At 37.0% G+C, this 58,178-nt stretch overlaps 3 protein-coding genes and 3 long non-coding RNA genes across 7 annotated transcripts; 5 read left to right on the top strand and 1 right to left on the bottom strand.

Moving 5' to 3' along the window:
- Nucleotides 1-10,534: 10,534 nt before the first annotated feature.
- Nucleotides 10,535-11,272, top strand: LOC126692750 (uncharacterized). The gene has a single exon (XM_050388491.1). The coding sequence runs from the start codon at nt 10,535-10,537 to the stop codon at nt 11,270-11,272; it is 738 nt and encodes a 245-aa protein (XP_050244448.1).
- Nucleotides 11,273-19,047: 7,775 nt separating this feature from the next.
- On the bottom strand, nt 19,048-19,675 carry LOC126713551 (uncharacterized). The gene is made up of 2 exons (XR_007651379.1): nt 19,497-19,675; nt 19,048-19,390 (listed from the first exon to the last, which is right to left on the bottom strand). It is a non-coding gene; the product is annotated as an uncharacterized LOC126713551 (long non-coding RNA).
- A 3,408-nt stretch (nt 19,676-23,083) lies between these two features.
- Nucleotides 23,084-24,511, top strand: LOC126716753 (uncharacterized). Of its 2 annotated transcripts, none has more exons than XR_007652256.1 (2): nt 23,084-23,475; nt 24,031-24,511. It is a non-coding gene; the product is annotated as an uncharacterized LOC126716753 (long non-coding RNA). The 2 variants fall into 2 exon arrangements; XR_007652258.1 differs by lacking the exon at nt 23,084-23,475 and adding an exon at nt 23,482-23,941.
- Nucleotides 24,512-28,181: 3,670 nt separating this feature from the next.
- Nucleotides 28,182-29,087, top strand: LOC126692747 (uncharacterized). The gene has a single exon (XM_050388476.1). The coding sequence runs from the start codon at nt 28,182-28,184 to the stop codon at nt 29,085-29,087; it is 906 nt and encodes a 301-aa protein (XP_050244433.1).
- A 4,543-nt stretch (nt 29,088-33,630) lies between these two features.
- LOC126716745 (pectinesterase-like) lies at nt 33,631-36,906 on the top strand. The gene is made up of 2 exons (XM_050417718.1): nt 33,631-35,521; nt 35,832-36,906. The coding sequence occupies exons 1-2, from the start codon at nt 34,594-34,596 to the stop codon at nt 36,524-36,526; spliced, it is 1,623 nt and encodes a 540-aa protein (XP_050273675.1). The 5' UTR covers nt 33,631-34,593; the 3' UTR covers nt 36,527-36,906.
- A 7,876-nt stretch (nt 36,907-44,782) lies between these two features.
- On the top strand, nt 44,783-57,904 carry LOC126716738 (uncharacterized). Its single transcript, XR_007652246.1, has 2 exons — nt 44,783-48,410; nt 57,671-57,904. It is a non-coding gene; the product is annotated as an uncharacterized LOC126716738 (long non-coding RNA).
- Nucleotides 57,905-58,178: the final 274 nt, after the last annotated feature.

Raw genomic sequence — 58,178 nt, 5'->3', positions numbered from 1 at the left:
CAGATGGCACTGAAGCTTGATATGAGTAAAGCCTATGACAGGGTTGAATGAGAGTTTTTGGAACGAGCAATGAAGCATCTTGGGCTTGGAGAACGACTGGTAAGGCTTGTTATGTCTTGTATTACTTCAGTTTCCTACTCTGTTCTTCTTAACGGGCAACCTGTTGGTAATATCAAACCTAGTCGTGGTCTTCGTCAAGGTGATCCTCTGTCGCCTTACCTTTTCCTTATGTGTGCCATGGGATTACAAAGTTTGCTGAATAAAGCAGAAATGGAGGGGCAAATTCGAGGAGTGGCTATATGTAGAAATGGACCAAAAGTCTCACATTTATTTTTTGCAGATGATAGTGTGCTATTTTGCAGTGCTAAAGAAGAAGAGTGCCAAAAGATTCTTGATATCCTAGCTATCTATGAGACGGGTTCTGGCCAGAAAATTAACCGGGAGAAGACTAATATATTTTTTAGCTCTAACACCCCTCCGGAGGTTCAAGCCCAGATTCAACAGGTGTTGGGTGTCCCTGCTATTCGACACTTTGAAAAATATTTGGGTTTGCCGGCATTGGTGGGTAGAGCTAAAAAACAGAGTTTCATCTACATTAAAGAAAGGGTGTGGAAAAAGCTTCAAGGGTGGAAAGAAAAACTCCTGTCTTAAGCAGGTAGGGAAGTGCTGATTAAGGCGGTAATACAGGCGATTCCGACCTATACCATGAGTTGCTTTAAACTCCCTAAGGGGCTAGTCAGAGAACTGGAGGGCATGATTCGTAAATTTTGGTGGGGTTATAAAGGAGAGCATCGGAAAACTCATTGGGTAAAATGGGAGCGACTATGTGAAGCTAAAGAAGTGGGTGGCATGGGGTTCAAAGAAATTGAAAAATTTAATGATGCTTTATTGGCTAAACAAGTGTGGAGAATGATTAATAATCCTGTATCCCTTTGTCATCGAGTGTTCAAGGCTCGATTTTTCCCGGAGTGCTCTATATTAGATGCCAAAGAGTCCAAGTCAGGATCCTATGCTTGGAAGAGTATTATTGGGGCAAGAGATGTGATACATAAAGGGATGGTTTGGCGCATTGGGACAGGAGAGGCTGTACGAATTAAGGAGGATAGGTGACTGTCTGGACGTGCAAATTGTTCAGTCATCTCACCCCTTCCTTCACTGGTTCCGGATGTGAAAGTTAGTACCTTGATAGACCAAGACACCAATGCTTGGAAAACAGAGGCTGTGCAGCAACTGTTTCTACCTCATGAAGCTGAAATTATTCTGGGTATTCCTTTGAGCACTCGACGCCCCGTTGATCGCATCATTTGGGCGCACACACCGTCTGGTATGTTCACTACTTGTAGTGCATATAAACTTTTGGTTTCCTGTGATGCATCTTCTAGTGCAGGTGGTTCTAATCTTGAAGCCCAGAAAAAATTTTGGAAGGGCATTTGGCAGCTCCGGGTCCAAAACAAAATCAGGCACTTTGTATGGAGAATTTGTAACAATGCTCTGCCAACAATGGTGAACCTTCATCGGCGTCAGATTGTTCCTAGTGCGAGTTGTGCGCTGTGTAATGTTCTTCCTGAAGACTCTCTTCATGCAGTGTGGTATTGTGAAGCCATTTCAGGTGCCTGGTCTACGTTGGATTGGTTTCATCAAACTGCACCACCACGTCCCACTTCCTTCACTAAACTACTTTCTAGTTTTCTGTGCAACAAAGAGGAGTTTAGAGTAGAGATTTTCGTGATCATGGTGTGGTTGCTGTGGAATAGGCATAATGTAGTCCAGTTTGGTCACCCGCCTCTTCTAGTGGCTAGTATTTGCAGTTCTGCAGGTAGTTATTTGCAAGAATTTCTTCAAGCCCAGAACGTTGTGCCTGAATCGCCCCGTCCTCCTCCCATGCAACAATGGCGACCTCCGGACCCTCAGTGCTTCAAAGTAAATTTCGATGCCGCTTTGTTTCATCGCTCAAACTTGGCAGGTATTGGGATCATTTGCCCGTAATCATGTTGGTGAAGTAGTGGGTGCTCTGTCCTCGCCCATTCCAATGGCCCAGTCCGTGGTAGATATAGAAGCCTTAGCATGTTTGAAGGCTGTTCAGTTTGCATTGGAAATTGGCCTCAACCGAGTTGTGATTGAAGGAGATTCAACAGTCATCATCAATGCTCTTCTTCACGGTGCGGGTGAACTAGCCAGTTTTGGAAACATCTTGGATGATATTCGTTTACACTCCTCTGTTTTTCAGTTTGTGGAATTTTTTCATGTTAGTCGCATTTGTAATTCAGTGGCTGATGCTCTCGCTAAGAAAGCTAAGTCAAACGTTGGGGATCAGATTTGGCTGAATGATTTGCCATCTGATATTGCTCCGTTAGTTTTGCATGACGTTCACTAGTTCTGTTTTGTTGAATAAAGTTTCCCAGGTCTCTGATCTGGCTTCTCAAAAAAAAAATGTATTTCTACAATATTTTTTCATGCACCCATATTTTTACACTACTTAAACAACGTTATTAGAACAACATTATCAAACATGCCTTATATCACATGATAATTAGCATTATAATACTACCCCTATTCCAATAGAGTTATATCTATTACCCACAAACTAGTTTACATAATTTTACACAACCTAAAAAACAACTAAAACCATTATTTGAAGTCATAAATTTTAACAACTTTAAATTATAGTTTCAATTTTTTTTTTTTTTTTTTTTTTGGATTGTGTGTAAAAATGTGTAAAACGTTTTATGTATTTCTCATCTTAAGAGCATCATCATTAGGTGTTTCATAAAAAAATGTCATTTTGACACACCAAAAACCTACTTTATTACTTTACTACATTATTTTGCAAAATCTCATTTATCAGATGTTTTATACTTCAATTCTATACATTAAAATAATATTTACTATATATTAAAATAATATATTAACTCCTCCCTATCATCATCATCATCATCATCATCATCATCATCAACAACAACAACAACGGCACAACCACCACTGCCACAACACCACCAACAACCTCTACGCAACAACACTGACAACCACCACCAGCACAAACCCACATCCACCAACGCCACCTTAAATATATATAGATATATATATATATATATAGATATATCCACAACAACCCAACGGCACAACCACCACAACCACCAAATTGCCACCACAACCACAGTACCACTGCCACAACTAACCCATAAGCCACTACATTCACAAACCTCAAAACCCATCCCAAATCAAACAAACCCACAGCTCCAGTGACGAGATCGGTGAAATCGGCTTCAGGTGGGAGACATCGGTGGCAAAATCGGCTTCAGGCGAGATTAGTTTCAGTGGCTTGAGGTGGCTTTAGGCAAGAGAGGAGACGACTATGGCTTGAGGTGGCTTTAGGTTAAAGGGAGCTGTGGAGGACGACTATGGCTCCGGCAAGATTGGCGGCAGGATAGAATAGCGAATCGGTGACTCTGAGATGAACTAAACCAATTTGGTGTATGAGATAAAACAGAGAGGAGGGAGCAAACAAAAGGGAAAAAAAAAAATCAGTGAAGGAGATTTTATAGATTAGTGATGATGCAATTTGTGAGAAGGGAGAGACGAAATCGGTGGTGGCTCATGATTCATGAATGGGAAGAGAATAGAGTAAAAGGGAAGGGGGGAGAAGAAAAGAGTGGCTTAGAGTGGAGATGGAGAAGCGGTCTGTGTGGCTGAAGGTGAAGAAGAAGAGATATTTTTAATTGGGATGAGAGAGAAAGATGAATAAAATAATAATAAACACATATACCATTTGAGTCCATATCGTGTCAAAGTTGAAACGGTACTGTAGCATGCCTCAATATTTTGACTCATTTAACACCCCTGATGATGCTCTGTTTTTGGTGTTTGGTGTGTCAAATGCCAAATAATATAGCATTTACCACACCTAATGATGATGCTCTAACAAGGTGAGACTTACTAACCTGGGACTTGAGAGAGGGTGAGGCCTAGGGTGCCTAAGACATGCTTGCTTAATGGGCCTAAATCATGATTCTTCTCCCTTAATGGACCTAGATCTCTCTAGTTGAAGGTTAAGGAATCCTCTAAGTATGCATTTGGGTAGAAATTATTCTACCCTACGTTTGCATTTTTGGCATTGCACGCCTTTTTTTTTTTTTAATTTCTTAATTGAGAAGCATGTGAACACAGACCTGCCAATGGGTCCCGTGCATTGTACACCGGACCCACCACCTTGTTGACAATCCAAATTTGCACTGAAATGACACTGTTCAGTGGGCCTGTGCATTGTTCACGGGACCCATAAACCTATTTTTTCAACAACTTTTTTTATTAAAAATGGGTCCCACGGCACTATTCACACATTTAAAAATTATTTTGTTACAGTGTTTTCAATTTTCACACATTTAACTAAAAACAGAAAACACTGTAGCAAAATAATTTTTAAAGGTGTGAATAGTGCCGTGGATCCATTTTTAATATTTTTTACTAAATAAAGTGGTTGTGGGTACCATGAACAATGCATTTTGTGTCCTGCATAGTGAATCCATGTGCATGAACAATGCGGTTACTATTCATACGCGTTGAAAAAAAATGGAAATGTGAAACTCAAAACGCAAACGTGCAATAAGCTCAATCCAAACGGGCACAAAAAATAAAAGTTTAGCGCAAGCTTGCACTAAGCATTTACCGTTTGTTGTGAGAAGTAAAAGTCAAGATGGTAAAAAAAAAAAAAAAAAATTAACTCTTTACCTTTTTAATATTTTAGCTTTTTACTATCATAACTAGTGTTGTAAACGAACCGAGTTTTGTCGAGTAGTGAATGTTCAAGCTCAGCTCAATGGCAAAAGTAGAATGTTCAAGCTTGGCTTGAACTTGATACGAGCCTAAAAAAAAATTCAATGAGCTTGTTATAATGTATAAAAATTTGAACTCGGCTTGGTTTGGCTTGATTCACTAGTCAAGCCAAGCTTAAGCTCAATATCAAGCCCAAACTCAAGCTCAAAATCAAGCTTTTGAGATTGAGATCCAAAACAAGTATATTATCAAGCCTATATCAAGTTTATTATCTAACCTATTTGGTTTGGATGAGTGGTCTCACCTTATAATTAATTAAAGTCTTAGAAGGATATAAGTTTATTTGTCAAGCTCATATCAATTTTATTACCAAACTCATAAATAAGCCTAGACTCAACTTATTTTGTTACTTTTGTATCGAGCCTTGGTGTTCTCGAACTTGTTCATGAACAATATTTTTTACTCGAGCTCAGCTCGTTTATTAAACAAGCGTAAAACTAAAGTTTAAACTTGACTTGTTTATAAACAAATAAACATGCACGAGTTTTTTATCGAATCAAGCTTGAACTATTTATAAACGGCTTGGTTCATTTACAGCCCTCATAACTATTTTACAATTCACAAGAAACTTTGACTGATAATTGCCTGCACTGCTCTTTGAACTCTATTCAGTTATTGAGATCTGGTTTGATTATTGATGGCCAAGATTAAGAGTTAAAAAAGTTTACTTTTAATCTTAACCCTATATCAAAACGTTTACTTATTTTACAGTTTTTTCCTCTCACGGGACCCACAAACCTCACTTTTCAACCACTTTTTCATTAAAAATGGGTCACACAGTACTATTCATGCATTTAAAAATTATTTTGCTACAGTGTTTTCAGTTTTCAGCAAAAATAAGTTGTATCCAAACGGACTAACACGTGATCCGAATCCTCAATGACCCAATGAATCTCTATATTTCTTCATCATGCTTGTCTTCTTAAGCGTGTAAAAGGCACGCTTAAATCAAAATCACATCTCATATAAAGCTTCTGACTTTATTTACTGCTTCAAAGGTGTACACTGCCACAACAACAGGAAATGCAGAAAAGTTTGACTTCTACACATGCCTTGCTTATCAAGCTACCACAACACATGGAGCAAGTAAAGTGTTTCTTATTCTGAAAATGAAATGAGGAAAAGAGGTAAATGGGAAAGGGAGATAGAGGTGGATGAAGTTTTTGGAGCTGGGTAGTTTGTCTTTTGGCTTTTGTCTTTCTTTTTGTCTACGTAATTTTTTTCTTTTTTTTTTTTTTGTGTGTGTTATTCTGACCAGACTTCTTTAAAGCATTTTTTGTTTGAGTAAGCTGAGATGTTTGTAAAGCCTGGATCATGATAATAGTACATAATATTGATTGAAATTGGAATTTAAAAAAAAAATGGAAATACATATAACCTAAGAATAGGCCTGTTCCGCCACCGCCCGCCACCGATGGAACCACCCTTCACCACACCGAGCCGCCCGCCTCAGAGCTCCATCGCAAGTGTTCGGCACGGTGTCAATAGTCATTTCTGAGTACCGAAGCCACCAAGTGCAGCGAATGGTGATGAGTTTTGCTCACCGATGAAAACCGCACTGCACCGCTTATAAATATGTGTGTATAAATATATATATATATATATATATATGTCTCAGTGGGATAGAGAAAGGAAAGCTCAGAGAGAAAAAGAGAAAAAGAGAGAGAGCAAGCGGCAATAGAATCCAAAGGAAGAAAAAAAAAGCTAAAGTTAGGGTCGATTAAAACTTTTGTAAAATGAAGTCGTTTTTGGGTTTTATTTTTTAAAATTCCTGATACTAAAATGATGTCATTTTGGACTTTAAAAAAAATAGAATTAAACTATGGAACAACGTCATTCAAGTTAGGTTAAATTTCTTCTTCTTTTCCGTTTATATCATATGGCCCCTCATTCTCTCTCTCCACACAGCCTCGTCCACTCTCTTTCCCCCTTTAGCCATCACCAATTGCTACCACCATCCTCTATCGCTCGATGCCTCAATTCTCCAAGTATCTTCCTCTCCTCTCTCCTCTTTCTCATAGCTATTCTATGGAAGTTCCAAGAGAAGGTTTTGATGGTCAATACCTGGGCAACTATGCCGTCTATGCTTCTCCATGCTACTAGGTGTGTGAATTTATTTGATGCTCAATACCTAGGATGCTAACTATGCTTTGCCTTACTATGCTTTTTAGAAAGATTGTAAATTTATTTGAGATATTTTTGTGTGGGAATTTGATAAATATTCTAAATATGTTTGTTTGTTTTTTCTAATGAATATTTGGATTGTTTGATGATATTGTATGTATGGGTTGTTTGATGTGTATTGAGGGTTTTTTTTTTTTTTGAGTTTTTTTTTAACCGAACTAACCGCATCGAACCGGAATGGTGCACTGCACCTTGTGTAGACTGGTTTCCACCCCTCCACAAGTGAGGTGCGGTCAAGGTTGAGGGGAAACCACCCCTATAGGTGCGGTGCAAAAAAGCCCCACGAAATCGGCCGCATCGCACCGTGTACAACCCTACCTAAGAATAATTAGCATCACACAGCCGAAGCTTGCATAAGTGTAGAGTATAGACTGCAAGTCGTGGATCAGTCAAAATGCAAAACCAACCGCTTGTGTTATTATTAAGAGATTACACATATGCGTTTGGCTCTGGTTTAAAAAATCAGCTTATTTTAATATTTAGTTCATTTTTGCTAATATTCATGGGTTCCACTACACTTTTTGCTACTATTCATGCGTCTCACTGTACTATTTTAGCTAACTTTTACTTTTATTTACCATAGTCTCAGCAAAAAAATTTCAATTTCAACAAAATAAGCGGATCCCAAACACAAGCTAGATTGTGTAATTTAAGTGGCACATGCAAGTGTTGTTATCTGATTTTTTTTTTTTTTTTTTTTGGTAAATGAGTTGTAGACTTGTAGTTACATTATGGGTCTGTTTGGATAGAACTTATTTTTCTGAAACTGAAAACTGAAAACTGAAAACACTGTAGCAAAATAATTTTTAAATGTGTGAATAGTACCGTGGGACCCATTTTTAATGAAAAAATTGATAAAAAATGAAATTTGTGGATCCGTGAACAGTGCACGGATGCACTATTCACATAAGACCGGTCAAAAGTTGCGGCTACTGTTGCATGAACAGTAGCCGCTTGTGGGAAAAACGCATGAAAAAAAAAAAAAAAAAAACGCAGAGCAACAAAAACGCAACGCTATCCAAACATTACCTATGTTTCTATATGAAAAAAGAAACACTCAACTTTCTTATCAATATAACCAAGACCCATAACTTCGGGCATATTCAGTAATATTCAACACGTCGCATTATTTGCAAGTTGGTTAATGGGATGGGAATGAATAAAAATGTGTTTAAATACCTCATATGTGTCAAATAATTATTCAAGAGAAAAAGCGTAATTTCATTGGTATTTTGATTTTAATATTGTTCAAGACTAAAAGAATGGCATATTGTATGGTTCATCCATTTAATTAATGAGTCTCCAATTTAAATGAAGGTTTGTAAAGCTAGCTAAGAGCATTCATAGGATGCTACAAATGTAGTTTTTAGCACCTCAACAAACTATTTTATCTATTTTACAAACTCATTTTATAATACACCTAATATTCTATTTTTTTACCACTTTATTTTAAATAATATAAATAACTCATTAAAATAATTAAAAAAATCACCACAAAAACAACCACAGCCAAAGCCACCTCTACACTAGCCACAACCACAACCCACTGTAGAAAAAATAAAATAAAAGCCACAACCCATCACCACTAGCCACAGCTACCACCACCACCATCATAGAGAATGAGAGGTAGACATAAGAGGAGAGAAAAGATACAAGGATAAAGAAAAAAGAAGAGAGAGAGAGAGAGAGATTATCTTATTTGATAATAGAATAAAGAATTATTATTTGTTATAATTTGTGAATTACAATAAACTGCCATAATTGGCCATTTATTGTAACTCATTTGTAAAAAAAAATTAAAAATTAAAAATAACACCATCAATGTAGCATGTTTTTTGTGGTATGGGTTGTTAAAAATAGTTTTTTTAGCAAATTAAAAGCATCACTGTGAATGCTCTAATAGAGTATAGTACTGCAATCCTAACCGGAACATTGAATGGAAGACTAAGAGTCATGTCATATGATATGCTCAAGGACCAAGTAACATTCATGACATTAAGCAGGATGGAGGAAAAATAGTACCACTCAAGAGTGTAGATGTCAATTTTTTAGTTTCATAGTCATATGGTAGCTGCTCATTTGTTCCTTAATGCTCATTTCATGGCCGTATTGAATGAAAGATGCTTTGATTTTTCTTTTCAATTAAGCGTAGCTAGTTCTAAAAAGGGGATGGGCCTTATGGTTTAAATTTCTCATATGGGCCCTGGGCCCAGGCCCAATGGAACGACCCCATTGCCCTAAGCCCTTCTTGAAACTGCCTTCATGTAAAAACAAGTTTTGGGTCTCGAACCCTGAGAAGTGTTCGACATAAGCTTTCCCAAACAAGCGTATGAACCCTGTCCGGGAAAATCACGTAATGCTCGGGGAACTGCATTACCAAGCACAATCGACTAAGCAGGAACCAAGTTCCAAGGCCATAATTGTTGCATCCCACTCTTACCTAAACACCAACTTAAAGCAGATAATATTGGACTTTCAATAGCACTAGCAGTGGCTATAATCATAATCTCCCCACTAACCTTAGCTATAAATAGCAGAAGTTTGGGAAGAAGAAGGGGTTCAGAAAAAAAAGAGAGAAAACAGTTAATGAGGAAGAGAGAATGAATATTGCTTTGAGTCTCTCTGCCGTGAACGACCCAGAGTAGGAAATCTTGAAGCCCACTCTACAAATAAATTGTGAGCCCAAGTGAGTTCAAGCCCAACAGTCTCATCTCTGTTTCCCACAATTGGCGCCCACCGTGGGGCACTTCTATTAAGCTGTGGTTCAACCGAGACTCAAACAAGGGAAATGTCCGAGGAGCGTTCAGGAGGGCGTGCGCCAAGCAATTCCTTAGGATCTTCTCGGGGATCGACATGGAGGGAGAGAAGGCAGAAACGGCGGGAGGATAGGGAGCACCCCAGAGGAAAGGAAAGGTCCGGATTGGGTGAAGGGTTGGATCAGACCCACCGAACGGTTTCGGGTGTCTCGGCGCATAGGCAATATGATGATAGAGACCGAGAACTAGAGCGGTTGCGCAGACTGGTAATGGATCTAGAGCTGGAAGTAAGGGGTCGACGCCAAGAAAGGAATCGCAACCTTCGGCAAAGGAGAAATTGGGGCGAGGAAGGCTTCAGTCGATCTGGTACGCAACGATTCCAAAACCGATCACGCTCTCAAGAGTCACACCGGCACTCCCGAGAGACACGTCATCACCGGGACCGAGGGTCACATGGATACGATGACCGAGGGTCAGAATCACCGGAGGAACGGCAGTCCCACAATGCTGCCATGGACGCCATGAGCCGACCCTTACGAATGGCTACCCGGTCACCGTTCTCCGATGAGATTGAACGGGCCCCTATGCCGAGCAGATTTACACGATCGCCATTCGATTCCTACGAGGATATGAGGTAACTTATAAGACGCATAAAGGAGTACAAACGCCTGAAGGATGATCGGCTGCAGAACAGGGGGAAAGCTTCGTTACTCGGGAGATCTCGGCAAGGTGTTGTGCTGGCAAGACCCAAAAAAGACTTCAAAATGCAGGAACCGGAGGTGCAAATTGAAGGAGTTAATGTGGCGTTCAAAGAGCCCGTGCACAAAATCTTAGATCGGATCAAGAACGAGTCATTCTTCAGGTGGCCAAACAAAATGGGGGGGGACCCATCTCGAAGGAACCAAAATCTATACTGCACATACCATAGAGACAAAGGGCACACTACCGAGCAGTGTCAGGTACTAAAAGATCACCTCGGGCAACTAGTAAAGGCAGGGTACCTGAAAGAGTTTGTAGTAGACTCCACCGACCGAGAAGCCGGCCAGGGCGTCCAACAGAAAAGGAACCCCCTCCCGCCACCACTGGGGGTGATCAAAGTCATCCACGCTGCACCAAGAGGAACGGCAGCAGCAAAAAGGGTATTGACAGTGGCTTGCACGGAAAGAGATTCAACCGAGAAGAAGAAGAAAGTTGAACGGCTAACCATCTCGTTCGGAAAAGACGATTTGGAAGGGACGGTCCAACCTCATGACGATGCATTGGTGGTAACGGCTCGGATAAGCGGGTTCTTGGTGAAAAGGGTGATGATAGACCAAGGAAGCGAGGCTGACATCATGTACTCAGACCTGTTCGAAGGGCTCGGATTGAAGACCCAGGATTTGGCAAAATATGACACGCCGCTGGTTTCATTTGACGGGAGAGTCGTGATTCCCGAGGGACAAATCTCTCACCCGGTGGATATGGAAGGCAAAGGAGTTATAGTGACCTTTATAGTAGTCTGATCATTCTCACCGTATACCGCAATCCTGGGGAGGCCATGGATTCACGCAATGAAGGCTGTTCCGTCCACCCTCCACGTGAAAGTAAAATTTGCCACTGAGTATGGAGTCGCCGAGGTGAGAGGGAACCAACAAGTGGCGAGGCAGTGTCTTGTCGCCGCGGTCAGGTGGAAAAGTGAACAACTTGGGCAATCGGAGTAGACCGAGAAAGAAGCTTTATAGCAATTATAGAAGTCCCGAGGGGAAACGGGGGCGGACGTGGCCGAAGAGGTATTGAAGGTTAGAATTTTTCTAGATACTGACAGGTATTTCCAGATAGGTACAAGCATGAATGACCGGGAAAGGGTAGAGATGTTGTTGTTCCTTTTGCAGAACATAGACGTTTTTGCGTGAATCCCGTATGAAGTGCCCGGCGTAGATCCCGAATTCATTGTCCACAAACTCAACGTGGACCCATCATTTCCCCCAAAGAAGCAAAAACCGAGAAGAGCGTCAAAGGAACATGTCGACGCAGTAAACTTGGAAGTCCAGAGGCTAAAGGAAGCCGAAGTGATAAGAGAAATATTCTTCCCAAGATGGTTAGAAAATACAGTTGTAGTGAAGAAGAAGAACGGTAAATGGAGAGTTTATGTGGACTTCACAGACTTGAACAAGGTGTGTCCCAAGAACCTGTTCCCAATGCCCAAGATTGACCAACTAGTAGACGCCACGTATGGGCACCCGAGGATAAGCTTCCTGAATGCTTTCTAGGGTTACCACCAGATTGCCTTGGCGCCCGAGGATCGAGAAAAGACAGCATTTATCTCCCCGAGTGCAAACTATCACTACGAGGTCATGCCGTTTGGATTGAAGAACGTTGGAGCCACGTTACAGCGGATGATGACGAGAATGTTCCGAGAAAAAATTGGATGCACGGTTGAAGTATATATTGACAATATGGTGGTAAAAAGCAGAAAAAAGTCACAACATACGGAAGACCTCCGGGGAGTATTCGAGATACTACGGCGGCATAAACTGCGCCTAAATGCCGAGAAGTGCACTTTCGGTGTGGGGGCTGGCAAGTTCCTGGGTTATCTGATCTCTACTCGGGGAATAGAGGCTAACCCTGACCAAATAGAGGCCGTGAACCGTCTCAAACCGCCAAGCAATCCCAAGGAAGTGCAAGTGCTTACCGGGATGTTAGCCGCCCTAAACCGTTTCATCTCCAAATTCGCCGATCGCTGCCGGCCGTTTTATCAACTTCTGAAGAAGTGGAAGGGATTTGATTGGGAAGAGGGATGTGATGAGGTTTTTCGAGAGCTGAAGGAATACTTGGCAAAGGCGCCAAGATTGACGGCCCCAGAGCCCAGGGAAGATTTGTTTATGTACCTCTCAGTCACCGACCATGCCGTAAGTGCTGTGTTACTAAGGGACCAAGGAGTACAGATGCCAGTGTATTACATAAGCAAAACCTTGGTAGATGCCGAGACGAGGTACCTGCCCCTGGAGAAGTTGGTTTTAGCCCTGGTACACGCCACTAGGAAGTTGCCACATTACTTCCAGGCTTATACGGTATTCGTCCTCACCGAGTATCCATTGCAGTCACTATTAAAGAAATCAAACTTCACAGGCCGAATTGCCAAATGGGGGACTCGGTTGGGATCATTTGACATAAGGTACCGGCCAAGAAGCTCGGTAAAGGGACAGGTTCTTGCAGATTTCATCGCAGAATTCACACCTAAGACCGACGGCAGGGTAATCTGTAATGCAGAAATTCATTCGTGGAAGGTATTTGTAAACGGTGCTTCAAATGCTATGGGGGCCGAGGCTGGTATTGTCATAATCACCCCGGAGGGCATACGATTGGAACACTCCTTCAGATTGGGATTTAAAGTCTCAAACAATGAAACCGAGTATGAGGCCCTACTGGCTGGCTTGAGGGCCGTATTGCATCTAGGCGCAAAAAATGTTGAGATTTATTCAGACTCTCAGCTGGTTGTTTATCAAATCACAGGAGACTTTGAAGCTCGGGACTTTCGAATGAAAGCTTATCTAAGTGCGGCCAAGCAGATTATCGGTCAATTCGGGACGGTACAGGTGCCCCAGGTAGGTCAGTCACAAAACAAACACGCCAACTCACTTGCCACGTTAGCTTCATCGGCTATCGAGGATACTCCACGACTAGTCACAATAGAGCTTATAAAGGAGCCAAGCATCAATGTGAAGAGTATTCACGACCAAGCCAGAGTGGAGGTTGCCAAGGTAGCGATGGCCAATCCATGCTGGATGAACCCGATCATAGATTTCCTTGCCGAGGATAAAGTTTCGGATGATGAAGACGAGGCCAAAAAGATTCGTCGGGTAGCTCCCCGGTACTAGCTGTCTTCGGATCGCAAACTGTACCGAAGGTCTTTCGCAGGCCCTTACCTTTTGTGCTTACATCCCGAGAAAGTAATCAAGTTTCTGGCCGAGCTACATGAGGGAGTGTGTGGCGGCCATGTTAGAGGACAATCTTTAGCGCACAGAGTGATGACCCAGAGGTTTTGGTGGCCACAGATGCAGAAGGTTGCCACCGGATATGTCCGGAGGTGCGAACAGTGTCAAAAGCACGCCCTTTTGATCCATCAGCCAGCAGGTCGTCTGAACCCCGTTAGCAGCCCGTGGCCATTCGTGCAATGGGGGCTTGACATCCTCGGCCCATTCCCCCGAGCAACAGGAAACCGTCGTTTTGTATTAGTGGCTGTAGATTACTTCACAAAATTGGCGGAAGCTGAGGCCTTGGCCAACATCCGGGATACTGACGTAAAAAAATTTGTATGGAAAAATATAGTCACAAGGTTTGGGGTGCCAAATTCGCTACTAACAGACAATGGGCTACAGTTCGATAGCAAAGCTTTTCGGGCCTTCTGTATCAATCTCGGCATCAAGAACAAGTATTCAACCCCGGCTTATCCACAAAGCAACGGCCAAACTGAGGCAATGAACAAGACGATTTTGAGCGGGCTCAAGAGGAGGTTGGACGGGGCAAAAGGAAGATGGGCTGAAGAACTACCCAATGTATTATGGGCTTACCATACAACCCCCAGAAGATCCACGGGCGAGACCCCTTTCTCTTTGACATATAGGGCAGAGGCTATAATACCAACCGAGGTGAGCTTATACAGTGCACAGGTCGCGGGGTTTGACCCCGCCCAGAACGCCGACGTGATGATGAAGCGTTTGGACTGGCTAGAAGAATGCAGGGAGGCCGCAACCATACAACTAGCCGAGTATCAGCAGAAACTAGCCCAAAGATACAACCGAGATGTAAAGGAGAGGGAATTCAGTGCCGGAGAATTGGTACTAAGAAAGGTCGTGGGAAACATGCGAGACGTAGCTGCAAGGAAGCTTGCTCAAACCTGGGAAGGACCGTACAGAGTAACCGCCATCGCCGGTGCAGAGGCCTACTACTTGGAAGATCTTGACAAGAGGCCGCTTCCCCGACCGTGGAATGCCAACAACTTAAAGAAGTTCTACGCGTAACCATCCGTGAAAGCCAAAACTTGTATTTTGCTAAAATGAAGATAATGATGGAGTTGCTTGTATATACTGTTTTTGATTCCATGATTGCACACCAAGAGAATTGCAAATAAAAAACTCTAAGGACAGAAACCTGGCCCTCGGCTCGATTAAAATCGCCGAGCAGGTGGAAACCTTATCGTCACAAAGGAATAAAAAGATAAAGGACAAAAACATCATCCTCGGCAGGATCAAAATCGTGGAACATATTGGAACCCTAACCCTTTACAAACATTAAATCCATTCACTCTCGGATTCTCCAAAGCACCACGCAATAGGTTTTGGGGTATCATTCCATTTACGGCCAAAACACTGGCATAGTCCAAGCGAAACATACAAATAGATAGAAATTCATTCAACGAAATTAAAACCAAAGTTAAAAAAGGAAGCTATTTACCGATCAAACAAGCGGAGGAAATTGTTCGTTCACCACATCCCGGTGACATAGGCAAATAAACCATTAAGAAAATAAACTTAAAATGCGATAGAAACAGGTAAAAGCATAAAAAAAGGAGAGAGGTTGCAGATAATCAGCTGGAGGGCCGGGTCGGATCTGTCACTTCTGGCTGGTCGGTCAGGGGGTAACGCGAGCCTTTGCCGAGAAGGTCCTGTACAGTCGGGATGCTGGTGGCTTCCATGTCCTCTGGCTCGGCATGAGCGTTAATTTGTTCAACCAGCTCCCTCATGCTTGCCGTTTCCTCCTCCTCAGCAGCAGCCGGGGGATCCTGCACCGCAGTAACGGGGCTCGGAAAGGGAATTTGGTCGGGGTCTCTCAGGTGGGAATCCTCGGGAACTCCCAGTGCTTGAAGAGCGGCGAACCACCCGGCCTCAAAACCCAAGTTCCGAGCCTGGTCCACTACCGGCTTTGCAGATTTCTCGGCATCAGCAAAGCCTTCGTTGTACCACTTCTGCTCACAGGCCGCCAGGGCTGCCCTAAGGTCGGCTAGTTCCTCGGCATTGGAAGTATTGAGGCTAATGGCTTCAGCTAGCTTCACTTCCGTTTCGTTCTTCTTGGTCAAAAGCTCCGCGCACCTCTTTTCCGCCAACGCCCTATTTTTCTCCGTGGCAGCGGCCTTCTTCTCGGCGGACTCAGCTGCCTTTAGTTTCTCCTTCACTGTTTTGGCCGCTGACTCTCGCGCCCCCTTTTCACGATCGACTTCCTCAGCAAGTTCCCATGCCCGACCAGCCATTATGTGAGCCAGTTGAGCAGCCTAGCAATCACAAAAGTTAGAAAGGAAGCAGAAGTAAATGTATAGGAAGAAATGGATAACTAAAGAATTACCGCGATAGCGTGCCACTCTAACCGGCGCCCCACAGACTCCTCAGATCCCTCCTCAAAAGCGTGTACGTCCTCGGGAAGAAGAAGACCCTCGGCCAGTGTCTGGGCAATACGGCCACCCTTGCCTTTCTCCCACATCCGCACACAGGCGGTCGAAGGCAAAGGCTTGCCGTCCAACAAGAACTTGGGCTTCCACGCTGGAGCCGCTTGGAAGGAGGACACAACCCCCGGGCCGACCTGGGTCTACGACTCATGGATAACGATCTCCCTTGTTGGTTGGGGAGGGGTCTGGATGGCAGCATCTCCCGGGCCTGTGGATGGTTGATCGGTGACCTTTTGTTTCTTACGGGCTCGTCCAGCTTAAGAAATGGGTGGAGGCTGAGGCACCTGGCTCCGGTCCTGAAAGGGCGGGGGCTGGTTGGGCTACCGTGCACCGGGCACGAAGAGGTCAATGGTCATAACCTTCCTTGACACCATCCTTCCGTCGGGCTGGATATCTTCAGCCGACAAGGCAGCCGCTTCAGTCGCTGGTTGCTGGGGCTCAACGGGTGGATACTCGGGCTGCGCCTGCTCTTGGACGGGGCCCTCTTGTTGGATAGCTTCGTGGGCTAACTCTCTAAGGCGCCGAGACACGCGTTCCGCAGACTCGTCTTGCAAAGGGGCTAGCTCGTCCGAGCAAGTGAAGCACCGTCCAAACTCCCTCGCCTCCCCGGTTGTAAGTTTCGGCGGCAAGAAGCTTGCGTACCGGACGTCGATGTATGACAGCAAGGGGCTATCAACCAGAAGTGCCTGCTTAAAATTCTGTCAGGTGGAATAAACTAGCTCTACTCCGAGGATCAAGTGCGAAGCCCGGAGTTGTCCGTCCCAATGCACGTATATCTCGAAACGAAGGATGAAGTTCAAATCTTTGGCATGGACGGTTCTGATGTCCGGAACAAACACTTTGCCGTTTGCAAAAGAGCAAGTGTCATATCAGTATCTGATAATAAAGATTTACTTCAATGAAAAGAAAAGGAAAAGGGGAGGAAAACAATTAGATCAAGGGATCGGTATAAACCCACTTCACGCTGTGAAAGGGGGCAAGGGACGTCCCCGGCAAACCAATTGTCGTGCACCCGAACGAACTCCCCAACGAAGTTCCTGTTCGAATCAGGTAGGCATGATATCAGCTGTACCCAATTGTCTCTTGTCTTTAGGTAATAGTTGGTAGCTTTGTTCTCACAGAGGCTATACATATGGTTAATGTCATGATAATTTAACTATAAATCAAAGGTATGGTTCAACCTATTGATGCAGCTAACTACCCGGTAAAAGTTTGGGGGAAACTGGTCGGGACACAGTCCGTAGTACCTAAGTGTATCTGTCAAAAGGGGATCCACGGGGAACCTAACCCCGCCCTCTAAGATTGACATCAAAGGAAAGAAGGCTGTGCCTAGTCCTCAGTGGAGAGCAATATCACTCTCATGGCAGTAAGCCACTTCTACGTCATCGGGAATACTAAATTTGCTCCTAAAGGTGGCTAAGGCAACCGGGGACTCTAGAAGATAAGAGTAACCCATCTATGACGCTTAATGCTATGAAAGGGAACTTGAAGAAATAAAGCCGAAGGAATAGGAAGGGGAAGAAAACTTACTTTGGGTTCTAAGGAGGAAAGGAACACTGGGCAGGTGAGTGAGCGCCCAAAGAGTTGGTCGGCAGAGAGTAAGCTTGAAAAATCATAGGTGGAGGAAAAATGAAAGAATGCTCTGAGGGAAACTATTTATAGAGTCAAAAAGGGGGGGCAAAGAAACATTTAATCAAGCAATAAATGGGCACGATTTACGAACGGCCCTGCGAATACCAAAGGTAACCGATATGCGCGCCGCTTCGGTTCACGAACCGTCAGGCAATAATGACAACTGTACCTGACGCCGCGAAACGGCACGTCTTTTGAGATGAGCATTAATGAGAAACCATAATCACGAGTCCCTGGCCATAAGATCTCCGAGATCAAAACACTCGACCAGCTCCTTGATTCTTCCTGGCAACTGGGTATGAATCAAAAGGGGGCTAATGTACGGCACCGAGATCCCAAGACCCATATGGGCCCTAGGCCCAGGCCCAATGGAACGGCCCCATTGCCCTACGCCCTTCTTAAAACTGCCTTCATGTAAAAACAAGTTTTAGGTCTCGAACCCTGAGAAGTGTTCAGCATAAGCTTTCCCGAACAAGCGTATGAACCCTGTCCGAGAAAATCACGTAATACTCGGGGAACTGCATTACCGAGCACAATCGACTAAGCAGGAACCAAGTTCCAAGGCCATAATTGTTGCATCCCACTCTCACCTAAACACCCACTTAAAACAGATAATATTGGACCTTTAATAGCCCTAGCGGTGGCTGTAATCATAATCTCCCCACTAACCTTAGCTATAAATAGCAGAAGTTTGGGAAGAAAAAGGGGTTCAGAAAAAAAGAGAGAAAACAGTTAATGAGGAAGAGAGAATGAATATTGCTTTGAGTCTCTCTGCCGTGAACGACCTAGAGTAGGAAATCTTGAAGCCCACTCTACAAATAAATTGTGAGCCCAAGTGAGTTCAAGCCCAACAGTCTCATCTCTGGTTCCCACAATACAAACTTTCCATATGCACATAATAGTTATAAAATTATATATATAACCCATTGTATGTGTATGTTTAGTCTTTCAATTATGACATCAGTAATAAAGAATATTATTCAAGTTGCAATTCTCATTCAATGTACCAAACATACACTTAATTCTCTCTCATTGGTGAAAGGAGATCCTCAAAACAAGAAAAATGAATTCAAGCATGAACACTTCCCCCATATCTAATGAAAAAGAAAAAAGAGAGAGAGAAAAAAAAAAATTTTAAAGGCAAATGGAATATCATGTATGAACCCATATCCAATGAAAATGAAGAAAAGTAAAATGAATTTCAAGTATGAGCAATGGAAATTCACGAGCGAGGAAATGTAGTCAAATCTTAATCTCAAATATTTATAACCCTTTTGTTATGCACTAAACTTTTTATTACTGAATAACTTTATCTAAGTCTCACATTACGTAATAATTATTACAAGCTTTCCATGTGTCAATATGAACCAAAACACGGGAAACTCTTGGACAAGCTTATTGATTTCCATTATTTACATCTTATATTTTATTTTCTTCATTCGATTGAATGATACAGATCAACTTTTGTTGCAGATTCGACAACCTGTGTTGTCAGGGGGGGAGGGTTTTCGCCCGGGTTTCCCAACAATTTTCATTTGGACAATATTTCCTCGCAAGATACTGTTTTTCTCTGCAAACATGACAAAGATATTGCATGAATATAAAACCTAACTGTGCATGAATATAAAACGTTTAAAAAGATATTGCATGCAACCATGGGAAAACAAGGGACTTACTCGCTCGTGGGACGACATTGTTGGGTTCGGCAACCACCATCGTGTACGTAGATGAGAGAAACAAAAAGATAATAAGCATTCGAATGATGAAAACCTTGATGGAAGTCTTGGCATCCATTTTGGCTATGGAGAGGAACAAATGAAGATTTGTGGGTTTGCAAGGCCTTAAACTTGAGAATAATTTTTTATGTTCAACGGGCTGAAACTCGACTAATATATATATATATATATAGAAAAATCTACACTAATCCAAAAAGAGTAAGTGTTTGTGAAATTACAATAACTTTTGTTAAGAACTTACAATAAAGAGTAGGTGTAAGTTCTTAACAAAAGTTATTGTAATTTCACAAACACCTTCTCTTTATTGTAAGTTCTTAACAAAAGTTATTGTAATTTCACAAACATTTACTCTTTTTTGTGGGAAATTCTTAACAAAAGTTATTGTAATTTACAATAACTTTTGTTAAAAACTTCCCACCAAAAGGAATTATACTTACAATTTACAAATATTTACTCTTTATTTTTAAAGTAAAAAATAGTTGTAATAAAGATGTACAAAATTTAAGTCAAGGTGTGAAAAAAATATTTTTAAAAATAAATTAAAGTATTTAAGTTAAAAAAAAAATTTATAAATATATATATATATATATATATATAGTTTTTTCTTTTGAAGTCAGGGGTTTACCTGGAATATGCCCCTGCTTTGGTAGGAAGTTCTTAACAAAAGTTATCATAATTTCTTTATAAAAATTTGCATACCACAATCACAGAGCACTAGCATTGAAAAATGTTATGCTATACTATTATACCATTTCAAAAAATCACTTTATTACTTATACCATCCTATTTTACAATACCTCTCACATCCTAAAACTCTATTCTTATTAAAATATTATTCTTTAATCTTTTTTTATTATTTCTTTTTAACCAATATTTTTTTTCAATTCTACTTTCCTAGGCTTTCCAACCGTTTTTTTTTTTTTTCCTCAACCTCCCTCAACCTCTAGCACCAGTTCATCTCACAGAACCACACACACAGACCCATCAACAGAGCCACACATAGCCACACACAAACCATCAAACCAGAGCCAACAACGGCCACCACACCGACCATCGATCAGAAACCACACCGTCGATTTGAAACCCAGCCTATTTGAAACCCATCGGAACAAACCCATTCAAAAAATATCATCAACCCACCACCGATCAACCCACAACCCAACCACAACCCAAACACCGGACCCAACAGAGAAGGAAGAGAGAGCAGAGGCGGCGTTTGGGTCCGTAGAGAGGAAAGAGCAGAGATGGAGAAAACAGAGAAGAGAAGGAAGAGAGAGAAGAAGTCTGGGTGGAGAGAAAAATACGGAGGGAATAAAATATATATATATATATATTTTTTTTAAACTTAGAATTGTACTGTAGCACTATTGCAAGCATTCTTTGATGTAAGTGTTTTTGCCCTCTAAAATGTTAAAAATGCCTTAAATATGGCTTTAGCATTTTTCAATGCTAGTGTTCTTAGAGCATTTTTATCAAACCTTTCAAATGTTAAAAATGCTATTTTTTAGCATCTGAACCTTAAAAAATAAAAAATAAAAAATAAAAATAAAAAAACCATCAAAACTGGTATATGTTATAACATTTACAATCTTGCTACGTGCACTCTCTTTTTTAAGAGCACTCTTTTTTTTTAGAGCACCCTGTAGCAAGATTGTATAATATTTTATTTATTCTCTCTCCAGCTCACTGTCTCACACAAATCTTCTTCTCTCTCTCTATATCTTCTCGCACATGCCGCCTTCTCTCTCTCTTCTGTTGCTTCTCCCTTGTCACCCACGCTGCCAGTCCTCTCGCCCCAGACCGTCTTGCCCCTGCCTTGAGCCACCGAACCAAGCCTCCGTGGTTCCGGTTTGTGGGTTCATTTTCGGTGTTGATGCTTTGCCAACTAAGGGCAAATCTGATGAAGCATAAAAATCTTATCTAATTCATCTTGGCCTCTTTGTTTGAAGGAGCATGAATCGGCGATGCATGCTCTGTGGGAATATGATTTTGTCAAACCTGTTGGAACCAGAATTTTGGGTTAGTTGCGTTTGTGGGTTTTTTTTCGGTGTGGGTTTGTTGCGTTCTGATCGGTGTGGGTTTGTTGTGGCTGGTGGCAGCGGGTGTGGGTTTGAGTTTGTGATTTGATTTGATTTGATTTTGGGTTTGTGATTTGGTTTTGGGTTTCTTTTGATTGTGATCTTGGTGGTCGGTGGTCGAGGTTGTGAGTGGTGGTGACTGTGGCAGTGGCTATGAGCGGTGGTGGCTGGTGGCAGTGGGTGTGGGTAGCGGCAGCGGGATGGGTTTGCAGTGGGTTGGGTGTTTTTGTTTGGGAGAGGAGAGATACAGAAAGAGAGAGGGAAGAGATGAGATTGAAAATAAAAAAGAATTAAATAAATAATATTTTAATAAAATGGTAAAAAAATAAAATTTTTGATGTTCGGTATATTATAAAGTGGTATTATAAAATTGATAAATTAGTATTTTGAAATGTTAAATGTTATATTTTTGACATGTTGGATGGGAATAGCTAGGTATCTCATCTCACCCTCTCTCTCTTAGGCTGTGTTTGGTTGGGAGGATTATAGGGAGGATGGAAAACTTTGGATGGAAAATGGGATGGAAAACAGTGTTTTCCACTGTTTGGGAAACAAAGGAAAACTAGGACGGATGGAAAATGGGATGGATTATCTCTCCCAACGTCTACAAATTCATCAACAGCACACCCATATCAAACCCAGAAAATCAACAGCACACCCATATTCATCAAACCCATATAAAAATTCATCAAACCCATATACAAATTCATATAAATAATCAATCCGAAATTGAAAAAGAAGAAGAAAGAAAGAAGAAGATGCTGAAGAAAATGCCAAAATCACCATTTTCTCCACCCAAAATTTTTTCTATCTCCGCCCAAAATCACTGCCCTTAATCAAACCCAACCCAAAATCATCATCTATAATAAAAGCATAGAACTCAAATTGTAAAAGAAGAAGAGGAAAGAAAAAGATTCTCAAAAACAAAAAAAAAACAAAGAAAGAAGGAGAAGAAAGAGAGGCCGAGAATTGATAGAGATAAGAGAGTGTTATGAAAAAAAGGAGGAGGGGTTAGGTGGCGGTAGGTGGGAAATAAAAAAAGAGAAAATAAATATTATTTTAATAAAGAAAGTGTGTATAATAGATAAATTGATGTGGGTGTTTTGTAAAAATTATGATGTAAAATAGAAAAAGTAAGTTTTACATTATAATAATAAAAATAATAACATAAATATATATATATATAATGTGGTAAATTTTATATTATTTAATAAGTATAAATAAATTTATTTCTTACCTATTATGTAATAAGGGTATAATAGTCAATTTATATAAATTATATTTTTCATCATTCTCTTTTTCTCTCCAACCAAACAAAAGAGTTTTCCACTCTCCCATTTTTCCACCCCTCCAACCAAACACACAAGAGGGAAAACTAAATATTTTCCATCCTCCCACAATTTTTCATCCTTCCACTTTTCCACTCCTCCGACCAAACTGACCCTTAAGGCTAAAAGGGTACATTTCAGTCGTGGACCATAGTAGTTGCTTAGGAATCCTGATACCAAGGGACACGTAGAGAGAGTGGGAGAGTGAGCATCAGAATAGGGTTGAAGTTGACAAAATGGACGGTGTAAATGGGCCGAGTCATTCATCAATATCGAGGGAATCATTGCATATGGATATGGGTTAGGTCTTGGATTTTATTTCGCTCCGAATCGATACGCATTTTGAAATAAGTACATTAGATATATCTTGTACTCCAATAGATCCAAACTTTATGATGACTGTGCCAACCCTCAACCAATGGCCAGTACAAGCGTGTTGCCCTCATCTGTTCTCGGAATCTCGTGACTGAGCTGTGTCCTTTTGAACAACACTCCATTTCTTTCACCATTTTGGTATGCTGCTACTGCACAGTCAACACTGTGTTCTTCATTCACATCACACTTCCCAGTACCTATATTAATCTCTGCTCTCACCACCCACTTTTCCCAAAGAGAGAAATGGGAAAGGGAGAAAGAGTTGAAGGAAGTTTTGGGAGATGGGAGGTTTGGCAAAGAAACCAACTTTTTTTTTGCCGAATCCGCCCATTCCTATGATTTCCTTTGGTTCCTCTCTTTCCCCTATCCTCTGATCTTTAGTAAAAAGATTCCAACTGTTTGTTGTTGTTCTTCTTCCATTATCATAAAGAGTGAGAGGAAATGAAAGCGAGAGAGAGTTGAAAGAAGGTTTTGGGTTTCGAGTGATGGGAAAGAATGACTGGTTTTGAAATCAAATTCTTTTCTAGTCCCCTAAGACCAATGTTTTCTTTCACTTCCCCTCCCTTTCTCTTTTTCACGGTTTGAGTCACCATTTTGTTTTGTGGTAACATTGGCTTGTCTTTTGTCTTTCATTTTTGTTTATGTACTTATTTGTGTAAATCTGACCGGATTTCTTTATGTTGGTTTTTGGAGTTCCGTTTATTTCACAGGTAAGCATTTCATGGTTGGATCTATGGGTTGTTCGTGTTCTTGGTACTTAGAAGAAGCTTAACCAGGTTTCTCTTAATAAAAATCCAAACTTTTTGTGTAAGACTGACCGGACTTCTTTATGTTGGCTTTTGGAGTTTTCGTTTGTTTCACAGGTAAGCATTTTATGGTTGGATCTATGGGTTGTTTGTGTTCTTGGTACTTAGAAGAAGCTTAACCAGGTTTCTCTTAATAAAAATCCAAACTTTTTGTGTAAGGCTGTAAGAAATATTAGCTGCAACTACAGTCATCTGCAATGAAACAAAATCACAACTCTGCTGTGCTGTTTTATTCAAAATCTGTGAAGTTTTGTGATGGTAACCATACCTGGGACTCATAGTATAAACAGTAATAATCAATTTATGGTAGCCTTTCTTGGGTTGATAAGGATCTGTATAGTTTGGAAACATTAAAATGTTTTTAGACTTGATTATTTTGCTAAAATAGTTTTGTAGATTTGATGAATGATCCATTAACCCAAATCAATAGCCTTATAACCCCATGTAAAACAAATTGGGTAGCAAAGCCTTGAACACAAAGACCCCTTTAAAATTAACCAGAGTAAAATACCATGCAAATTGTTGGTTTTTGAGGTTGATTTTAATATCTTTCGTTGGCCATGAATTTATCTCATTCAAAAAGAAAGGGCTTCATGAATCTTGTCTCGAGAAACAAAGTGAAACAATGGAGCTTGCATTATGTTCTACTAATTAATGTGGTGCTTTTGAAAAACAATCTAAACTAGCTAAATGGACCCAATATTCTTCCTGATTGTAATCCAAGCCTATCTATAACAGTTGCATTGGCCATTGAGCCCTCAATCGGGGGTGTCAGTAAGATGAAGACTACGACAACATAGAATTTTTAATGATATCTAACTCAAAACCATTTAAAAAGAATTTTCAATTTTACAAGGATATATATTTTTCTGAAAACCCCATGATTGTTCAGACCCCCACACAAGTATGAATAAATATATGACATAAAATGATCATACTGATATATATTTTTTTTAATTTTTTCTTTAGAATCAAGGTCGGTTTGATATTTTTGGGTCAACTATTTTTGCCATGAACAGTTACCTGCTATTTTTTAATAGGTGTCCTTCGAATATTGGTAAATAACTATTTAAAAAAGAATTTAATATCATTTTTATGGATAATAAAAATAGCTATTGAAAAAGATCAATTTATTATTTTTCCTTTTTCATAAAAAAGTGTCTTTCCCTTTCTTTTTTGGATAATAAATTGGGTCATTCAATGCCTATGAGTTTCTGGGAAATATTAGTTATCTAGTGTGAATGCATCTTTGTATTGTACTAGTAAGTGTTGCAATTCACCACCGCGTTGGGGGAAAAAGTCGAGGTTTAAGTCTTCAAGACGGAGTTTTATATATATATATACACTTAAAGTGTGTTTAGATAGAACTTATTTTGCTGAAACTGAAAACTGAAAACTGAAAACACTATAGCAAAATAATTTTTAAATGTGTGAATAGTGCTGTGGGACCTATTTTTAATGAAAAAATTGATAAAAAATGAAATTTGTGGGTCCATAAACAGTACATGAACCCACTGATTGACAGAAAAGTAAAAAAAACAGGGCTAAACAGAGCGCAACAGTACTTTACTGTTGCGCTTGTCCCCTGAAACGTGTGTAGAAAAAAAAAAAAAAAAAAAAAAAAAAAGCAAAACGCAAAACTTGGACGTGGATCCAAACCCAGCCTTAGATTAGGTTAAAGTAGAAATTCTATTTTGTATAAAAAAAAAATGTTTTAATTCATGAATAAAAATTAAGATCGATAGAACTATGTAAAAATAAGTCAGAATCCTGTTATTTCAAAAAATTAAAATAAATTCAAGATCCTGTCAATTTGAGCCTACTTTATAATTAAGATTTATATTTTTACTCTTTTTAATTGAATAATGTATTTAAAATTTTAGATGTTATACTTTCAAAATTTGTAATAAGTTAAAATTTATCAAAAAGAAAGCCGTAATATTTAATTTTAAAAAATAATTCATTTCAAAATTTTTAAAATTCACAAATTTTTTTTTTTTTTTTAACCTTTGTCATACTGTCATGAAAGTTGGCAAAAGAAAGCTGTGCCCATGGAATCGGACAAAGCTGTTGCCATGTGGATGACACTCATCTCCTTGGATGCAATCACTCTCGTTAAGATTTCCAATGAAATCTTCATTCAAATATGGCAGAGATCTGGAGAAATTTGCTTCTCTGTGTTGCTACCAATTCGAGACCGTGTTGTGGTGTTGTCATTATCATGCATAAATCACTACAAGAGTCATTGTTATCATCTATGAAGCATGGGTGCATTTCGGGGCTCGGGTGCGGGTGCAGCGGGACTAGACGATTAAAAATTATTAAAAATATTTTTATTTATATTTTCTATATATTTTTATTATGAAAATATTCTTAAAAAACACATTAATACACCTTGATTCACAAAACAAAGAAAGAAGAAGGTAAGAAACACATCTGAGGTTAGAATTTCGGTTGCTCTGGCGAGTTTCAGGCAATTTCGGCCGTTTCCGACCAATTTCGGCCGTATCAGTCGTCGGCCAATACGACCCGATATGGTCGATACGGCTCGATTCTGGCCGAATCAGCCGAGTTCGACACGAATCCGAGAGAGAAAAAAAAAAAAAAAAAAACCAACTCAGACTTGGCATCAAAGCACAGTCAACCGCGTCGGACGCTGCATCGCACGTCGGGCCACGTCGGACTCGGGTGTGGCACCCTCCCAGCCGGGTCCGTGCTTTCTAGGTTATCATGCACAAATTAACACAAATTATGACAGAATTCATGAAAAATATTTTATCCTTAGACTTTTGTTTATGGTATGGAAATTTAGTTGATAAAATTTTATTTCAATAGTTTCATATTTCGATTTTAGGGTTTATTTAGAGGGCATTTTGGAGGTTTTAATGACGTTTAGGAGATTTTAGGGTATATTTGGAGGGCATTTTAGTCAATTTTAGGGTGTTTTGTCATCATAGAGTTTTGGCATTTGAGGCTCTCCATTTTGAAAATTTAGAGGTTTTAAGATGCACAAACTTACTATAGTAACTATGCATAAATGCATAGTTATTGTAGCTTTGCAAATCATTATTTTATTATATTTTATTCTCTCTCACAGTCAAACCCTCTCTCTTTCTTCTTCTCTTTTCTTCTTCTTCATCTGCACAACCAATCAACCATTTGCCCACCACCACCCAACGAATGCAACCCACCACCACCATTTTACAACACATAAAAATCCAACCCCAAATTCAATAGAAGAAAATCAAAGCAAAAATCAATGCAAAATCAAATCCAAAATCAACAAAATTCAAGCCAAAAATCAATGGAAATCAAACCCGAAATTAATGGAAAATCAACCCAAACATATCAAATGGAAAACCCAAAATAAATCATCAACGGAAAACCATTAACCCAAACTCAAATCATCATAGTCCTATGTATGTCGTCAATGACGAATATGGACTAGCATCTAAGAGAGAGATGAAGGGTATGAGACCAACAACTGAGAAGATTGTGATGATAGAGAAGCGAAGAGTTATGTGAGGAGATTGGGATGAGAAAGAGGCGGAGAATTTGAGAGGAGTTTTGCCGTTTGGGATGAGAGAGTGAGAGAAGAAACGTGAGTGTGAGAGATATTTTAATAAAATAATAAAAAAAAGATTAAAAGAAGATTATTCAAATAAAAGAACGTGTATAATAGATAAGCTTATGTGGGAGTTTTGGATTAGTGGTTGTATAAAATAGAAAAAGTGGGCTCTTATGCTAAAATAGACAGAAAATTTTGTACAGACTAATGCAATTGCTCTTAAGGATATTTGGTCGTTTAGGAGCTTTAAGGCTTATTAAGTTATTTTGAGAGTTGGTTTTTTTTTTTTTTTTTTTTTTTTTTTTTTTTTTTTTTTTTTTTCTCCTGTTTGAGAGGAGCGTTCTTCTCACTTTAGAGTGAGCATTTCTTACTTTTTTTCTTCCTTCCAAACCACGTGCGGAAGGACATTTACTGGTTCACAACAATCCATTTCACTCAAAAGACTTACGTAGACTGCTACAAACACTGCCATGGAATCTGAGGTCCTTGAACGCATACAAAATATGACACTTACAACAGACGAAGACGAGGTCATGCCAATCCGCCCAGTGAAGAGAGAAAAAGTATTGGAAGAGTTCTCCCTAAGCCTCATAGGAAAGTTTCTCACAACGAAGAAAATTAATATACGCACAGCCAAGAATTTACTACGATCCATGTGGAAGCTAGGGGATGATTTGAAGATAATTGAAGTGGGGGAAGGGCTAATACAGTTCAAGTTTTCGATGGAAAGCCAATTGATGTGGGTTTGGAATAATGGGCCATGGTGTTTCGACAACCATCTCTTGGCGCTCCGTAGATGGGAGAAAGGAATGTCAGTGAGGAACGTTACATTCACAAAACAACCATTTTGGATCCAAGTGTGGGGACTGCCGTTCGACCTTATTAATGAAAAGGCGGGGAGCGATATAGGGCAGAGTCTCGGCAAGCTTGTGGAGGTGGACAGCAAAGCTTTCACTACGGAGCAATCACGGTTTCTACGCATACGGGTGGAAGTCCCTCTGCATAAACCTCTCAGGCATGGTGGGCCAGTAATCAGTCCGGAAGGAGAGGAAACTCGAGTGGCTTTTCGGTATGAGAGGCTAGTTGGGTGGTGCTTCAACTGTGGCCGAATCGGTCACGAGCAAGGTGACTGTCTGGTACCTGTGAGTGCAGAAAACGCTGAACGTCCATATGGCGAGTGGCTTAAGGCTGGCTACCGGACAAGTAGCACAGAATCACGAAAGGAACAACCTCAGCAACGTCGAACTCAAAGGGCGACAACTGTACCTCCTCCGACGTCCGAAACCGATTTGTCCATTGAACCCGATACCGAAAAATCGCCGAGTCAGCCCGAAATGAACGAAAGCCCGAAATTCACGGTCCATGATCACAGCTAGACAGAATTAAAAAGGCAGTTTCAAGTCCACCAAACCTACACAAAACGGATCCCACGTGCCTTAACACCACAATTAACCCATCACAGCTACAGGCGCCAACAGTTACTGCATTAAACACCAACCAAACCCAGAATGAAACGCACGATCCCGAGAATCACGGAAGTAAATTATTCTCCGTCCCAATAAGCTACGGCGCAAACCAAACACTAAACAAAACCCTACTCCCACACCCACGTGACCAACCAAAAGACCAACAACCCTCACGTGACCAACTAAAAAACCAAAAACCAAAGATTCAGAAAAAAAGACTTACCCGACCAGCCACAACACAAACTAATACCCCACATGCAAGCCGAATGTTATTGGGCACAAAGAGACACAACGATAGCACTGACCATGGCCATGATGATGCTAAGAGGTTCAAGACTATGGAGAACACAATACAAACTGAAACATCAACGGTGGAGGCTGAGGCTCAGCCCCGCCGAGCACAATGATCGCCTTAAGTTGGAACTGCCGGGGGCTTGGGAACCGCCGTGCAGTCGAAGTCCTTGCTGAACTGGTAAGGAAACAAGTTCCCACTATTTTGTTTCTCATGGAAACAAAATTGACGGATAGAGAGATGGAACCAATCAAAGTTGAGTTGGGTTTCCTTCCATGCTTGCAGTTTCATGCGACAATCGAGGGGGCGGTATAGCACTTCTTTGGAGAACAGATGTGATTGTGGATACACAGACTTACTCACCAAACCATATAGATGTAAGAGTACACACACAAGCATCACCACTGTGGAGATTAACCAGAATATATGGCCATCCGGAGGAACGTCGCAAAACTGAATCGTGGAGGCTTATGAGACACATCCATGCTCGTGCATCCCTCCCTTGGATCTGCTTGGGAGATTTCAATGAAATCTTGGCCTCTGATGAGAAGAATGGGGGCGTACGTAGACCGATGGCACCAATGCTTGAGTTCCGACATACACTACTCCATTGCGGTCTAGTAGACTTGGGGTTCAATGGGTACCGCTACACTTGGAGAAATGGTAGGGGTGGGGAAGCATTTGTTGAGGAAAGACTTGACAGGGCAGTCGCAACATTGGAATGGGTTGAGATGTTTCCGAGAGCTAAAGTAAGCCACCTATCCGTATCTTACTCTGACCATGATCCTATTTTGGTGGACATGATCCCACCAAACCAACCTCGATGTCGGAGACATAAAATCCAACGGTTTGAGGAAAAATGGGTAGCACATATAGAATGTGAATCTGTTATTAGAAGCTCATGGACTCACCAAAGGCCAGTAGGCAGCCCCATGTTCTGCCTATTTGAAAAAATTAAAAGGTGTAGAATGGACCTCATTGCATGGAGCAAAAGCACCTTTGGGAACACTAGAGATCGGTTGGAGGCAAAACAACGAGAATTGCATGAGTTGATGGAAACCAGTTATGGAGGGAATGTAGAGAGAATACATGAAGTGAAGAGAGAGATAAATGAACTCCTACACCATGAAGAAGTATTTTGGAGGCAAAGATCGAGGTCTATATGGCTACCGGCAGGGGATAAAAATACAAAATTTTTCCACCAAAGAGCAAGCCAAAGGCGAAAGAAGAACAATATTGATGGGCTGTATGATAGGGAAGGAGAGTGGCACACAGATGAGGATAAGATAGCCACCATAGCAGAGGAGTATTACAAACAACTCTTCACTTCTTCCAACTCACTTGATATGGGAGAGGTGATTGATTCCGTGGAGCGGGTAGTGACAGAGGACATGGCCCAAGACTTGATTCGCCCTTACACAGCAGATGAGGTAAAAACCGCTCTCTTCCAGATGCACCCATCCAAAGCACCGGGACCGGATGGTATGTCACCCTTCTTTTTTCAAAAATTCTGGCATATTGTAGGACATGATGTAACTACTGCTATATTATCTGTTTTACACTCAGGGAGATATCTAAAAAAAATGAATTACACACATATTGTACTCATCCCAAAAAAAAATGAGCCAGAATATATTACGGAGTTCCGACCCATTAGTTTGGGTAATGTTGTATCACGGATCATATCTAAGGTGTTGGCCAACCGGCTAAAGCCAATTTTACCTAATGTAATTTCTGACTCACAGAGTGCTTTTGTGCCTGGTAGAATCATTACAGATAATACTACAGTTGCTTTTGAAATGCTCCATCGTATGAGAAACAGGACCAAAGGAAGAAAGGGCCACATGGCGGTGAAGCTTGACATCAGCAAGGCATATGATAGGGTGGAGTGGGAATTCCTCCAACGGATAATGCAAAAGATTGGCCTCCCAGATCAGTGGGTCAACCTAGCCATGGAAACTGTGCGTACCGCATCATACTCTACCCTCATTAATGGCGAACCAAGAGGCTTCTTCACACCGACCCGTGGCATCAAGCAAGGGGACCCTTTGTCTCCTTACCTATTCATGTTATGTGCAGAAGGGCTCTCCTCCCTCATACGGCAAGCAGTCGATAGCCAGCTTTTGAAAGGAGTGATGTCATGCCAAGGAGGAGTAAAGGTTTCACACCTACTGTTTGCTGACGACAGTCTACTATTTTGTGAGGCAACAATTGAAGAATGCCGAAATCTGCTAAACATACTAGAAAAGTATGAGAGAGCATCGGGTCAAGCTATCAATAGACAAAAAAAAACACTCTTCTTCAGCCCGAACACAAAACTACCAATGAAGCTAGCTATTGGAAACATGCTTGGGGCTCAAATCATGACAAGTTGTGAGAAGTATCTTGGTTTACCAATGGTAGGAGGAAAATCCAAGGTGAGCACTTTCAGGGAGGTGCAGGAGCGGGTAACAAAAAAAGTGATAAGATGGAAGGAAAAAAATATCTCTAAGGCCGGTAGGGAGGTCCTCATCAAGACGGTGGCACAATCTATCCCAACTTACTCTATAAGCATGTTCAAAATCCCTAAAAGGATTTGTGATGACATTAACTCGGTATTAGCAAAATATTGGTGGGGCCAAACTCGAGATGAGAAAAAAATTCACTGAATCAAATGGAGAAAATTGTGCAACTCGAAAGATAGGGGTGGGATGGGGTTTAGAGACATCCATGCCTTCAATCTTGCTATGCTAGCCAAACAAGCATGGCGTTTGATCTAAGGAGGCCATTCCCTATTCTACAGAGTATACAAGACTCGTTATTTTCCTACATGCTCCTTCATGGAAGCTGGATTGGGCTCCAACCCATCATATGTATGGCGCAGTTTGCTAGAAACCAGGGATTTGATTAAAGCAGCAACGGTTTGGAAGGTGGGGGATGGGAAGAGTATCAAACTGGAGGACCACAGATGGCTACCTCACCCCCCTAAATTTCAACCAAATGCAAATTTGAGTTTGAGGGTGAGTGACCTCTTTGACCCATGCACCAAGCAGTGGCACACACATGTCCTTCACACGAATTTCATGCAATCTACTGTGGAGGACATTCAACAGATCGATCTCAGGGATACACAATCCAAGGATGAACTACTCTGGAAGGCAAATAAGAAAGGCATTTTCTCGGTTAAAACGGCGTATCAAGTCGCGATCCGGCAACAACAACAGGAACAAGGGGAGCCTTCATCAACTCGGGATGTTAGGAGGATGTGGAATCGTATATGGCAACTACACATACCCCCTAAGGTACGGAACTTCGTTTGGCGGGCATGCTCTGATATACTCCCTACCCGCACAAATCTCTGTCGTAGAAAGGTGCCATTGGACCCGGTCTGTGAAATATGTCAGAAACAGAATGAGACAGTGGCCCATGCACTCTGGAGCTGTCCTATGGCTAGAAATGTGTAGGCGCTGGTGGCAGGCAAACTACAGAAGCGTAGCTCAGAGGCGGAAGACTTCTACATTCTAGTGCAAGAATTAATGGCTGTGCTCTCGACGAAGGAATTGGAGGTATGGGCTATGGTTTCCTGGTCCATATGGAATGCTAGAAACAGGTGTCTTTTTGACAAAAAACAAGTTCAACCTTGCACGATACTGAGAAGTGCGGAGACACTGTTACAAGACTATCAGCAACTCTGTCAATGACTGCGTACAATGGAGATACAACGCCTACGGAAATGTCCTAGAGTTTGATAAATACTTTAAGCTTATTTTGTATTTGTTGATGTCAGTACATGACCATGGTGATTGTCTTAGCCAGGGGACATGCAACTGCATGCATGGGCCCACGTATCCCCCACTAGTGTACTCTGGTGGATGGCTATGTAATACTTATACTAATAGTTTTGAAATAAAATTCTATCGTTTACATTCAAAAAAAAAGTTATTTTGAAACTTTTAGGGATATTTTAGAGATTTTAAGGGTATTTGATCATTTTAGAGATTTCCGATTTTCGGAAGTTTCTATTTTCTTAAGGTTGAAAATATTTTATGTCAAATTTCCATGTTTCTTTAGAGGCATAAAAAAAAATTAAAAAAAAAATTCAATCCTAAATAAAGTGTTTTTCATGATCATCTCAAATTGATTTTGATGATTTTCAATTTTTAATTTAACCAAGTTTTTCAACAGTTATGAATCAAAAAATAATAATAATAATAAAAAATAAGGACAATACTTTTCAAAAAAATGTTGTAGGAAAATATTATTATACTATTTTGAACTTGGGCCCATTAGTGGAGGTTTTTTTTCACAAAAATTGGTCATTTTGAGATTTCAAAACAAAATTAGGACTATTAGATTGTACCAACAAACCAAACCATACCAACTAACTAGCCCCTAGTTCATCCTTGTGCTTTTATATCCAAATTCCAAGCTGATGTGTTGAAAGTTTGGAATTTTCTTCATCTTGTTTAGAGAATATCATTTGTCATCTTATTTAGAGAATATCTAGAACCACAACCTTTTGTGCCAAGAATTCTGATCAATAAATTCTTAACATTTAGAACAACAAAACTGCTGTGCTTCTTGTGAGTACCTTTAGTTGATATAGTGATTCAGCTATTGCCTATTCATAGCAAAATTGATTCTGAAAAAAGGGTTTTGTTAACAAGAGTTTCTTGTTAAGGAGGTTTAAAACGAGTCTCACCTGCGTTAGGAAGTAAAAAAAAAAAAACTACTAAACAAATATCCTTAAAACTAAAAGTGAATCAATTTACTATAAAAAGCCAATCAAGCTGCATTATAAAATTCAATCTTAACAAATACCTTACAAACTCACATAGAGCAAGTGACACAGCTATTGCCCATTCATATACCAAATTTGATTCTTAAAAATAGCCAAATAGTTGTGACAAACTGGCACAAAAATCTTCAGTACACAACTACATACTGTTAGAGATAGAGATGATTTTGGTTGCTTTTGTGAGGCCTTGAACTCATTTGTGCTACTTTCCTAACCTCCATATCATGCATACAAAAAGCTGTATCATTATCAACCTATGTTTGAATCATCAAAAGAGAGAAAATTAAAAATTTAGAAAGAAAAAAAAGAACCACATAGATAGAAGTTTCTTTTTGTGTTATTTGATAATGTCACGGTTAGATGAAGAAGTAAAGCAAGATGAAATGCTTGGAAACATGATTGTGTTGGGTGTTTCTCTCATAGTAATTGCAGGAGTTGTGATTGGAGTTATTGCTGGGGTAGATAACCCCAAAGAATCCACCTCGTTATCAAACAAAAATATTACCCTTGCTGCCCTGTGCAATGAAACTGATTACAAGGAATCTTGTATATCTAGCCTAGAATCCGTAGGTAACCAAACTGAAGTAATAATCTATTTCAAAGGTGCTGTCAATGCTACCATTTATGAAATGGAAGATGTGGTAAAAATTGCCAAACAAGTTGACGTTGCGCGCAAAGAAGAAAAGATGGCACTTGCAGATTGTATTGAGCTAGTGGAGTTGTGTCTTGATGAACTCCAATTTGTAGTGACAATGGTAAATGCTACACCAAGTTTGTTCTTTAATGATTCATCTGATGCTAGGACGAGCTTGAGTGCTGTACTCTCATACCAAAGGGCATGCATTGAAGGAATACAAGAGGCTTCTTCCACATTTGATATGGAAAGAGCTTTGCAAAAGTCCACTGAGCTTACAAGCAATTCTTTGGCTATAGTTTATGCGTTTTCTGTCAATGATGACAAAGGAGCAGAATCTTCAGGCATGAGTCGAAAGCTTACCTCAAATCATTCTTTTGATATTAAAATTGCTCAGGCGCCTGATGCAGTTGTGGCTAAAGATGGAAGTGGGAAATATAAAAGCATCAATGATGCTATCAATGCATACCCCAATGGGCACAATGGAAGATATCTTATCTATGTAAAATCTGGAACATACAGAGAGAATGTTATTATCCCCAAGAATAAGACCCAGATATTCATGTATGGTGATGGGATGAATAATACTATTATCACCGGAGTTTCTATGAATGGAACTACCTATCAAAATGCGGCTATATGTGAGTTCCTCAACCTCTATCCCATTTTTAATGTTAAACAAGAAGTTCACTGTTTTGATATTAACAAAAAAATGACAACATTGAAACAATGATGAATTGTGTGTGCGTGTGTAACCAATTTATCAATACCGAAATTCGGACCCCAAACCAAAATTCTTGGCTCTGCTTCTACCACTTAGTCCTATAATTATCAACGAAAGTGAATTTGGATAAAAATAGAACATCTTTCTACAAGCAAACCAATATATAAACTCTAATTCTGTTTCTCATTGTTCATCAAATTTTGCTAAATTTCCCTCTCTCATTGCAGCGGCTATTGGCAATGGATTTATATGCAAGGATATTGGCATAATTGTAGATACAAGTAGACGAAATCTCTTAGCGGCTGTTAAAGTCCAGTCTGATAATGCAGCCTTCTTCAACTGCAGAATAAATGCTACCAACTTAAGTATATATGCATTAGCCCACCGGCAGTTCTTCCGAGATTGTGAAATCTATGGTGACACAAACATCATCAGGGGTGATTCTGGAGTAGTATTTCAAAGCTGCAAAATCGTTGTCACAAAGCCTTTTGGATCAAAGGTTACTATAATAGCAGCACAAGCTAGGAGTGATAGGCGTGAAAGCACAGGTTTTGTACTCCATAACTGCAATATTGGCGGAGACAAATCTCTCTTCCCTAAAGGGCTAAACAATGTCACTTACTTGGGCATGCCAATGCAGAAATATTCAAGAATAATTGTAATGGAATCAATTCTCGGAGATTTAATTACTCCAGAGGGATGGTTTAACAATAATGAAACCTATGGAATTGAAACTGTGACCTTTGTTGAGTATGGTAACAAGGGTATTGGAGCTCAAACCAATAAGAGAGTCAAATGGCCAGGTTACAATGTCATCTACAACAAAAATGATGTACTACGTTACACGGTTGGTCGATTCATTCAAGCACAAAAATGGTTGCCAGCAACTGGAGTCACCTTTCAGGCTGGGCTTTTTTCTTGAAGATAGAAAGAAACATTTAGGTGTAGGGGATACTCAACAACGAGAACATGTAATTCCTTTATCTTCTGCCAAAAAAAAAAAAGTGATTAAAAGATGGAGAGAGCTGTCAATGTTATTTTGTTCAGGTCTAGATAGTCACTTAACTTTGGGCAGCCAACCTGAAAGCTATTTGCAATCCAAAAGTGAAGGCAATTTGTAATTAAAACATAGGATTAGAAGAAAGTTTCCTTAATGACAAATATTGGTAGATAGATTTTGTTTTCCAATGATTGCTGCAGGAAAGATGGGACAAGAAATTTTAATTCAAGTATCTGAGTTTAGAATGTGATCATCAATTTGGTTTTCAGGTCTTCCCATGTCTAGTTTCATGCTAAATCTTCTTACCCTTTTTGCAATCTATAGAACCAACTTGTTTCTCAAGATCTCTGTCATGTCCTATTGGTAATCTACTTTTATAGACTAAGGTTGTGTGGCTTATAGGTCTTGTGCATGTATATATCCTTTGAGCTTGCTAACATCTAGATGTATTAATCCATGAATGTTGTAACTTGTATGTGTTTAAGCCAAAGGAAGAAATTAGTGTCGTCTGTAGTCTTAAAGCTTTTGAGAAGCAGCTGGAATTTAGGAATGTTGACAATGCAAAAACCACATGAATAAAATTTTACAGTTTGAAGGCAAGTTTCTCCAATTCAAAATTTTAACTCATTTCACACCTGTTTTTTTAAGTCCACTTTTATTTTTTAAAATGTGGACATTTTTTTGTTTTTGTTTTTTTAAATATGTACATTCTTGCATTAATTGTGGATATTTGTATAAAGTGGAGGATGTAAACAAATATAAGATGATATTTTTTCAAAAAACAACTAGTATTATAGGGCAAACACTATTAATTAAAATGGTGAATGTGCCGTCCTATATGCAGAAGTACAAAATAAGGCATGAAATTGACACATGATCATTTTAAGACATATATCAATTCATTATTTCCTTCGGCACATAAGAGCTCCGTATGAAGTTTAAACCCCAATTAAAATCCTATTGTATTTGTAGGGGTAAAGGCCCAAGATCGTATATTGGGCCTTGGACTTTATTTGAGAGGATAAAAAAGTCTGAAGAGAAGCTATTAGTTATGAGATATTCTTAGACCAAGTCCTATAAGTGGAGAGCAAATGAATGGCTGTCCGAGGGGTACATACTCCTTGAACTTAATGAATATGGTTCAAAATATATAACCAAGCAATTAAAGTGACCTACCGAGAAGGTTCAATGATAGAGATGTGCTTCATGGGCATGAGAGAAAGAAAAGAACCTAAAAATATCTAAGAGAAGGCTAACACCACCACATTAAATGCACAACAGCTACTTTACTAGCCGCATTTATGTGGAGAAGACCTTTGAACAGTACTACCTTGGCTACCGCAACTCACAGATAGTTAGGGAAGGTAACTAATGGGACAAATACTCAAGTAGGGATTCAGATAATCAACAAATAGAGGGTGAAGATGACACAAAAGAAGATATATAAGGTAAAAGACTCTTCATGGAAAGGGAATCAGAAAATAAAGAGAGAATACTGTAGTAATATAAACTATCTTAGTATTCAACTGTGATCAATATACAATAATTATAGCCTCCTCGGATTGAAAGTCCATTGATTTCAACATCTATTATTTGTGTTTGATTGTCATTTAGTTCAATACTAGCCGTTGTCCAATTCACTAGGACCTAATTCTTTGATCTATTCTCTACAAATTCATTATATTGGGCTCATTGGACCAAGATTCTAAACATTTTGAGCTTAGGCCCCAAATTGTGACCCTACAGTATTTAATTAAAAACAAACACGCGCTCACAAAGTTGAAGGCAATTTCCTTTAAAAAAAATAAAATAAATAAAGGCACTTTCGAGCCATATTCATTAATTGGGTTTGTCACAGCTAACATCAATTTTTCTTTTTTAATAGTAGCTTTCGACCGTTAAATTTCATAAACGCATGCTTCTTATGATTGTACCAATCCCATGTGCCATGTTCATAAAAAAAAAATCCCATGTGCCATGTGGTGTAATCCATTGAGTGTAAAAATTTTCCACTGATTTGATTGCAATGTCCCCTACTAAAAATCGTCGATTATAATTGAGATCAAGATCAAACCTTATGCAATTCTTCTGTTAACTTTCACAAAAAATTTTCACTTTCAATTTTTTTAACTTTCACATTTTACTTTTTTTAATCAATGACTAGAATTGAAAGTTACTTTTCTCCATTCTTAATGTATACAATTGAGAGAGGAATTGATTCAAGTACAATAGCCTTGTGATTACCATCTGTCTATTATTGACTAATTTGAGAGATTGAGATCCAGTGCAATTACAATTGCACCATGCAATTACCCCTTTTTTCTTTTACAAAAATTTTTATCACATCTACTTTTTAATTATTTTTTACTTTATTTTATTCAATGGTTGAGATTAAAAATTACTTTTTTTCAACTCTCAATCTCAACCTTCAATAGCAATTGTTGAGACAATCACTGCAAAAACAGCACCGCATGTGAAAATTCTTTTCAGTGACATAAATTATTAAATTAACATTTATCTGAGTATGAATCATCCAAGAATCAATCACATCATGTTTACATATCACTAAAATTATGAAGTCCGCCCATTAAAAAAACATTTCCTTACTAGCTATTGTTTAGCCTATTCTTTACAAGTTGACTATTAAAAATTTAGACTTGTTTATTTAATTTTTAGTTCAAACACAAGTTGAGCTTATTATCTAACAAAATTATATGTTTAAGCTTAGTTTGTTTACTTATTGAATAAGCTCAAACTTGTTCACGAACTACTTAATTAACTTATTTTTTTCCTATTTATAATAAAACCAAGACTAAAACATTTCACTCCTTCACAAATTTAAGAATTTTTATTATAAATGGATTGTTTATGTTATGAATAAATTACAAATAATAATTGAACATCATATGAACTAATTTACAAACTTATACAACTTAATTTCAAGTCTATGTAAATATATTTACATATATAGTTGATTCGAGCCCTCATGTTCACGAGCTTTTTCACAAACACATTATTATATTTGAGCTTGACTCGTTTAATAATCAAACCAAAAGTTAGGCTTGAGCTTGGTTTGTTTACTAAACAAACAATCATAAACAAGCTTTTTCTCAAGTCGAGCTCGAGCTAATTATAAACAACTTAATTCATTTACAGCCCTAAATGGATTAGTCATGCTCAAAGATGCAGAAATAGATGCTAAAAAAGTGATAAAGGTTATTACTTTTTTTAAAAAAAAATTGTAATGCAAACAGACTAACTCAAAATATTGTCCTTCTCAAAAAAAAAAAAAAAAAAAAAAAAAAAAAAAAAAAAAAAAAAAACTCAAAATATTGTGATGAATTACAGGACTACAGTCCAAGCTCTTTTAGAGTATAAACTGGAACTCAACTTTAGAGAAACTAACAATAACAATGACAGCCTACCCAAAAGAGGGTGTCATTAAGATGTGCCTTTTTTAATTTTATTTCCCATCCGAAGTTGCTTTTGTATTTTTTGGAATAATTCAATAACTTTTTTATAATTCAATAATTTGGTGTGAGGGATTTAAGGTTTAAACATTTTTATTGGAAACTCTAGCAAGTATTAGTTAAGCTTTAAGGTTCTAGATAGCATTTACCTTTGTGTCAAAGGTGGGGGCAAGTTCAAAAGCCACCCTAATGAGCCAATTCAAAATGACCAAGGAATAAAAATGGAGGAATGTAAAGACAGAACACTCCAATTTCCCAAAGATTCAAAGGAAAGTTCATCCAGGAGCCAAGTGGCTGATCTTAAAAGATCCACTCCATTATAAAAAGGAAGTGCATATTGAGAAAGCAGTAGCACCATAACAAATATAATAACAAATATAAAGGCAAGCCAGTAAGAAAAAGAATAAAAGAAAGAAACTGAAATAATAGAGAATTTCTAATTGTTGGAAATAATTGAGACTCTCTCTCTCTCTCTCTCTCTCTCTCAAAATTCATAAGTAGCACCAATTTATTAACATTTTTATTGGCTGAGCAAGTTTTAATTTTCATGATTATTAATTTCTTATATCAATTATTGTCACATTTTATTTAATATAGATATGCTAAAATTTCAATTTATGAAATCTGTTTTATGATTATTGCTTTTTATCATCATACCAATAATCCAATCAGTTTAATCAAAGTTTAAATCCCAAACCTTTTATTCGATCACAAGAGATTTTACTTGAACTAACTAATATCCAAATCGCACGATCAAAATGAAAATTTATAAATACAAGGGATCAATAGGAAAACATTTATAATTTGGCTTTTTTGTTTTTGTTTTTTTCGAGAATCTATTATTTAGCTAGTCAAATGCTTATCTCTATTTTTTTTTATTTCTTTATCTTTTTTAAAGTAAAGCTCACTGCTCAAAGCCTTTTTGAGAAAGGAATCGCACACAAATTATGACTTATTTAATAAAATAAAATTCAAAAAACGATAGCTTTATACACTAAAGTAGTCCAAGCCAGCATCCACATCCGGAGGACAATCTTGAAAAATGGGCGAGATATGATTCGTCTTTTCACCAAATCAAAAACAACTGCGCCAAGCTGTTTGGTAAGAAATTTTTAAGAATATTGTTTAAATTTTCTAGAAATATGGCTTTCAAAAAAAAAATTCTAAAAATATGTGAATAAAAAAATATAAAAATACAAGTTATGGTTTTTTTTTTTTTTTTTAAGCTAGAGGAGATAAGGTTGAAAAAAAAAAAAAGTTGCGGTTTTTAAAAAAAGGGACCTAGAATTGTTGGAGCAAAATATTTACGTTAACTTTATTATACTATAAAATATAAATATAATCACCTAGTGAATCACAAACAAATTTAATTACTTTTTAATCTATTCTAAATATATAAAATTTTTACAAAATTAAAAGTTTAATTTTTTTTTATTGTCATCCATTGTTTTAATGTAAAAGATTTTTTTTTTTTTTTGCTTGATATTTTATAATTTATATGTTTGTATGTCATTTTAATAGTTCACCGTAAAAGACAATCTTTACTAGACCAAAATTATGCAAAATCGCAACCGTTTTGTACGTTGGAATCTCTTTGCGTGCATTTTACTCAAAAATAAAGAAAACAAGTCCCTCTCCCACTCCTTAACGTTAACGTTACTGCATCAAAATTTAGGAATTAGGAGGAGCACACGTTTTTTTTTTTTTTTTTTTTTTTTTTCACAACTTTACCAAATTTTAATTTGTTAGATTATTATTACTTTTTATCATCACACTATTTGGTGTAGGTGAGAATTAAAATTCAGATCTCTTATTTAATTATAAGAGATTTTATCAATTGAGTTAACTGAAACTCACTAACGTGATAAATTATAAATAATAAAGAAAAAATTGTAAATTCAAATGAAAGTAAGCATTAACATTGCGGTGTAAAATTCTATAAATTGCTAGTTTTGCAATACATTCACTCAAATTAAGATTTACTCCAATGTGTATTGTTAAAATTTTTTAGCAACTATAAATAGTAAGTGTGTGTATAAATACTTTAGTGTAGCTATATGGTAAAAATAATATATTATATTTTATTATCTCTCTTCCAATAAATAATTATTAAATTTTTTTTTTTATGACTTTTCTCTAAGAATGAAACCAAGATTTGAACCTAGGGGGGGTCAAAGCATAAATCAAAAAAATTTAAAGTCACATGGTTTATTAAAAAAAATAAAAAATCATGGAAGACAAACAATTGCACTTTATTACCATAAATATTTAAGTCAATAAGGAAATAATATGAACAAAAAAAAGTTGAAAATTACAATATGATATTCTCCCTATAAGTAAATAGTAAATAAAAATATTTAAATAAAACGGTAAAAGAATAAAAACTAAGCTGTTGAATGTTTTTTTTTTTTTTTTAATACTAAGGGCCTATTTAGTAGAAGACTTCAAGTAATATTGTTTGTATTTTTTTAAAATATGTGTGAGTAAAAAAGTATATAAAAATACATGTAATATTATTTAAAAACTGAAAACATGTATTTAAAATTCTTTACCAAATGGATCTAAGTATTTAACATACACACAAAAAAAAAATATTTAAAAAAATTAACAGTAATATATATTCAAAAGAGTCTAACTCTTACTTATATATTACAACTTTAAACAATAAATAAAATAATTTTTTAAATGATAAAATAAACCCGAATGTAAATGCTCACTAATCCCTTCATTGGGTCAAAATTATGATAAAAGTTGTGGTTATAACGCGTAACTACGTGTCTGCTTCCTCCGACATGAAAGACATTGAAAGCATCGTCCACCTACCACAATTTATTATTGTACTTTTAAACGCTTGGAGTGTTTCAAGGGGCACCTTTATATTCCACGGTGCTCGTGACTCGTGACTCTTTACTGACATCAACGCGTTTTTGAATTCTAGATACCCCCAAGACTTGTTTTACAATGCCCATAGATAAAATATATTTTTCAAAAATTTTATATACCATTAGATCTAATGTGACTTAATTTTATTGGAAACTGAAAACTTACTACTAACAATATTATAATAAAATAATTTTTTTTTTAAATGCAGTTTATTAATACTATTTACACATTTTTACGTGTTGGTTGGTCCATGAACAATGTCATGGGACCAACAGAAAAAAGGCAAACGGATAAATATTGGTATGCAAACGCATGCTAAGTTAGTTGTTGGTTTTAATGAAAAATGAAAATTATTCTACTATTGAGCTAATTTTTGCTATTATTTATAGGTTTCACTGTACTTTTTGGTACTATTCATAAGATCTAATGTATTATTTTAGCTAACTTTTACTTTTATCTGCAATACTTTTAATAAGAAATTTTCAATTTTAGTAAAATAAGCGATTTCTAAACAGACTCTTAGTAGACTTAAAATTTAAGAGAAAATTTTTTTTTTCCCAAAAAAAAAAGGGTATTGTTTTTCTATAATTTTATGGTTATTGGGGGAGGTTTAAATTCTTCCTATCTCCTTTAAATACACTAAAGTAGTAAAGTGTAAGTTTAAATTATAAGATTCTTCTTCCTCACAAAAAAAAAAAAATATATATATATATATATATATAAAAGATTCTTAATTTAATCAGAGTATTATATCATAAACGAATTTGCAAAATTAAAGCTTGTGCTTTTAAAAGTAATAAATCAAAAAAAAAAAATTTAAAAAACAATAGTCTAGAGTTTTAAACCCTATAATTTTAAAAGTAAAACAAATTAAACATTAATAATAAAAATAAATTTATTTAAGTATAACGACATTGTATGGGTATTTAGCTTTTAACAATAAATTTTTTATTTAAATCACATTTGAGGAATCTTCCGGTTTGAACTTTATTATATGGAGGTTTAAAAAACCATCCACGTATGATATAATTCATTAATTGATTTAAACAGTTTACAAGAATAGTCTAACTAAATTATGTGATTAAAAGCATATAAAGATTGTGTTTTGAGTTGACACATAATGGGTTAATTAAAGAAACTTTTTTTTTTTCAAAATGATTTTAGGGAAATTTTGTTCAATGTTATATTAAAAGATGAATATTTTATTTGTTGTTGTTTGAAACTGAAGGATTTAATTTGTTAGTTTCAAATTATATGGTTTAGTTTATTGCATATCTAAATCATAAGGTATAAAATATAATTTTTTTAATATATATATTCAAATTTTTATGATTTGTTAAAAGTTTTTTTTTCTTCTAAAAAAGCATAAATTTTAGGTGGTATAAGGTATAACAATTTTTCATGGTAGATCATCATTTATAATAACGTCATTTGTTTACATGTTAATAATAACGTATTAGCCTTTTCACATGAATTTGGTGTGTATTCAAAAAAAAAAAATTAAGATTGATTTTGGTTTTTTTTTTTTTTTTTTTTTTAAGATAGAGTTTTAGGTTATGACATTTGTTTCTAATAATTGTTTTTTATCACCAAATTAAAATACCAATTTATTTTGATATAAATGGTGTTAAAATCTCAAATTTCTTATTCAATTATAAAAAATTTTACTATTATATATATATATATATATAATTCTATTATTTATCTTCTACACCTAACAGTCAATGAAAAAAGAAAGTTAAAAAGAAAACCCTAGTTTTTTTTTTTTTTTTTAAAGGGAAAGAAAGAAAAAAAAAACCCTAGATCTTCTATATATATCTAGACCACCAAATCAAACTCCAACACCCATTCTCCAATCCCAACAAGCAAAGAGGGAAAGGAAAGAGAAGGCTCCGGAGAAAGTTTAAGGAAATGGGTGCGTTGGCAAGAAGGTTACATTTTTATTTTTGTAGTCTTGCAATTGCAAAATCACCCTCTTTCCTACGCCACCCATTCCTCAAATTTCCCTGAGCTTCTCTCTTTCCACTAAAACTCTCATAGTCATATATATACATAGCTAGCCACAAAAACTCCTATATACCCACAAAATGAGTGGTAAAACAAAAGGATGGGAACGAGAGTGAGAAGAAACTAAGATCTAGAGTGAGAGGGAAAGGAAGAGTTGACTATGGAAACTCTAGGGAGTGGAAGGATTGGAAAGACATAACTCTTTGTAACAACACTCTTTTATCAGTTTGTCTTTCCTAATCCTCCCATTCCATTGGTTTCCTTTCATTCCTCCCTTTCCCTTTACTTTAATTCATGGGGTCTGTCTATTAAGTAAGTATATAATTTTTTCATCACTCGATTTAACTTTCATTTTGTTGTGATAATCATAGAATTCTTTAGCATATGATTTCTTTTAGATATCATGGCTGGTAATATTAATGAGATAGTCATAGCATAAGATAGTTAATATATAATATTTATTGTGTTTTCTTCATCAGATGTTTGTAATAGGCTTGAAATTGCACTTGATTTTCTCTTGTGTTACTTTTTCAAGTGTTAAATTATTCTACTATTTGCATAATCATAATTTTTTTTGGATAGATTATCCTCCTTTGCTAGTGGATGAGAAATTTAAGAGACTGTGAGAGCTTTCTGGGAATTAAGTTTTATTTGTGTATTTTTTTTTTTGAGAATCTATTTGTGTTGGTTTTAATTGTTACAATTTTGCAGGCTAGTTTTAATTGTAATACAGTAATCTGGGTAGAGTTTCCTAGCTCCCTCTTGACTTTTGTACGGAGTATGTGATAGAGGATAGATTAGCTATTGTTTTATTTCCAAAAAAGGTGTACTAGACTAGAGATTGCGAAGGAAAAACAAATTGTCAGATTATTATATAAAAATGATTTTCATGGACGAAAAACCAATCAGGGCTAGACCCATCTCCTATAAATTTTTGTTATCAAAATTGTTTTCAGTCTCAGTGTCTTCAAAATTTGTCACAAAAGTGGTTTTTGACATATTGTTAAAAAAAGATAAATACAAAACTTAACTTGCATTTTCGGTTGGAAATTATGACTTGAATCCTCACTTATTGCTGAAACGTAGCAAAATAATTTATAGATTTATATAGATTTTGCGCACTGTTTTCGGAACTCAGCAAATTTTTTTTCTAACAAAACTTTCACTAAATAGTATCATAAGGTATTATTTACATTTAAAAATTATTTTATACAATATTTTTAGTTTTCCACGATAAACAGATTCAAACTTTTTATTATTATTTTTTTTCTAAAATAAAAGCTCTGAACCAAAGTCGCGTCACTCATGTGATTGGCGAAAGACAAAAGTCACATGAACTGCTAAAAGTAATAATTTATGAACTGCTAAAAAGTGAGAAGGCAGTAAAAATTTCCTCAAATTGGACGTATTTATTGACCAAAGGGGTTGGTCGCCTGATTTCAAAGACATTTATTAAAATCAAGTTATGGATTCAAATCTTAGAACCACTCGAGAGGAACTCTTCTGTATGTGTTTGTGAGCTTTATTGGCAATTGTGTAATCAGAATACTTTCATATCATTTTTGAGTTATAATGATTTTTTTTTTTTTTTTTTTTTTTTTAAGAAGAAAGAGATATAGTGAAATTGGACTCAATATACTTAGTTTTTAACAATTAAAATTGTCTCCTTTCCCTTAGCCTGCTTAGAAATTTTCGATTGGATAGGATTTATTTTACTGAAATTGAAAACACCGTAACAAAATAAATTTTAAATATGTAAACAATGTCATGGAATTCATTTTTAATGAAAAAGTTACTGAAAAGTGGAGTTTGTGGATCATGTGAACAATGCATGAGACCCACAAATTAATGAAAAATGGTTGGAAAGTCAGAAATATACGGCTACTGTTCATAGTATCCGTTTGGCTACACGTTGCGTTTCCTGCGTTGCTATTGTTCATGAACAGTAGTCGTATATTTCTGACTTTTCAGTAATTTTTCATCAGTTTGTGGATCCTACGATACTATTCACACATTTAAAATATTTTCAACTTGTAGTTTCAGCAAAATAAGTTTTATCCAAACGGACTTTAATATTTTTCTAGGTTAAATGAGGCTAAAGGTAGACACAAAATATTCATTTTTAAAAATAAGTATTATTGTGCCTGTGTGATACATGAATTAATAAAAAAATATGATATGTTAATATTTCTTTTGAATTTTTTAATCATTTTGATAATTAAGTTTCATTTGGATGGTATTATATATACATAAAATAGCTTTGGTAATAGAGTTTCACTTATTGTAAATTTTGTTATAATTTAATGGTTTAATAGTCATATGATAAATTTTTTTTTAAAGAGAGTTTCAACCTATAGCGTCTGCATTTGATGATTACACGCAATCACATAACAAAATTAAAAATCATACGATTTGTAGTATTTGCATATAGTAACAAGGTGCAAGCACTTGTGTAACCCAAATTTTTAATAATTATTAAAACCAAAATTAAGATAGATTAAAATTAATATAAAATAATTAATGGAACTGTTTTGTAATTTGAAAAACTCTAATAGCAATGATAATAGTGAAGTTATTGCTAACTATGATTATCTAATAGTTTAAGTACAATTTTATATTTTTTGAGAAACAAGTATGGTTAATATTGTTGCGGCTGCCTTATCTATAATGTATATTGCATAGGGTGCAAAAAAGGGAAAATTCTTATTACTCTTTGAGCACCGGAGAAATTGTACTCCCTTTTCTTATATCACGGTGGACTCTACTATGAATATAATGAGTGACCCTTATTATAAATATGAGATAAAAGAGTTTTATTTTTTCATGTTTCGAGAGTACTTAAATACTCTAGAAGCGTGGAAAAATTGTGCTTTTTTCTTTTACATTTACGATGGACTTCACCATGAATATAACGAGAGATCCTATCATAAACATGAGAGAAGAGTTTCATTTTCTAAAATACCCTATCATAAATATGAAATAAAAGAGTTTCATTTTCCGTTTCGAAAGTACCTAAAAAAATTACTTGTTAGTATACAATTTGGCGTAATCAGACTTTTTTTTTTTTTTTATAACAATAGTAATGCTCTCATAAAAGGAAAAAATAATAATAAATCAAAGTTATGTCATATCACATATAAGACTTGGACTATCTCATATTTTTTGTGTGATAGACAACTTACAAGTATTTGTATAATGTGAGTCACGGTCCACTTGACCTGCCCTGCTTCATGCTTATCTTTTTCGCGAGTGCAAGTTCCTATGCAATATCTTAAATCTCAATCAGATGTCGCTTTGTGGGACAAACTGCCAGAGTCTTCAATTTTATTTTGAATCTTTGTTCTTCTTCAAAGCAGTTTCGTGAGGTATCTACCAAACCAAACCATTATAAAATGGTCATCAACTGTGGCCCCAATATCCAAAATATGAGAGAGAGAGAGAGAGAGGTTGTGAGTTGAGAGATGGGGGAAAGAGATAGAGCTGGAGGAAGTTTATGGATATGGGTGTGTGGGTAAGGAAATTTATTGCATTTCCTTACCAATTCCACCCATTCCATTCATTTCCTTTGGTTCTTTTCTTTCCCCTCTACTCTCCCATCTGTGTATCAGTTTGTTTAGCAAAATCAGCAGTACTATTTTTTTTCCTTCTATCCAATGATTTCATTTCTGAAATTTCTTTTCATTTTCCTTTGCCTTGTGTAGTTATTCATTTTATGCTTCTCAATTTTTTATGATTACTTTTGTTAATGGGTGCCATCACCGTTCCTTTAAGAAGGATTATATTGGATCTTAGGAAAGCAACAAAAACACCAATAAAAACAAAGGTTAAAAAAATGCATTTAGGGTACTTATTAATTATTTATTTTGAAAAAAAAAAAAATGATGTCACTTAAATAGAAAATGGAAAAAAAAAATTTGAATAACAAATTTTTTTAAAATATTTCAATAACAAATGCCCTTTGTCATCCATTAGCAAAATCCGTTAGCCAAATCAATTAAAAAAGAGGGGAAAAAAATATTAGTATAATCGATTCATGTGTGACCACACCTCTAAGTTAACCGATTCATGTGCGACTGCACCCATAAAGTTAATCGATTACAATTGCGATTATCAATGCATTATTGACCCGGCATGAAGATTAGAATGACTTATTTAAGGTTGCAAATCGTAATAATGATTGTCAGAAAAAAAGGAAATAATAAAATATTGGTTTGAACAAAACGCTACTTACAATAATTCTTTGATGGTTGTTACAATTGCACTTGAGTGCAGAGTTACAATTATGGAATGGGAAGGTTACAAATGAAAGAGGACTGATAGATTTTTTGTGAACCCAAGTTGGTGTGTGATGTATCCTAATGCTAAGATAACTCATTTGACCCGGTGCCACTCGGACCACATCCAGTGCTTTTAGAAGTGCAGTCGAGAACCCAAAATGGGAGGAGTAGACTCTTTCGTTTCCAAACAGGGTGGTTGTTGGATCCTTCTTTTTTCCCAATAGTGCATCAGGTGCGGGAAAGTAATAATAGGCTGGTTGATGCTATTAATTGGTTTACCGTTTACGTAGACAGCTAAGGAGTGGAATAAAAACCAATTTGGGAATATTTTCACTAGAAAAAAGAATTTGATGTCGAGACTGAATGGTATTCAAAGAGCGCTAGCTTTAAGATCATCGGAATTTCTTGTAAAGTTGGAAGATGAGTTCCTTAGGGAAATGGATCTTGTGCTCAGACAAGAGGAGGAGTTGTGGGCTTTAAAATCAAGGGTGAATTGGATGATACAGGATGACCGTAATATGAACTTTTATCAAGTTTCAACCTTGGTTAGACGGAAGAGGAATCAAATCATGGCTATCAAGAATGTAGTGGGGGAGTGGATCCATGAGGAGGGGGAGATAAAAGATTTCATTAGGTGTGGCTTTAAGCAAATTTTCTTGTCTTCTCATTCTTGTGTGTCTAGGCTGGATCCCGCTATTTCTCAATGGCAGCTTAGGCTCTTGGATTTGGAGAAGGAGAATATTAGTGGGGGGGCTTCTGAAGAAGAGATAAAGGTAGCCCTTTGGTCTTTGAAACCTTTCAAAGCCTCGGGACCGGATGGGCTTCATGCGGGTTTTTTCCAAAAGTTTTGGCATATTGTGGGTAAGTTCGTGATTGAAGAGGTTCAAAAGGTTTTTGATAATAGAAGAGTGCCGGAGGCTTTGAATAGTACCCGCATTGCCTTGATTCCAAAAATTCAGGGTTCGGAAACTTTGGGTAATTATAGACCTATTAGTTTGTGTAATACAATGTATAAGGTGGTTACTAAGATTATTGTGGCAAGGTTGCGACCTTACTTCGACAAACTCATCTCTCCTACGCAAATGGCTTTTGTGCCAGGTCGCAAAGGGATTGATAATATTATTATTGCCTGGGAGATCATTCATTCTTTTGGGAAGAAAAAAGGAAGGACTGGGTATATGGCGCTTAAGATTGATTTGGAGAAAGCTTATGATAAGGCTTGAATGGAATTTCATTAGAGATATGCTTATTCGGGTTAATCTTCCAATGGATATTATAGATGCCATAATGAGTTGTGTGTCTACAGTTTCTACATCTATTTTGTTCAATGGAGAAGCCCTTGACCCGATCTATCCCTCTAGGGGTATAAGGCAGGGAGACCCAATATCTCCATACTTGTTCATCCTGTGCATGGACTATCTTAGGCAACTCATTGCAGAGAAGCGTAGTGGGAAGTTGTGGTAGCCAGTGAAGGCATCTCAGAGTGGTCTAGCTTTTTCCCACCTATTCCTTACAGATGATTTAATTCTCTTTGCCAAAGCTGATTGGGTTAATTGTGCGGCCATTAGAGATGTTTTGGATACCTTTTGTAGCATTTCTGGCCAAACAGTGAGTAAAGCTAAGTCAAGGGTGTACTTCTCACCAAATCTCGATAGGGATACTAGGGAGTCCCTTTGTAACATTTTGGGGTTTGCGTCAACGTCGTATCTTGGTAAGTACCTTGGATTCCCGCTAAAACATCCAGGTTCTTCTTCACATGATTATGACTTTATTTTGGATAGAGTGAAGCAAAAGCTTTCCGAGGGAAGGCTAACCTTTTATCTTTGGCTAGCCGTAAAGTACTCATTCAGTCATCATTGGCTGCTATCCCCTCGTACATTATGCAGTGCTCTTACCTTTCGGGAAGGGTATTGATTGGCCCTAGATAGAGTAAATAGGAACTTCCTTTGGGGGTCTACAAATTCAACCAAGAAGATTCATTGGGTTGGTTGGGAGAAGGTGACAAAATCCAAGGAGGAAGGTGTTTTGGGGTCGCAAACAGCCAAGGGTAGGAATGTGGCACTCTTATCCAAACTTAATTGGAGATTTCATACGGAGGGAGAGGCACCATGGGCTAATGTGTTGAAGATGAAGTATTGTAACCATCGAAGGAGAACAACCGCTAATGCAAATAGTCTCCCTTGCTCCTCAATATAGGCAGCTATGAAGAAATGGATGGACACTTTTAACAAGGGTTGTAGATGGTTGGTGACAAAAAGCAGCACTTTGAATATTTGGCATAACAATTGAACGAATGGGGGACCCTTTAGAAAGTTGATCCAAGTGCCTATTTCTCAAGAAGCCAATCTTTTGGAAATTAAAGATATTATGCTTGATATGGGCTGGGATTGGGAGAAAACAACCTTTGAGTTACTGGATGAAGTGAAGGGATTGATTTGTGCAATTCCCATGTCGACCTTAGGAGGTGGCTCAGACAAATTGGCTTGGGCCGGATCATCCAATGGGTCCTTTGATGTCAAAAGCGCATATGGTCTTGCTATGGAGTCTTCCAATGAAATTGCTTTTACAACTAGTTGGATTTGGAAGGCAGATTTGCTTCCAAAGGTTAGAATGTTCCTTTGGTTGTGTGCTCACAATAGTATTGGTGTTAAGGTTTATTTAGGAAGAAGAGGGGTGGTTCAAGATGAAGTGTGCCCTGTTTGCTACAATGGTGCTGAAACTATCTTGCATGCCTTGAGAGATTGCTCTCACCTAAAACATATTTGGAACCAGCTAGGGGTCACGGCTTCAAATTATGATTTCTGGCATGTTAATTTGTTGGATTGGTTGTCTCTTAATGTTAGAACTAATGATAAGCTGCATGTCATGGGTATCCCTTGGAAACTTGTTTTTCCTTTTGCTCTTTGGAGCATTTGGAAGAGTAGGAATGACATCGTTTTCAATAGGAAAGGTCGAAATCAAAATTTGGCTTTGGATATTGTGTATCAAGCTACGGAGTATTTTCATTGTGTGGCTGCTCTTAAGATGCAAGATCGTAGAGTCTTAAGGAGAATAAGGTGGGAGCGTCCTGTGCAAGGGTGGAAGAAATTGAACATTGATGGGTCATCTAGTGAGCTTCATGGCCTGGCTGGTTGTGGGGGAGTGGTGAGGAATGAGGATGGGCAGTGGATAGCTAGGTTCAGTAAGTGGATTGGGTCACCAACAGCTTTGCTGCTGAGTTGTGGGGGCTGCTTGAGGGCCTCAAGCTATGCTGCAATTTGAATATTCATTGTCTTGTAGTTGAGATGTATGCCAAGGCTATTGTTGATGTGTTATGGAATGCAGATTATGCTAACAACATTATATTACCTATTTTGGATGATTGTAGGCAGTTGTTTACCCGCTTCCATCAAGTCCATATTAATCATTGCTTCCGCCAAGCCAATCAATGTGCTGATGGTTTAGCTAGGATGAGCTTTAGGATGAATACTGATTTTCTTATTTATGATAGTTCGCCTGTGGACATTTTAGATGTTTTTAAGGGTGACCTTAATGGGATGTATTTTAACAAGATATGTCATGAACCTTGTTCTGGTGCTTAGTTTTTAATATTATCGTATTTTCATAAAATAAAAAAATTAAAAAAAATAGAAAAAGAAAGAAAGAGGGCTAGCCGGTTGCAAATAAGAAGGAACTTTTATTTATTGGGAATGATAAGAAAGGAGAGCTTTGAAAATTCCAGATTGTCTTCAAAATCATAAAATTAAAGGAGCATATTTTCCTTTTGAAGGAATCTTCTACACTTTGCAAGTCACTTTAGTCTTCACATTCACCCTAAGATGAGTCTTCATCTTCACTCACTTTTGAGATATATACTACTACAATTTGAGTTATAAGACTCTAAAGTGTAAGTTTAAATTAAATTTGAGTTATAAGACTCTAAAGTGTAAGTTTAAATTATAAGACTCTTAATTTAGAGTCTTTTAGTTGAATATTGCAAAAAAAAAAAATGAATTTTATTTGTAATATGGACAATGTTCAAACTTATTTGAGGAAATGAGAAAAGAAGAAAAAAAGTATGCGACAGGAGAGAAAATTGATGTGAGGGGAGAGAGAAATGAATTTTGGTAACTACATCACCAAAATTCCTGCCTAAAATGCAAGCTGCCCAAAATAGAGGAGGGCCCAGAGAAAAATAGGAATTGTGGCACTGAAGATGCCAAAATTGTAGGGGAGAGAGAGAGAGAGAAAAAAAAAGAAAAAAAAAAAAATGTTATGTTTACAATATTTTCACAACAAATCATAAATAGTAGGTTGTTATTGGTTATTACAGTTCGATAAAAATGTAATTTAACAACTACTTGAAAAATGTTACGTTCATAATATTTTCACAATAAATTATAAGTGTTACGTCCATAATATTTTCACAACAAATTATTTGGTATATTCTATTCTATTCTATTCAATTCTATATTATACGCAGTCATATTCACATATACAATTTATTTATTTATTTTTATTTTTAATAATACTTCTAATATTTTTTTATATTGATTTATTCATCTTCTACACCTAACAGTCAACGTAAAAAGAAAAACCTAGCTCTATATATCTAGACCCACAAACTATACTCCAACTGCAACCCATTCTCCAATCCCAACGGATATCAAGAGGGAAAGGAAAGAGAAGGCTCCGGAGAAAGTTTATGGAATGGGTGCGTTGGCAAGAAGATTACACTATATTTTGTAGCCTTGCAATTGCAAAACGACCCTCTTTCCTATGCCACCCATTCCTCAAATTTCCCTGAGCTTCTCTCTTTCCATTAACACTCTCATAGTCATATATATACATAGCTAGCCACAAAAAACTCCTACATAGCCACAAAATGAGTGGTAAAACAAAAGGATAGAGATGAGAGTGAGAAGAAAATAAGATCTAGAGTGAGAGGGAATGGAAGAGTGGACTATGGAAATTCTAGGGAGTGGAAGGATTGGAAAGACATAACTCTTTGTAAAAACTTTTTTATCAGTTTGTCTTTCCTAATCCTCCCATTCCATTGGTTTCCTTTCATTCCTCCCTTTCCCTTTGCTTTAATTCATGGGGTTCTGTCTAGTAAGTAAGTACTCATAAACTTGATTTTTTTTTTTTTGCTAATAGTACTCATAAACTTGATTTAACTTTCTTTTAGATATCATGGCTGGTGATGTTAATAAGATAGTCATAGCATAAGATAGTTAAAAATTTTATATAATCTTTATTGTGTCCTCATCAGATGTTTGTAATAGGCTTGAAATTACACTCTATGCTGGTGGGTTGAATGGTTCTTTTTTTTTTTTTTTGCTAGAGGGAAAAAAAAAAATCTGAACACTTCATGTTCTCTTGTGGTAGTTTTCAATTGCTAAATTATTCTACTATTTACATAATCATAAATTGTTTTGATAGATCATCCTCTTTTGCTAGTGGATGAGAAATTAGAGAGACTGTGAGAGCTTTGTGGGATTTAAATTTTATCTGTTGGTTTTAATTGTAATACTGCTGCTGGCTAGTTTTAACTGTAATAAAGTAATCTGGGTAGAGTTTCCTAGCTTCCTCTTGACTTTTGTACTAAGTATGAGATTGAGAATAGATTAGCTATTGTTTTACTTCAGAAAATAAGTGTACTAAAAAGAGTAAAGATTGCAAAGGAAAAACCAAATTTGTCAGATTATCATATAAAACTGATATTCATGGACAAAAAACCAATCAGCGCTAGACCCATCTCCTTTGTATTTTTATTATCAAGAAGCTTGTTCAAGTCTTCTTCAAAATATGTCACAAAAGTAGTTTTTGTCAAATTAAGGCTGGAAAGAGATTTCTAGTAATACTGTAATGTTTTGTAAAAGCACGCGTGGGTAAAAAAAAATGTACGTTATCATGTGTAATATTGTTAAAAATGATAAATACAAAACCTCATTTGCATTTTCAGTTGGACACCATGACTTCAATCAGCTATCATTTTGCTTTCAATATACTCTTTCACAAGAATGAATTTTTTTTTTTATCCATATGCAAGTTATTCAATTGTTTATCTATTTTTTTCCCCCAAAGAAAAGCTGTGAACCAAAGTCATGTGACTGGTGGAAGACAAAAGTCACATGACCTGCCAAAAATAAAAATTTATTAACCCAATTGGAAGGCAAGTGAAAAACAGTAAAAATTTTCTCAAGTGGAAGAATTTATTAACTTAAGGGGATGGTCCCCTGATTTCAAAAACTTTTATTAAAATCTAATGGATTCAAATCTTAGGACCACTCTCTTCCCAAAAATTAAAATCATAGGACCACACTCTCGAGAAACTCTTCCATATAATGACCTGAGCTTGTTCTATATTTTACTGTGATGAGATTTTGTCATATATATTATGGAAGGGTTTTGCAAAATAGGCCTCTACCATGCTTTTGAGTCTCGGCTTTATTGACAATTGTGTATATAAAAGTTGGTGCGTTGGCAAGAAGATTTTGCCTTACTTTACTTTTATTTTCCGTAATTTGAAAAACTCTATCGATAGAGGAAGAGTTTATTTGGAAATAGGTTTATTCTATTGAAATTGAAAAATTTTTATTGAAATAATATAATAACTTTTTAATAGTGTTAAAAAGGAGTCTTTTGGGTTAAAATTGCAAAATTTAAAGTTAATTTGCGTTATAGCTACTGTTCGAAGTTAATTGGGAAACTGAGGAGAGAGACTGAATTTCGGCAATGGCGTTGCCGAAATTCAGCCAAAAAAAGCAGGAGAGAGAATAAGGATACCAAAATTCAACCAGAAAGCAGGAGAGAGGAGAGAGAATAACAAAAAAGTAGGAGAGAGGAGAGAGAATAACCAAAAAGCAGGAGAGAAGAGAGAGAATAACCAAAAAAATTTTGGGGGAAAAATTTTTTTTAGGAAAAAAATTTTTTTTTTTCCCCCACAATTGGCATTGCCGAAATTGTTGGGGAAAAATTTTTTTTTTTCCCCACAATTTCGGTAATGCCATTGCCGAAATTGTTGGGGAAAATATTTTTTTTTCCCCCACAATTTCGGTAATGCCATTGCCGAAATTGTGGAGGAAATTTTTTTTTTTTTTTTTTCCACAATTTCGGTAATGCCATTGCTGTTTTCTCTTTTTTATTTATTTATTTACATTTACGGTAACGCTATTGCCGAAATAGGGGGAAATTATTTAATTTTTCTTCAATTTCGACAATCTCATTGCTGTTTTGTCTTTTTATTATTTATTTATTTACATTTACGGCAAGGCTATTGCCGAAATAGGGATTACCGAAATTGTGGGGAAAAAAAAAATTTCGGTAAATTCATTTCCCACAAGCAACGCTATTGCCGAAATAGCAATGGGATTACCGAAATTGTGGAAAAAAAAAAAAAAAAAATTTTTCCTCCACAATTTCGGTAATGCCATTACCGAAATTGTGGGGGAAAAAAAAAATATTTTCCCCAACAATTTCGGCAATGGCATTACCGAAATTGTGGGAAAAAAAATTTTTTTTTTCCTCCACAATTTCGGCAATGGCATTACCGAAATTGTGGGGAAAAAAAAATTTTCCCCAACAATTTCGGCAATGCCAATTGTGGGGGAAAAAAAAAAATTTTCCTAAAAAAAATTTTTCCCCCAAAATTTTTTTGGTTATTCTCTCTCCTCTCTCCTGCTTTTTGGTTATTCTCTCTCCTCTCTCCTACTTTTTTGTTATTCTCTCTCCTCTCTCTTGCTTTCTGGTTGAATTTCGGTATCCTTATTCTCTCTCCTGCTTTTTTGGCTGAATTTCGGCAACGCCATTGTCGAAATTCAGTCTCTCTCCTCAGTTTCCCAATTAACTTCGAACAGTAACTATAACGCAAATTAACTTTAAAATTTACAATTTTAACCCAAAAGAATCGTTAAAAAGTACCACGAGATTTATAAAAATTAACAAAAATAAGTTAAATGAAAAAAAATGACTTTTTAATCTATACAAGAATGGGGTGTGAAAAAGTGGATTAGAATTCGGTGTTTTCAGAATTTTTTATATAAAAGAAAAAACAATAATTGTGCTCTCACAAAAGAAAAATAATAAATAAATCAAAGTTGTGTCATATATATATATATATATATATATTTATATATAGAATGCAAAGTTTTGTCATATGAGACCCGTTCCACCTTATCTTTTTGGCTAAGTGATGAGTCACGGTCCACTTGCCCTGCCCTGCTTCATGCTTATCTTTTTCCCAAGTGCAAGTTCCTATGCAAACTGCCAGTCTTCTCAATCAGATGTCGCTTTGTGGGACAAACTGCCAGTCTTCAATTTTATTTTGAATATTTGTTCTTCTTCGAAGCAGTTTCGCGAGGCATCTAACAAACCAAACCATTATAATAAAATGGTCATCAGCTGTGGCCCCAATATCCAAATTATGAGAGAGAGAAAGAGAGAGAGAGAGAGAGAGGGGTTGTGAGTTGAGAGATGGGGGAAAGAGATAGAGCTGAAGGAAGTTTATGGATATGGGTGTGTGGGTAAGGAAATTTATTGCATTTCCTTACCAACTCCACCCATTCCATTCATTTCCTTTGGTTTTTTTCTTTCCCCTCTACTCTCCCATTTTTGTATCACTTTGTTTGTAAATCAGCAGTACTATTTATTTATCCTTTTATCCAATGATTTCATTTCTGAAAGTTCCCTTTCATTTTCCTTTGCCGTGTGTTTATTCATTTTATATCACTTTAATAGAAAATTGAAAAAAAAATTATCAAAATATTCAATTATTTTTTTCTTTTTCTAATTTTTTTTTTTAAAAATATTTCATTAACGAATGCCTTTATTCATTCGTCAGCAAAATCCATTAAAAAGTGGGGAAAAAAATCCATTAAAAAGAGGGAAAAAATATTACTTACTATAATCGATTTATGTGCGACTACACCTATAAAGGTAATATATTTATGTACGACG

This window comes from Quercus robur, chromosome 1, assembly GCF_932294415.1.
Source record: "Quercus robur chromosome 1, dhQueRobu3.1, whole genome shotgun sequence".
Taxonomy (NCBI): domain Eukaryota; kingdom Viridiplantae; phylum Streptophyta; class Magnoliopsida; order Fagales; family Fagaceae; genus Quercus; species Quercus robur.
This window is presented reverse-complemented; position numbering and strand designations above follow the sequence as displayed.

Bases quoted from the DNA above. Each gene is read 5' to 3' on its own strand.
- LOC126692750 (XM_050388491.1), top strand. From the start codon at position 10,535: ATGCAGGAACCGGAGGTGCAAATTGAAGGAGTTAATGTGGCGTTCAAA.
- LOC126692747 (XM_050388476.1), top strand. From the start codon at position 28,182: ATGGAATCTGAGGTCCTTGAACGCATACAAAATATGACACTTACAACA.
- LOC126716745 (XM_050417718.1), top strand. From the start codon at position 34,594: ATGTCACGGTTAGATGAAGAAGTAAAGCAAGATGAAATGCTTGGAAAC. The intron at 35,522-35,831 runs GTGAGTTCCTCA...CTCTCATTGCAG, and splicing joins CTATCAAAATGCGGCTATAT to CGGCTATTGGCAATGGATTT.